This window comes from Miscanthus floridulus, chromosome 2 (genome assembly GCF_019320115.1).
Source record: "Miscanthus floridulus cultivar M001 chromosome 2, ASM1932011v1, whole genome shotgun sequence".
NCBI classification, from domain to species: Eukaryota; Viridiplantae; Streptophyta; class Magnoliopsida; order Poales; family Poaceae; genus Miscanthus; species Miscanthus floridulus.
In genome coordinates, this window is record NC_089581.1 from 73,891,806 (window position 1) to 73,963,549 (window position 71,744).

At 44.0% G+C, this 71,744-nt stretch overlaps 2 protein-coding genes and 1 long non-coding RNA gene across 4 annotated transcripts; 1 reads left to right on the forward strand and 2 right to left on the reverse strand.

Moving 5' to 3' along the window:
* Nucleotides 1-30,242: 30,242 nt before the first annotated feature.
* LOC136539131 (uncharacterized) lies at nt 30,243-31,697 on the reverse strand. Its single transcript, XM_066531072.1, has 2 exons — nt 31,177-31,697; nt 30,243-31,080 (listed from the first exon to the last, which is right to left on the reverse strand). The coding sequence occupies exons 1-2, from the start codon at nt 31,492-31,494 to the stop codon at nt 30,526-30,528; spliced, it is 873 nt and encodes a 290-aa protein (XP_066387169.1). The 5' UTR covers nt 31,495-31,697; the 3' UTR covers nt 30,243-30,525.
* Nucleotides 31,698-52,661: 20,964 nt separating this feature from the next.
* Nucleotides 52,662-57,181, forward strand: LOC136526162 (uncharacterized). Of its 2 annotated transcripts, XR_010776530.1 has the most exons (7): nt 52,663-53,492; nt 53,572-53,698; nt 54,127-54,874; nt 55,017-55,143; nt 55,846-55,972; nt 56,675-56,769; nt 56,909-57,181. It is a non-coding gene; the product is annotated as an uncharacterized lncRNA (long non-coding RNA). The 2 variants fall into 2 exon arrangements; XR_010776531.1 differs by having other exon boundaries at nt 52,662-53,492; nt 53,572-53,694; nt 54,130-55,143.
* A 2,026-nt stretch (nt 57,182-59,207) lies between these two features.
* LOC136536722 (uncharacterized mitochondrial protein AtMg00860-like) lies at nt 59,208-59,936 on the reverse strand. The gene has a single exon (XM_066528921.1). It carries the CDS (start codon nt 59,934-59,936, stop codon nt 59,208-59,210), a length of 729 nt encoding a protein of 242 aa, XP_066385018.1.
* Nucleotides 59,937-71,744: the final 11,808 nt, after the last annotated feature.

Sequence of the window (71,744 nt, forward strand, 5' to 3'; positions counted from 1 at the left end):
TTCATGACCTGATCGATGACCAGTTCTGAGTCGCCGCGAATGTAGAGTCGCGTAGCGCCGAGTTCGATGATGATGCATAGTCTGTTGATAAGGGCCTCGTATTCCACGGCATTGTCTGAAGCTGAAAAATGGAGGCGGATGGCGTAGCGGAGCCTACTTCCATCTGGGGAGATCAGAACCACCCTGACCCTCGAGCTAGGCACCATTATGGACCCGTCGAAGTACATTGTCCAGTACTCGTGGGTGACATCTGTGGTCAGTAGCTAGACCTCCGTCCATTCGATGACAAAATATGCAAGAGCCTAAGACTTAATAGCGGTACAAGGGGTATACCTGATGTCATGGCCCATGAATTCGAGTGCCCACTTGGAGATCTGCCCCGTGGCATCGCGGTTGCAAATGATGTCTCCAAGTGGGTATGAAGTGACAACCGCAACTTTGTGGTCCGCTACACCTGCGCGTCTAGTGGTAATCCTGTGATCTATAACTAGCAGTAGATCCTGGTTTATGAGGTCGAATTTTTGTTTTCTGGCTAGCGTAGCATCCTCATAACCCTACAGTGGTATCAGAGCGGTTACTACATTGTTATAGGTTTGGATGAATGCGTATGGAGATATGTGCGGTTGTAGATGAGTCTCTGATCATGGTTCATGATTTTACTGTGTTGGTCTTATAACGATCTACTCGTACCGGTCGGAATTCCACCATCCGAGTTAAGTGATACATGTAAATCCAGTCAGGGCAAGATGGAGATCAATTAGATTGATTGAATCGAACCTAGGTCAAGTGCCGAGCGCATGTGATGCGCAGCAGTGATAGATTGGATCTACTGCCGGGCGCCGGGGTGCAAGAAAAAGTGTTGTTCGGTAAAACAGTCATAACTTTGCATACGACCTCGGACTGAGATGAACTCTAAACGAAAATTGTAGAGAAAAAAAATTTTACATCTGATTCTCACCCCCTTTGGCAATTTTGCTGAAATTAGATTTGTGAAAAACGGCCAGGAAGATGGTGTTTTCGGCGTTTTAAGATTAGACGTTGGAATCAGTTAACTCTATTTTGCAGGAATTTTTGACTGGTATAGCCCTTATGTGTATGTGATGCATGTATGTAATTAATTCATGGCTTGCATGCTGTGAGTATGACAATATGGCTAAAGCCACAAAGATATTGTCAATTTGATGTAATGGCCTGCGTGCCAAACTGTGATGATCCTATCTGCAACTATGTAATTTTCTTCACTGCCTTGCGTTAGTGATAGCTAGTCTTGGTGGACTCGTCACTGAAGGATGGCATACATGGATCATGGAGATGGAGATCATCATGAGGAACAGTTCGATGGAGATGGAGATCCTCAAAGGAACAATGGGCTATACCATGTCATATCTGTGTTAATGCCGTTCTTACTATGTTCTACTTTCACGTGCGATAATGTTTTTGTCTACATGCGATGGTGAAGTAGAACGATCCCTTGGCAATGTTTAAGTTAAAATGCTTCCCCAAACCTTGCACTGTCATGTGTCTTGTACAATCGGTGGTGGGTCTATGAAATTAGGGTGCCACTGGTTTTCCTTGACTAGATAGGTTCGTATCGGATACTTACAGCAGAAGGGTTAGTTACTTGGACAAGGTCATCCTAATGGTTAGGGACCTTGGAGCATGAGTAGTTGGGCACCAAAGCATAGAGATGCTACCCAACAACAACAGTCATATGTGATATGATTAGCAAAGAGTTGGTTACCAATCTACCATGTCTTCTAGCGGTGATGCAAAAGCTCACTAGTAGACTTGTTAGTTATGGGTCTTGAATCACTAAGTTTCAAGAGAGGGATATTGATTTTAGTGGGAGTAGATTCTATTAAAGGTTTAATATTGTTTACTGTCTTGGATACATTGTCTTAGTATTTTGCATTACTTTTGTTGTAGATAAATGGCACCTAGCAATCAACCATTTACTTTGCGTTCAATTCTTGAGAAAGATAAGTTGAATGGAACAAACTATGCGGATCGGATCCGCAACCTGAGAATTATTCTTAGGGCTGAGAAAAAGGAAGAAATTCTAGACACCCCATTACCAGAAGAGCCTGCTGATAATGCACCTGCTGTAGAGAAAAATGCTTACAAGAGAGCATGTGATGCTGATCTTGAAGTGAGTTGCCTTATGCTTGCTTGTATGGAACCAGATCTGCTGTTGTAGTTTGACAATAACCATGCAACGCATGATATGATCGTGGCGCTCAATGATATGTTCCAGACTCAAGCCAGGACTGAAAGGTTCAATGTCTCAAAGGCTTTTGCTAAAACCAAGCTAGCAGAGGGCATATCAGTTGGGCCACATGTGATCAAAATGGTTGGTTACACTCAGAGGTTGGAGAAGCTGGGCTTCCCAATTGGCCCTGAATTAGCTACTAATTTTATTCTCGTGTCTCTTCCGCCCAGCTATGGAAAATTCATCGTGAACTACCATATGCATGGGGCAGAGAAGGGCTTGAATGAATTATGTGGTATGCTTAAAATAGTAGAGGCTGATATCAAGAAAGGTGCTGGCAGTATCCATGTGATGGTGGTCCAAAACAAGCCTAAGTTTAAGAAGAAGGGCAATTCTTGGAAGAAGAAAAAGGGCAAGGATAAAGATGAGATCTCTAAGCCAAACCCACCTGCGCCCAAGGCTAGACCACCTGCTGATGTTGAGTGCTTTCATTGTCATGGGAAAGGTCACTGGAAGAGGAACTGCAAGCTGTACCTAGAATCCATAAAGGATCGCTGTAGTAAAGGTACTCCCGTAGCTTGTACACTTATTGTTTATGTTACGGACATTTTCCTTGCTAATTCTTATATTAATTCTTGGGTATTTGATACCAGATCGGTTGCTCATATTTGCAATATGATGCAGGGAATGATAAGAAGTAGAAGCATGGAAAAGGGAGAAGTTGATTTCCGCGTGGGCAATAATGCAAGAGTTGCTGCGTTGAACGTCGGGACGATGCAACTCCACCTCCCATCAGGATTTATTATGGAGTTGAATAATTGTTATTTTGTTCCGAGTTTAAGTCAAAACATTATGTCACCTTCATGTTTGATGAAGGATGGTTATTCATTTGCGAGTAAAGACAATAGTTGTGTGATCTCTAAAAATGGCATGTTTGTGGCTTCTGCATCCATTGTGAATGGGTTATTTATTTTAAATCTTGAAGATGCCCTTGTCTATAATATAAGTGCTAAAAAGCCTCGGCTTAATGAGTTAAGTCCTACCTATATGTGGTATTAGGTCATATAAGTAAGAATTGCATGAAGAGGCTCCATTCCAATGGGCTTTTAACTTCGTTTGATTTTGAATCATACGAGACATGTGAGGCTTGCCTGCTGGGCAAGATGACCAAGACGCCTTTCATAGGTTTTCCTGAGAGGGCGGTAGACTTGCTGGAACTCATACATACTGATGTGTGCATACCAATGAGTACGACAGCAAGAGGCGGATTCCAATACTTCATAACCTTCACTAATGACTTTAGTAGATATGGCTATGTCTACTTAATGAGACATAAGTCTGAGACATTTGAAAAGTTCAAGGAGTTTCAGAGTGAAGTAGAGAATCAACGTGGCAAGAAAATTAAGAGGCTCCATTCCGATGGGCTTTTAACTTCGTTTGATTTTGAATCATACGAGACATGTGAGGCTTGCCTACTGGGCAAGATGACCAAGATGCCTTTCACAGGTTTTCCTGAGAGGGCGGTAGACTTGCTGGAACTCATACATACTGATGTGTGCATACCAATGAGTACGATAGCAAGAGGCGGATTCCAATACTTCATAACCTTCACTAATGACTTTAGTAGATATGGCTATGTCTACTTAATGAGACATAAGTCTAAGACATTTGAAAAGTTCAAGGAGTTTCAGAGTGAAGTAGAGAATCAACGTGGCAAGAAAATTAAGGCTTTGCGATCTGATCATGGAGGCAAATATTTGAGCCACGAGTTTAGCAATCATCTAAAGAGTTGCGGAATTGTTCCACAGCTTATGCCACTTGGAACGCCTCAGAGAAATGGCGTGTCCAAGCAACGTAATTAGACTTTGTTGGACATGGTTCGGTCTATGATGAGCCAGTCAGACCTACCGTTATCATTTTGGGGATACGCTCTAGAAACAGCCATTTTCACATTGAATAGGGTACCATCTAAGTCCATAGTTAAGACACCACATGAGATGTGGACTGGTAAGAGTCCCAGTTTGTCTTTTCTAAAAATTTGGGGTTGTGAAGTTTATGTCAAATGACTTCTGGCAGATAAACTAACACCCAAATCAGACAAATGCTTTTTCGTGGGATATCCGAAGGAAACTTTAGGGTATTACTTCTACAACCGATCAGAGGACAAAGTGTTTGTTGCTCGGAATGGTGTTTTCTTAGAGAAAGAGTTTCTCAAAAGAGAGAAAAGTGGACAGAAGGTGTATCTTGAAGAAGTTTAAGATGAGCCAGATGGGAAGGACTCTACAAGTGATGCTAATGTAGCAGAACAAGTTGAGATACCCATGGCAATAGAAACACCGCCACAACCATGAAGGTCAGCAAGAATCCATGAGTTGCGTGGGGATTTGTTATTATTAGATGATGATGAACCTACGACTTATGCAGAAGCAATGATGGACCCAGATTCTGAGAAATGGCAAAGTGCCATGAGATCTGAGATAGATTCCATGGGAAACAATCAAGTTTGGAACTTGGTTGACCCGCCTGATGGGGTTAGACCCATAGAGTGCAAATGGATCTATAAAAAGAAAAAGGGTATGGATGGAAACGTTCACATCTATAAAGCTCAACTTGTTGCAAAGGGTTTTCGACAAGTTCAAGGAATTGACTACGACGAGACTTTCTCGCCGGTAGCGATGCTTAAATCTATTCGGATCATTCTAGCAATAGCTGCTTATTTTGATTATGAGATATGGCAGATGGATGTTAAAATAGCCTTTCTAAATGGAAATTTGGATGAGGACGTGTATATGATACAGCCTGAAGGTTTTGTTGATCCAAACAATGCTAGAAAAATTTGCAAGCTTTAGAAATCCATTTATGGGTTAAAGCAAGCATCTCGGAGTTGGAACATTCATTTTGATGAAGTGGTCAAAGGCTTTGGCTTCCGTTAGATTGAAGAAGAACCTTGTGTTTACAAGAAGGAAAGTGGGAGCGCTGTTGTATTTCTAATCTTGTATGTGGATGACATATTATTGATTGGGAATGACATTCCTATGTTGCAATCCATAAAGACTTCACTAAATAATAATTTTTCTATGAAGGATTTAGGAGAAGCAGCATACATTTTGGGCATCAAGATCTATAGAGATAGATCGAAGAGGCTTATAGGATTAAGCCAAGATACGTACATTGACAAGGTGTTGAAACGATTCAACATGGAACAGTCCAAGAAAGGGTTCTTGCCTATGTCACATGGTATGCGCTTTAGCGATAAACAGTGTCCTTCGATAGCTGATGAGCGGAAGCGCATGAGTAAGGTCCCATACGCCTCGACGGTTGGTTCCATCATGTACGCCATGATATGTACTCGCCCAGATGTCTCATATGCTCTAAGTGTTGCGAGCAGGTACCAAGCTAATCTAGGAGAGAGTCACTAGACACTTGTTAAAAACATTCTTAAGTACTTGAGAAGGACTAAAGATGTGTTCCTAATCTATAGAGGTGAGGAGGAGCTCGTTGTAAATGGTTACACCGATGCTAGCTTCCAAACTGACACGGATGATTCACATTCTCAATCAGGTTTTGTGTTCACAATAAATGGTGGTGCTGTAAGTTGGAAAAGTTCCAAGCAGGAGATAGTGACCAATTCTACAACAGAGGCCGAGTACATTGTAGCTTCTGGAGCTGCGAAGGAAGGTGTTTGGATGAGGAGGTTCCTCATTGAACTTGGTGTGTTTTCGAATGCATCTAGCCCATTGAATCTACATTGTGACAACAATGGGGCAATTGTGCAGGCTAAGGAGCCAAGGAATCACCAAAAGAATAAACATGTACTGCGGAAATTTCACCTCATTCGAGAGTTCGTTAGACGAGATGAGATCAAGATGTGCAAGATACACACAGATTTGAATGTTGCAGATCCTTTGACAAAGGCTCTTCCACAGCCTAAGCATGAGGTGCACATGAGAGCTATGGATATTAGATATCTTCGAAATTAACTCTAGTGCAAGTGGGAGATTATTGGGAGTATGCCCTAGTGATAATCATAGAGATGATTATATTGCCTTGTATCCATGATATATTATGAGTTCATTGAATTTTTATTAAAGACAACCTGTGTCGATTAGCAATTATGTGACTTGTTTGTGAAACTCTTTTACTTGTATGGTTATTCTAATGTTGTCCCTTGTCAGAGTTCGTGTGAGGACACACATGAATAATGGATCAGCACATTATTAGTTGATGACTATGTTTCACAAGTCATAGACATGGAAATGTCAAACTAATAATGTGGGCACATGTATGACATGGGGCTAGACTGACCCAACGTGAGATGTTGTTATTATCTCTATTCACATCATGTACGTTATGTCCTTAGACTTGAGATTGTTGTATGTATTCAAGATATAAAACAACCTACTCAGGGACTATCAAACGCTACTCCGTAACAGGGTAGTCATAAAGGTGGGTTTTTGGTTTTGTCGGGAAACATGCTATGAGACATAGACAATCAAGAAGGAATTTGCCCCTCTCTATATGAGAGAGATATCACTGGATCACTCTAATGATTAGATCAAGAAATGCATGGTCGTGCTTGGGTTAAGTGTTAACCTATGAGTTGGACCAAATATCGTGAGGCAAGGGAATAACAAGTATGTGGTTTTGTGGTGGTTCGTCTGATATGATCTTTGTGTACACATAGGAGTTGACATGCCTTGCTAGAGGCCGCTATCAACTAATGGCCGAGTAGGAGTACTTGGGCCATGTCTATGTGTGTGTGAACCTATAGGGTCGCACGCTTAAGGGGCTAGAAGCCTAATTCGGATTGGATCCGAGTTAGACCAGGCTTAGGGTTACTAATGGGCCTCCAACTCGGGAGCTCATTAGGGACACCTATAAATAAGTGGCGTGGGCAATGGGGCTAGGGATCCACACCTTTTTGGTAGTAGCCACCGCCCATCCTATGCCCGCACATGCTGCTCCTCATGGACCTAGCAGTCCGGAGGCACAACGCTTCCTCCCTATACGTGTGGATACCATAGAGGTGTTGCATCTGGAGCACAAGGACAAACCACACGAAGGGGACGGACGTATGGATGACCTTGCAACTGCACAGCACTGCTATGACACGTTCAACTACATCGAGTCACTTCCGCTACACTTGCGCGTCTAGTGGTAATCCCATGATCTATAACTAGCAATAGATCCTAGTTTATGAGGTCAAATTTTTGTTTTTCGACTAGCGTAGCATCCTCATAACCCTACACCATCTTTTGGGGGAGCTTATAGAGTGGCATCCTTCATTCGCCGAGCCAGGAGATGAAGTGGCTTAGGGCAGCCAGATAGCCGGTGAGCCTTTGTACGCCCTTGACGTTGCGTATGGGGCCCATGTTGAAGATGGCTGTGATCTTTTCAGGGTTGGCCTCGATGCCGTGTTCGGACACGATGTATTCAAGCAGCTTCCCCTTCGGAACCCCGAAAACACATTTCTCGGGGTTCAGCTTGATGTTGAACCTTCGAAGGTTCGCAAATGTCATGGCCAGGTTTGTGATCTGGTCACAAGCTTTGGCTGTTTTGACCACTATGTCATCAACATCGACGGCAATTGTTGGTTTCGGCCGCTCGACTTTATCAGGCTGATCGAGCGAGTCGATTTGGTCAGTGAAGCATTGCTGCATGCACCTTTGGTAGGTGGCACCAGCGTTCTTTAGGCCAAAAGGCTTGGTTACATAGCAGTACGAACCATACGGGATGATGAATGAGGTCGTGAGCCCATCAGATTCTTTCATCATGATCTAGTGATAGCCTGAGTAGGCATCCTGGAAGGAGAGGATCTCGCAACCCAAGGTGGAGTCAATTATCTGGTCTGCGCGGTAAAGGAAAGTGATCCTTTGGGCATGCCTTATTGAGCCCAGTATAATCAACACACACTCTCCACTTCCCGGTCTTCTTTTTTACAATAATGGGATTGGCGAGCCAATCGTAGTGAAATACCTCTCTGATGAATTCTGCTGCCAAGAGCTTAGCGATTTCTTCACCTATGGCCCTATGCCTCTTGTCGTCGAAGCGACACAAACGCTGCTTGGTGGGCTTTGAGCCCGGGATAAGGCGCAACACGTGCTCGATGACCTCCCATGGTATCCTTAGCATGTCAAAGGGCTGCCATGCAAAGACATCATGATTGTCGCGCAGGAAGTCGATAAGCTCACATTCCTATTTGGTTGGGAGCTGGGTCCCAATCCGAACCATCTGGGTTGGGTTGGTGGGGTCGATTCCCACCGCCTTGACTTCTTCGAGCGGACGGAAGGCCATCGAGGAAGTTGGTTTGTTGCAGTCTGGGACTGCTAGAGCCGATGACTCCCCAAGCTATGGGAGCTCGGACGAGTTGACGACCGTGGTGGCGAGCTCGTAGTGCTTGTGGTCACATGCGAGGGCGTGCAAAAAGGCACTACTCACGGTGATGATGCCGTTTGGTCCTGGCATCTTCAGCTTGAGGTAGGTGTAGTTAGGTATTGCCATGAATCTTGCGTAGCATGGCTGCCCCAAGATGGCGTGGTAGGACCCTAGAAAGTCCACCACCTTGAAGGTGAGGATCTCCGAGCGGAAGTTGGCCCGGCTGCCAAACATGATAGGTAGATCGATCTGTCCGAGCAGGTATGCCTGCGCTCCCGAGATTACCCCGTGAAAGGGGGAGCCTACCAGGTGGAGCTCCGATCAGGGGATGCGCATGGCATTGAGGGTGTCGACGTATAGGATGTTGAGGCTGCTGCCTCCGTCCATCAGCACCTTGGTAAGGCGCTTCTTGCCGACGATGGGGTCAATGACGAGCGGGTAGCGTCCCGGTCTCACGACGTGGGAGGGATGATCCCTCTCATTGAAGGTGATCGGAGATTCCGACCAGCTGAGGAAGAAGGGGATGGCCGTCTCGGTGGCGCATGCCTCTCTATAGCAAACCTTGTGCTGTCGCTTGGACCAGATGGCATCAAACCCGCCGAAGATCATGATGCATTCATCAGCGTTGGGGAAAATGTCCCCATCCTTGCCTGCAGTGCCTTCTTTCTTGGCCGTCGCTTCCTTGCCATCTCCCTCCTTTGGCCCGCCAGCCTATCAGAGGAAACATTTGAGGAGCTCGTAGTCCTTGTAGAGGTGTTTGACGGGGTAGGCGTGGTTGGTGCATGGGTTGTCCATGAGTTTGTTGAAGTGGTCAGGCAACCCTTGTTGGGGCTGCTTGCCTGTGCGATCAGCCGTGGCTACCATCGTGGTGTTGTCCGATCGGCGCCGATCCTTTTTGTTCTTCTTGCCCCTCTATGTGGAGGGGTCCTCATCTGGGTCTGTGCACTTGGCCTTGCCTTTGTCCCAGCCTCCATCAAAGACTGCTCCAACCGCCTCCTCACCAGAGGCATGGTTAGTGGTGATGTCGAGCAGGTCATGGGTGGTACGGGGTTTCAAGTAGCCAAGCTTGTGGATTAGGGACTCGTAGTTCGTCCCGAAGAGGAATGCGCTGATGATGTCTGCGTCGACGACATCAGGGAGGGAGTTGCAGCATTAGGAGAACCTATGGATGTAATCCCATAGGGACTCGCTAGGCTCCTGCTGACAGCTCTTGAGGTCCTAGGAGTTTCCAGGACGGACATACGTCCCCTAGAAATTCCTGATGAAGACCCTCTTGAGATCCGCCTAGTCACGGACGCTGTCGTGCGGGAGGAATTCAAGCCATGCCCAAACATGTTCTCCCACGCAAATGGGAAGATATGGAATGATGAAATAGTCATCATCCACTCCTCTGGCCCGACAGGTGAGCAGGAAGTCTTCGAGCCAAATGTCTAGGTTTGTCTCCTCGGTGTATTTGGTGATGTTGGTGGGTGGCCAGAATCGCTGCGGGAACGGTGCTCTCCGGATACGCCGGCTGAAGGCCCGTGGTCTCGGGCCCTCAGGGCTGGGGCTCCGGTCATCTGGCCGGTGACCACGCCTGGGGCACGTTTCACCGCTCCCCTCGATGGTTCGGCCAGGATCCATGTCACCTACCACTGTACGGTGGATGTCATGATCGTGTCGGGCCTGATGCCAGTTGTTGACAATGCTACGAGTGTCCTAGTGTGGATCAGGCTGCTCGGGTACTGGCGGTTGGTGTGGGGTAGGCACCAGGACGGACCATGGCGGGGCTACCGTCCCTTGAGCCGCACCTGACGGCTATAGCGGCGAGTGAATGGAGCGATCCATCTGGTGTGTCCCTATTCCCCCGATGGGGAGAGAGGGTGCGGGTCGGAGTCGCGACGTGGAGCTTTCTGCCTATTGGACGACGGTGGCTTCTACTAGAACCCGGAGGTTCCGGTAGACTACCCGCTCCTGGGGGTCAACGAGCTCGGGAACGCCGCATAGAAGCATTGCCACAACAGCGATGTTCTGGCCCGCTCGGGAAAATTGGGGGAGATCGTTTCCCTTGTTCATGATGTCGTGTTGGACCTGACGGGTGTGACCACGAATGCCACCCACCAAGCCACGCGCATGGGGCGCAACGTGCTGTACCGAGTGTGCCGGCGTAGGCGGCGGCTGGTTCTGCCGCCGTTGTCGTAATTCCTCGGCGTGCGCTTGCGAAGACGCGAGGGCCCCCGCACATGGGTCCCGGAGCGTCCACCATAGCACACTCCCAGGACAGATGGTGGCGGGGTGCCACGTCACTGATGCTAGAACCATCGCTCGTGCCCTCGCCATCCGAGAGTTCGGCAGGAGCGTAGCCTGCCATTCCCACGAATTCAGGTGCGAGGGGGGATGATGTCAGCATCCCTCGGAGCCCCCAAGCGTACGCATCCACAGAGGACGTGAGGCCATAGGGGAATCGATCGTACGGTGTTTGTAGTGTGGGCGATACAGTCCCTCCGGGTGATCGGTGGGAGACAGTAAGCAAAGAGTAAATAATAGTACGCATATTGATTACAATGGGGTTTGAGCAGAGAGTTTGCTCGAAAAGAAGCGTAGATGCCACGTTGTCGAAGCCATGCATCCTGGAGTTGATGGAGGGCGCTCCTCCGATGAGTGCCGGGACGTGAGCCTCCTCGCGGAGGTGTAGCACGCCGAGTCGATCGGCCATGAAGTCCTAGCTTCCGAAGAGGAAGGCCTAGAATGGCTCGAAGACAGGTGGAACCCGCATCCCAGAGGGTGAGAGTGCGGGAAACTCCAGCGAGCCGAAGCGAATCGTATCGCCTAAGCCTACCACGGCGAGGGTGGCGGAAAAGTGGGCCATCCGATGACCAAAAAGTGTTGAACGTACAGCGTCTTCCCCACGGACGGCGCCAACTATCGGTGCAGAAAGTGACCAACTAGTGAATATTTATAGTTTTGCCGTATATTGTGATCGGAGGTGGCCTAACACTCAATGACACAGGATTTATACTGGTTCAAGCAACATGCCCTACGTCCAGTTTGGGTTGGTTAGTGACTTTATTCCTGAGCCCAGGTGCTCGAAGTTTGCTGTGGGGTTACAAACGAGAAGGAGAAAGAAGGGGTGTACAGGAGGTCCGGTCGGCTCCGGTCGGAAGGGCCGGGAGTGACGAGAGTTGCGCTATGAGTAAGTGTTCAAGTGTGTGCTTGGAGTACGAACCCGACGGTTCTATGGTCGTGAGCTAGTGAACTTGATCGATGCTTGTTATCTTCTAGAAGGGCTCTCTTTTGTTGGAGGGGGCGCGTCCCCTTTTATAGATAAAGGGGATGGCCTTACAAGTGAGAGGGTGAGAGTATGTATGCTACCGAGCCTTGTTGCCCACACCTACCGAGCCTTATTGCCCACGCCAACGGGTACAAGATAATGGTAGGCACCTACAACACTGTTGATGCCACTGTAGAATGTCAGGGAGGTCGTGCTGCCTTTTTTAGATATGGTAGACGTCGGTACCTGCAAACACTGTTTGATACCTGAACGCATGTGAGGGGTCTCACTATGTTCACCTGGTACGGTAAATCCCGGCGCCCATACCGCTATCGATGCCTAGAGGCACGTGGGGACCTTACCGTATGGGTGTTCTAGCGGCGCCTACAATACTGTAGAGGGAGATGTTGGCGCCTACAATACTGTTTGTGTCAGGGTGGCTGCAGAGTACTGTTCTGTGTAGGGTGTGGTCCCTGGTACAGTGGTTTTGACTTATGAGCCTTGCCTTGCTCTTCTCCGCACATCTCTTGGTTCCTGCCGAGCGGGTGTCCCTGGTCAGATGGCTCCAGTCGGCTCTGAGTGTGCCGGTCGGAGAAGAGTGGTGAGCAGGGTTCCTACGAACCCGGGTCGGAGACGCGGGGTCGGAGTCGGAAGTAGTGTTTTTGGGCTAGGCCTTCCGATCGGAGAGGCCGTCCGGAGGCGGCTGGAGTCGAAGCGAACGCTCCAGTCGGAGAGGTGGGCCGAAGTAGCCGACGAGCGGGCGTTGTTCCTTTTCGGTCAGACCTTCCGGTCAGTGACTGGGCCGCCCTTCCGGCCTGTCGTTTTAGACTCTTGGGTCGAGCCTTGGCGTGGAAGTCAGTCCCCAAGGGACCCCGGGTTTTATGAACCCGACAAAAGGCTTTTTCCCAACTTAGGCATTGTTTGACATGGCTTCTTTTACTCTAGCAACTCCAGACAAGCCAGTGAATTGCCAAAAATATTGGCTTTACCAGCTCCTAGTTCATTTCTAGAAGCGAGAAAGACAATTCCTTGCTACAATGCAAAATATTCCCTAGAAGTCAGAATTGTTTTGTGAGAAGAAACACTTCCAAATAGAACCTTAATAACCACCTCTACCTAAGCATCCTGAACCCCTACCAAGGAACACGGTGCAAGCACATCATCACACGATGTTCCACCTATCTACATGCATGTGGACATAATGGAGTGTTGTTGCCGTGCTAAAAAAACAATAATTGAGTCTACAAAGAAATGGTGGGAATAATTTATGAGAACGTCTAGAATATTTTTTTGTATATGATGTCTCGTGGTCAAGGGGATTAATCAGGGGTGGAGCTAACCTTTGCCATCGGAGTCAAGCGACCCAATAAATTTCTACAAATCCTATAGAGAACTACTCTTAATAACTGCTCACCACTACTGTTGACCCCATTGTGTAATACATTATACATAAGACCCCCAGTAGCCATGGTGGCTGGCTTCGCCCCTGGGATTAATACGAAAACTTTCGAACAAGACTTTACTAAGATATGGAAGTGTCCTTGCTATCGAGTAGAAGGAAAGGAGAGCATATCAACCAGGAGTTGATCGGTCAAAGAAAGCACAATGCATGAGTGCATTATTACCGACTACAATCCAGCTAGTATGTATGGAGTGGAACATCATCATGTGTGCCAATCTTCACACCCACGTCGTGCCTTACCACTACAAAATTTATTTTCCAACAATGAGAATCTTTTTTAGAGACGGCTCAATCTGCACCCATCTCTAAAGTGGTGTTTGAACTGAGTGTATAATTGCCCCTATTTTTTTAGAAGCGACTCTTTTGCAGACACGTCTAGAAATCGATTTCTAGAGGCGGCTACGCCTCTAGAAATCGATATCAAGAGGCGGCAGGAAGTAGAGCCCCGTCTCTAGAAATAAGAAGTGCAGAGTAAAATTTGAGTTTTTCAAACAATCTTGGATGAAGATACTACAAAAACCAAAGTCGTAAATCTTGAAAAATTATACAACTTTGTAGTAGACAATTTTTTATTTAGAATCATCTATCCAAGAAAAATTGCGTTTGAATTTCTCACATTTAACATTCAAAATTTAGAAACGAACTTGAATGAAAAAACAACCAAAACCAACGTTATAGATCTCAAAAAGTTATACTTCTTTTTCATTATACTTCTTTTTCATTTAAATTTGTTTAGGTTTATGAATACTCATTTCGAAATCGGATGAAGATAAAAATGAGGAGAAAGGATATCCCAAATGGATAAAAGTGACTTACACGTGGAGTGGTAGGGAGTTACGCGTGAGGCTTAAGGTCACAGGTTCAAGCCCCCACGGCCAGGAAGCCGTTAATTTTTCGCAATCTTACGACTTGTGATGGCGCGTGTGTGGCTGCTTGGTGGTGTCTTTCTGGATTTAAAAGAAATGATCCAAATTTGTGATTTCTGGACCACCTCTATAGATTTCTATAGCGGCGGCTCTGATTCACAGTCGTCTCTAAAATTTGATTTGTCTATAGTGCCTTTCTGTAGTAGTGTGCGCTCCTCTGCACCTTTAGCCACAAAATATCATTCAGAATTATGGTGTGGTGCCATCAGCTAGTAGTAATTGCGAAATTCAACAACTTCATAAATCCATCATTCTACCTCCGGAACTGCCCTGGGTGAGGAAAGCACAAAGAAAAGTGAAGCAATATGCAACATCTATCTAGTCACCCATGCCACCCAGTGCTCTAGTCTTACTAGTCGCTGCTAATTTCCTCTTTATTCCAGCACACAGCCCTAATCTTGCAGGCAAGAATGCCACACCCACAGATTCGTCCACCACGATTGCTGAATGATGAAACCAAGGGTTGCCCAGCATAGATGGACAAGAGTTTCCTCAGTAGACACATTGCATAGTACACAGTTATAGTTATCCAGGTGCATTGATTTTCTTCTTAGTAGCTCTCTTGTACTCAACCTATCCTTAAGCAGAAGCCAGAAGAAGAACTTTCTTTTGTTCTGACAGCAGGATTTCCAAAGCCAAGAATAAACAGGGTGGACTTGCCTGGTGCCAATTAGCTGAACATAAGCACGCTTAGAGAAGAAAATGTTGGGATTCTAAATATAGGACCATGAATCAGCAGTATCTTGAAGGACCAGTGAGTGCACAAGAACAGTAAGCTGAGTAAATTGCTAAAAAGCCTCTTCAGACAAAGGTAAATGAAAGAGATCATGAAGATGAGTGGCCTGACAAACTCTTTGGACAATTATATTTTTGTTCTTGACAAAGGAGAAGAGCTCTGGTAAACTTGTGTTGAGAGAGAAACCATTCAAAGAATCAAGCCAGAAGAAACATGATGACCCATTTTCCACTGTGGCCATAGACATACCTTTAAAAGCTGGTAAGAGTTCCTGGGGGCCTCCCATTGGAATATCTTGCTGCCCAAACCAAATGCACCCATGGTATGTCTAAAAAACTTATGCAAATTCTTGAGAAGTAGACTCTGATTATATGTATGTAAATTCAGGATACCCAATCCTCCACTTTCCTTAGGGATACAAGCCATAGGCCAAGCTGCTTTGGGTGGTTTCCTACTGTTGACATCAGAGCCACGGCATAAATAATGCTTGCGAAATTTGTCAATTTGCTTAATGACTGTTTTGGGGAGTAAATAAGTTGACATTGCAAAAGTAGGGAGAGCACTAAAAACAACATTAGTTAACTGTAACCTCCCAGTTTGACTCAGAAAACTTGAGATGCTTACCAATCTTCTCTCACACCTTGAAACCAATGGCCAATAATCTGCTACTGTTGGTCTAGTGAGGCTGAGTGGCAGCCCTAAGTAAGTGAAAGGTAGAAACCCTTTAGAGCAACCTAGGGTTTTAGCTAAAATTTCAAGCTTATCATTAGCAACATTTATAGGGACCATCATGGATTTATCAAAATTGACTTTTAAACTAGTAGATTCAGCAAATGAGTTAAGCATAGCTTTCAGGAAAAATAGCTCTCTTGCATCAGCCTTCATGAAAATAAGTGTGTCATCAGCATACTGTAGAATAGAGAAATCTTGACAGTGGGGGAGAGCAATTGGCAAAGATAGGAGACCATGATCTTTAGCAGAGTTGAGGAGATCCTATAAAAAATCAGCAGCCAGCACAAAAAGAAGGGGTGAAAGGGGATCACCTGTCTTACTCCTCTCTTATAATGAAAAGTTTTACCCTTAACCCCATTGAGCAAAACAGCAGAAGTCCCACAGTTGAAGATGAGCTGCATCCATTGTAACCATTTATCAGGAAAGCATTTGTGCTCCATAACCTTAATCATCAAATTATGCTCTACCTTATCAAAGGCTTTTTCAAAATCCAATTTGAGAATGATGATCTCTTTTGTAGATTGGTGACAGAGGTATAAGAATTACAATGACCAAGCTAAGCAATCTTGTATACATCTGCGCTTTATGAAACCATACTGGTTTGTATGAATAAGCTGAGGAAGAAGCAATTGCAATCTGTTGGCCAGCAACTTTGTAATGATCTTGACTGAGGTGTTCAGGAGGGAAATAGGTCTGAAATCAGACACCCTGATGGCATTATCATGTTTAGGCACCAATGTGATTAGAGAACCATTGATACTTTGTAAGCAAATATCCCGTGTATGTTTGATGAAATCTGTGTTAAAACCATCAGGCCCTGGAGCTTTATCTGAGGGCAATGATCTAACCACCAGATCTATTTCTTGCTTAAAGGGTGCCACCAATGAACTTAGATCAATTGCTGTGGGCATGAGGGATTCTAAATTGAAATGAATTGCTGTGAAATTAGAGATACCCAGCCTGTCTTTAAATGCTGTCCAAATCATGTAAGCCTTCTGTTGATGATAAAAAACAGGAATCTCATAATTATTCTCCAGACATGTTATCAAATTTCTTCTGAATTTTATAGTAGCATTTGCATGGAAAAACTTGGTGCTTGCATCACCAAGAGTTACCCATTTGATCTGCCCCCTCTGCTTCCAATATATTTTCTGCTGCTTCAAGAGGTTCTGTAATTTTAGTTCCAGAATATGTCTGAAATTCCATTCTGAAATAGACAGATCCCTGAATTCCTCAATTATCTGCAGAAAGTCTAGCACAATCTTTATACTACCAATAACAGTTTTCAGATTTGAAAGGGTAGCCTTCCAAGCTTTTAGAGCCACTCTAAGATTTTTGAATTTGGCTGTCAAGATCTTAGCTGCATCAATGATATGGACAGGAGCAGTCCGGTGCTGTTGGACAACACTATAGAAGTCGGAATGTTCAAGCTAATGATTCTCAAAACGAAAAATAGAGCCTTTTGGGATTTTGGTGGAGATTGAAATAGCACAAGGAACATGGTCAGATGTCTCCATTAAAAGGGGATAAGCTAAAGTATTAGGGTAAGACAAGGTCCAAGAGGTAGAAGTGAAAAACCAATCAATCCTCTCAAGGACTGGGGAGACTTGCTTATTGGACCATGTAAACTTTCTGCCTTTTAAAGGGATTTCAACAAGGCAAGAAAGCTAATTGCCTCATTAAACAAATACATGTCCAGATGATCACCACCAGGCTGATTCCTATCTTCAGGTCATCTACAGAGGTTAAAATCACCAACAATAATCTAGTCTATAGTTTCAGGCATGCTGATATTTTTGAACCACTGAATGAAATCTCATGGTACTCTGGAATCCTTCAGGCAGCAACTTCATCAACCCTTCTTCATGGAAATCATAGTCACAATATGCTGGTCTATTTGACAGTGAGAAATGATGCAATTTTCAGAAATGTGCAACCTATAGTTCAGAAATGCAAAACCATCTTCGGAAGGGAACTTGCTCAAGTTATTCTTAGAGCAAAAGGTAGAATAGCACCTCTACTCACTCAATGGCTAGAAGCTTATGTGTAATTGTATCAATTTTCTTTATTTCCTTTTTTGTTTCCTGAACACTCTTTGTAAGAACTGCCTTTATTTTAAATTCAATAAAAACATAGGGGGCACCCCCTCCTGTTTCCATAAAAAAAAACTGACGTCCAACCCTAGCTGGACTGTCAATTCCAGCACAAGAATCGATCGATCCATCGCCAGCCACTGTTCCTTTCTCCCTTTGCCATTGCTCTAGGTTTCAGTGGAGCGAATCGAATCATAGTGACAGATCCTGGAAGATCAAAAGGCGAACCCAAGTGCTGTGAAAAAAAGGAACCAAATTTTTTCATCACTGGACTAGTGGACTGCAGACAGTAGCATCAACATTGAGCTTTGCGAGTGCAGCATCGCATCGCCATCGCTAGGACCACACACGTACACCTCAGATTCCCTCTAGCAGATGTGGCTTTCAGCTCACCTAATAATCTTATTGGGAGGAATTTCAGCAAATCATGCATGGTTCCATGTTCTTACTAGTCCTGTGTCTGAGTGTGCCAAAATGATTGAACATTAAGATTTATGATGATGCACTGAGTAATATAATGTAGTATAGATTAATAATCAGGGTTACAGCTACAAGCTACAGAGGATAAGTATTATTAGGTGCACATGGTTCATACACCTAATAATCAGCTTGCCTAGTACTTAAACAAAAACAGTTAGTCATGTTGCAATTCAGGCCGGAAATCGGATAGAAAATGCTGAGGGATCAAATATCATAAATAGGCTAGAAAGAACAGAATCTGAATTATTGCCGGTGGGAATTGAGTATGGAGATTTATTGCTGAAGAAAATCATACCTGATTGATGCTAGTTGGAGTGTCAAATTAAATGTTGTTTGAGGCAATGCTGTACAGTAACGTATGTCTAGGAATGCGCTGTCATGTCTGTGTTAGTTTGGACTTGATCGAAGATATTTTCATGTGCCCCCCTACCCTACGTTAGGTCACTGGGCATGTTGGTTGATCCAAGGTCTTAACAAAAGCAGTCCTCCTATGGCATTATATTGATATAATCAAATCACCTATGTCCATAGATAGATTTGTAGGCACAGCGCAAAGCTTGTCTTGTTTATATATATGCTGATTATAGAGTAGATTAATAGTCGGTGGTAGCTCGTCGACTCAACCAACTAAACCACTTGGGAATTGTTTATTGGACTGTCAATCGATCAAGAACAAGCTGTTTGTTTGGCTCTAGAAAAATTCTCCAGGACTGTCCATGTGAATTGATAGATCCAAGAGGGTATATTTATATGTATATATATATTATCCTCTCTTGACCTGAGATCCCACTCGGAGTCAGGAGTTGCTACAAGTATAAAGCAATAAAGTCTTGGACCACTATCCATTTCAACAGAGAATGATCTGCTTTGATAAAATTTATTACATCAGTCCCTAAAAAAACCTTGAAATCCTACAATTTTTCTGGCAGATTAGGCCTCCTTTGGATCGCACGAGAAGCATAGAAAAATCATACGAATTGGATTCCTATAGAAATAGTTACTATATTCACCCATTTGGTTCTCAGGATTGGGGCAAACGAATAAGGCCCCCTTGGATTCCTATAGAAAGAGTTACTATTCACCCCTTTGGTTCATAGGATTGAGGCACACAAGTAGACAGTGACAGAGAAATAATAAGCCCCTTTAGAGCACATGACTAAAAAATGTAGGAAAACGCACAAGTAGTATAGGACTACACATGCAAAACAGAGAAATGGAAAACATAAAATCTTTGTAGGAACACGTGTTTGAATCAACTGAAAAAAATACAAAAAAAAAAGAAAAGAAAAAACTTGATGTTTGAGGCTCCGTTCGCTTCGCTGAAAAAACAAGCTAAAAAACTATTCCGGCTGATTTGTTATGAAAGAAAAGCACTGTTCCGGCTGAAAAAAACAGGCCGAAAAAGATGGATTATAAGAGAAGTGAACAGACCTGAGTGTGGATGATTTTTCTATGAAATCAAACGTAATGAAAACTTTCCTATGTTTCTACTGCAGCGATCCCTCCAGACCAAAGGAGTAACTCAAGCCATAGCCCATAGGAACGAGAATCCAATTTCCTTATGCAATCCAAAGAAAGAAAACGTAAAAACAAGCTAACTGATATGAAATTCATGTGCAATTTTCAGCAAGGACCCCTTCCTTAACGGTGATCGCCCCCGTCCCTGCGATGTGTGCAGCGGCGGGGGGGGGGGGGGGGGCCGGGCCCATGCACGGTGCAGCGGCAGCAACGGCGCAGCGATTAAACACGGGCATGGAAGCAGGAGGAGGCGCAGGGCGAGGCAGGCAGCTCGTTCCTACTGTAGCATAGCAATGGAGGAGCATGCATCATCGTAATGCTGATGCCAGTGAAGCGCGCTGTGTACCACGTCCGCGCGTACCTGTAGTATGCGTGCGTCGTCGTCCTTCCTAATCGGCTAATGCCTACCGTAATGCTGATCCGCCATGGCCATGGCGTCCCGCAGCCAACGAGCGCCCTCTCCTGCTTCGTCTCTCAACACAAACCTTCTGCTTTTACTTTTATTACGAGTTCCCACATAGTACTGGTGTTCGGCTCATCTTGTTTCAGCTTGTTTTGAATCATCCAAAATCATCCGAAACCTCACCAGCCGAACACCCTGATTACTAGTTCAGACATCCGAAGTACGAAGTAGAATCGTTTTTTTTCCTACGAGAATGTTAAATGACGTTCGGATGTTGTGGACCAATCCAACGCTTGAATTTCCAGACGTCCGATCACCGCACGATTAAAACTCTTGCTATCCGGTTAGCTTGGTTACGATTTTAGGTTCAAAAATGGTCTTTCTTCTATCCCTTCAGCGAGCTTAGAAGAAAAATCGGAGGAGAAAGACCGGATCAGCATCGGTGGTAAGCGCAAGGGCGGTGGCGGAGGAGGTAGGGGGTGCAGCAGTGGTGGCACCGCGCGATGGCCCAGTGGGAGAAGAGGGTTGAACTGGGCAGGGCATTCACGACGATCCCACGATGAAGCTAGGTTAGCATGGTGGTGGGGATGGAGGTGGATTAGGCGGCGAGGAGCCACTGAGGCAAGATAGGCGTGCGTGGTGGGGTTGTTCCACGGGTGATAACAGGAGCTAGAAGGAGACTAGAGGTAAAAAAAGACTCGAGGTAGAAGAAAGAGACTAGCCATTTGATCTGCATCCGATGGCTGGCAAGTGGCCCACTAATTTAAAACATTAAGGGCTCATTTGGATGAACGGTGCCCAAAACCACGTGTGTTTAAGCCCCTAAGGGGTTTTCTCCACTGCACTTGCCACCCCTGTCCCCCTAGGAGACGGAATCCCCTAGTGGGAAAAATTACCAGCTACCATTTGAGAAACATGGGGATACAAATCCCGGACGACAAAAAATATCCAGAATAATCAGAAAAAAAAACACAGAATTCAGAAATGATGTTTTCTCAAGCTGAAACTTAGCACCACAGATAATTTTAGTACTGATACGTAATTCATTTGCATAGACTTTCAAGATTATGGAAGTAAAGACAGACATGTCCAGTTCAAGCAAGGAATAAACATAAAAGCGGCATCGTGGAATGCGGCAAATTGGAAATTTCTCAGTGACTGATACGTTCAGTAGCTTTGACACTTCATGAGATGTCTCTTCAAATGTCCTGGACACTCAAACCTACATCAACGAACATTGTCATTATCACAGATGTAAATATAGGAACTGCAAATACTAATGTTAACTGCACACAAGATCATAGCTAGCAACAGACTATCAGATTTCTTGCTTATCAGGGAATGACAACAACATAGTGGGGGAAGAATGGAAAGGCAAGGGGATCTTGGAGGAGCTAGAAGATGTCTCGCCAGTCACCCCAAAGAAAAGAAGCAATAAGAAGGCTGCAAGCATGGTGGAAACCAGCCTGAGGAGCAGCAGCAGGCTCAAACAGGTGAGTGGTGGTTTCAGAAAATCAACTTACACTGACAAAAAATGCCTTGCATGCTCCCCTAATCCACCAACTCTGACAGTACAGGTGATCAGGGCTTTGGGAGCCAAACTATGCCAGATAGAAGAGGAGAATTTGTATGAAGAGGTCCTGCTCAGGAAGAGAAAGCAACCAAGTCCAGTGGGAACAAAGAAGAAGGGCACGCCCCATCAGAAGAAGAAGCCTACTGGTGATGAGGAAACCAGCAGGGACAAGTCTGAGGATGAATAATGAAAGGAACATAAATGCTGATGCCTAGCATATGTGTTGACAGCCTTTATTTTGTTCACCATGTTAGAAACAAATTGCTTGTACCCCAAAGGCTACAAAAGCCTCTATGTATCTTCAGTTGGAAATGATCTCTGCCAGACTGGTTGATGGGTGTTATGGTCAATGTCAGTTAATGTTTCTGTTTTAAGCTCTGAATTGTTGAGTTTAGCTTACCTTTGGAGCAATCTCACCCTTGATCCACAATAGGCGAACTCTTGGGTTTGTGAAGTTGATAAAATTTCTCTGTTCACCTCACACTTCATGACGCTTGTTGCTTGCGCCTTCTCTTCATCTGATAGCTCTTCCATGGATTCCAGAAGATCCATACACTTCTTGATAGAATAGTCACCTTTACTTGTTTCATCTAGTGATTCCACAAAAGTTTTGCTTTGCTTTATCTTGTGGTCCAAATAACCTTGTAGAACTCCAGCAATGCTTCTCTTTTTCCCACTTCCTGATCCCTTTTGTCCCAAACAAGCAGAGGAAGCTGGTTCTGCTACAGTGAGGTCTATAGGTTCACTTGATGCCCTATGATCATCCAAACTTGCATAGAAAGGGTTCATGCTGCTATCTGGAGCATCTATGTCACTGGCGTTAACATGTTGAGTGGAAGACGGTGGGTGCAACTCAAGTGGCTCTGTTGATGTGAAATTTAATTCACCTATTGCAATGCTTCCTATTTCATGTGGATAAATAAACTCAAGTCACATGAATGTCCCAAAAATATTAGCAGAAAAGGATAGTAGTAGCAGGACAGGTAAAAAAATGCTTTTGCTATCTCAAAACAAAAAAAATGGCGATGGAATTGAAGACAAAAGAAACATCAAGATCAAATCCAACGAATCATATCTATCACATGACTGCTCGGTAGGAAGATTCTAGCTTCACACACCCAGCCCTCCAGTCTGTTGGGTCAACCACAGTGGTAGCTAACTACGCAAATCCTGATTCAGCCCAGTCTAGTATAGTGTAGTACCCGCCACCTCTTCTGGCCAAATTTTAGAGCAACAGTACACTAGTCAACCACTTAACTATAGCAGCAGAATATTCCAAAACAAGAAAACCAGCCCAATAGTGTTTTGCCAGTTATTGAAGTTAACAACATTCTACCTTCTCTTAATCTCTCAGTCACATATTCACAATCACCTCGAGTCAAGACCACGAAAACAAATGTATCCACAAAGACTACCAAAGGATGCTAAACATAGCGCCCCAGCTCCCATAAAACAGACTAGCATGGTCCATGGCACCAATAACCTTCACTGAAGAAGACTTCAAGGTTTGGGGCTAACAAAAAACTATCTCAAAACAAATGCTAGTAGCTCAAAAAATCTAAATACTAAACACTGCTGTAGGATAGGTAAAAAAGCTATCTGCACTAGTAGCTGAATAAAAAGTTTACCTTCATACACTTTCTCACACTCGTGATACAAAGGAAATGCTTTTGCTTAGAACTTCTTAAGCCTTGGATGATCCTAGCAAATGCAAACTAAAGTTAGCAGCATAGTAACAAGCTAAATTATCTAGCAAGTGAAATGATCTTACAACATACATCAATAAGTTTCTTTCATTTATCTGGTAAAGCATTGATCATGCACAAAAAATCATTCCAGCCAACCCCACTTTCCTTAATCCCTGCCCGAATGGCCTTGTAGTTTCCATTAATGTCCTTCTCCTTGTCTTGAATCTGTGCCTTCGAAAATCTAGCAGATGGAAACTTCTCATTGAAATGCTTTATGATACTTCTCCATCCTTCAGGTGACCAACCATTTTGGCCCTTAAACCTTTCATGATTGTGTTCTTGAAGTACATCAAGAAGTCCTTTCTCATAATTAAAGCTCCATGATGCTCTTGAGCTTTATCCTTTAGTCATAGCTAGAGTTTACAAAAATAACATTCAAACACAACTGTAATAGTTTGGCGACATATAACATAACTCACATAGATAGGAAGTCATAAACATAGATGTCTTATACAATAGCACATTGGCATGTTCAACATTTATGATATAACACACTACAAAATAATCTTCATGCTCTACGACTTGACTGCTACTTCCTAAGCACGACTTTGATTGTAGCGTTCCCACATTTGCATGGCAATCTGATCTCTTAGGACGTTTGCAGCATGGTCTTGTAAATTCAGCGACTGCACATCATTTTGATGATTATCATCTCCTTGTGGCAGATCAACATGATCAGATTCTGGTATATAAGTAGGTTGGTGATCTAGCCAATTCTCGCCATCATTTAGATATCTAATTATGTTATGAAATACAGCGGCTGCTGCTAGAATTTTTATTTGAGATTCTATGGGATGATGTGTTCCCACTTTCAAAATTTGAAACCTTTTCTTAAGAATCTCAATAGCCCTCTCAATATGGTTTCTAAGAAGTGCATGACGATGATTGAAAAGCTCTTTGTGATCAGCATATTCTCTTCTTCGAGATGAGCACCGCCGAAACTCAGCAATGTGATATCTAACTCCTCGATAAGACACCAGGAATTGTGGTGTATTTGCATACCCACCATCCACAAGATAAAACTTTCCCTCAGGAACTTGGAAACCCTTAGAAATAGCTGATCGAAGAACTCCAGCATCTTAAGCAGACCCTTCCCACCCACAAGAGATAAATGTGAAGTTTAGGTTGAAGTCACATGCTACCATGACATTATGAGATAGTGTGCCTTTCCTATTCCTATATGGGGGGGGGCTTTCTCTTCTGCAATTGTGATAGGCACATGTGTGCCGTCGATAGCACCAATACAATTCTGTAAAAAATGAAACTTAAAAACAGAGCAAAATGTTGTAGAGACAGTAAGGTCTAGTGTTATGCCTTACCCGAAAAAGGGTCAAAATCTAGGATCCATAGCGATCTTGGGGTGAGTTTGGTTGGAAGTAGGAAGCTTCACAAATCTATAGGTGAGAGTGGGAATGATATTGAAAACTGCCCTTATGTGCCTATGGACAGTTTCACCACTATGCTGAAATGCTTTCTTCAGTCTATCATTGCTAGCATTGTGTGAAATCATATACATAAACATCCCTAGCTGCTCCTCAACGGTAACACATTGTGTGTCACGCAATAGACCCTCACGCCTAAGATAGTTACATGTCTCCTTAAATATTCGTGTCTCCATACGAAACTCAGATTTACACCAATTCTCGTGCCCCTCTAGAATTTCCTTCACCTTCTTAGCACCAGTATACTCGGAAGTATGCTCTGGCCTCTTCTCTTCATTCTGACATTCAAGTATTGTAGGAACAATGACAAGAAATAATTCATCATCATCTTCTTCTTCCATCCGTATGAATTTCCTAATTTTCTCCTTGCTAGAGCCCATTATCTAAAAGTTACAAATAGAAACAAGCTAAGATATTATCCTACTTGTGTATTTATAATAAAGTACGTGTTAGTACTTTATTTTTCTCTCTGAACCGAACAAGATCACAGGTAGCAGTACTAATTCTGCAAGCATATTCATAGTGTGACCTTTATATTTGACATTAGCATCAGCTCTATACCAGCTGAGATATTGGACTACTTATGTATTTATAATTGAAGCCTATGTTCTAAAATTACCCAACGCGTCTCTCTTCTAATTGTAAAAGTCACATATGCCAACTTGTGACATACTGACCTTACGAACAATTAGTACTTGCTTAAAACATTACGGAAGCAAACGAAAGAAATGAGTAAACATAATTAATCTAATAAAAAATGTTACTGCTAACAGGCTACCCAAACAAATAAAAAAGCACTCACTGAACTAAACTGTGAATACTATTCTAAAAAAGCCTGAATATTCAGAAGCTGCACATGAAGCACTTAAGAGCTAAGACAGCTAGCAATCGATGGAAAACAAACAGCTACTACAAAGAAATCTCTGAACTAACTGAAAAACGAAGTCTGCAGCTAAGTTTTACCTAAACTATCCACTGGTCAGTTACTAATGACACTCTAAAATGTAGTTGCAGTGCGCTATCTGAAAAACAAAAACAGAGGAAACCTTGAGCCAAACAAAGAGCAGCAAGCTAGTTTGACAACCTCAACTGAACTAGAGTCATTAACCTAATGTTCAACTAAAAAAAGAAGCAACCAGTCGTTGCAGCTAACAACTGAACTGGATTGCAGTACAACTGAACTGGATTGCAGTTTTATACCAGTAGCATCAGCTCTATACCAGATACAATTATCAAGTGACAAGCTTTCCAGTCTAATAAAAAACATGCCGTGCACAACTATCAAGTGACAAGCTTTCCAGGATGCTATTGAATTTTTTTACTCAATTATGTTACCTCCATCTAAATAGACTCATATGGAAGAATACTGAAAAGTAGAAAGTGCCTTGTATACATAATTACTGAGACCGGAAGTTTTTTAACCAAGATGCATTCACATTCCTATTTCTAGAAAAGGTGCAGCTTTAAAATGAATAATGGTATTTTAAAATGTGCTACAGCTACAACTACAGCTATTACTGACTAAATTGATCTAGCCAGCGGCAAATTCTCAAGTGATATTTTAAAATGAATAACGGTATTTGCCATTACAGCTACTATATTACGACTAATATTTGGCTTCTACCATTACAATCGATTTCCCAAATTAATTATCTTGGAAATAGTTTTCTGAAGGAATATAATGTTCTGAATAGCCATTTTCTGTCAGAGAGCTACCATACTATGCCAGAAAAAAAACTTTTTTAAAGAAAATCTGAAGCAAGAAAATATTTTCTTGTGATCACAAGAAACAGTATTAATTTCTCTACCCGAAAAATAAGGTACGTGATTAGCACTTTATTTTTCTCTCTGAACCGAAAACTAGAACTAGATCACAGGTAGTAGTACTAATTTTACAAGCACGGGTGAACTAATAACAGAGTTATGTCCACATCATGAGCAGATTAAAGTCAGTGATATAAACACTGCATGTACAGTAAAGAACACATTTGCATGCACATACACACATGCACAGGAAACAATAGCTTGTTTTCTTTCACAGCAACAAAGGACATTAGGCACGCTTGAGAACTAAACAGACACTAAACTAAACAGAGATGGTTAAACACAAATGGAACAAGAAGAGAGATGGATTGTACCACAAACAGAGATTACATATGCAACTTGTCTTTGTAGCCTTGTAGGTTTAGGTTAACAGGCTATTGTAGATGAAGAAATATGTGACGCTAGGAGGAACCAAATCCAAATTAAGTAGGAGGAACCAAATATGCATACAGTGCAGCACCGTGGATTGGAGGCTACCTAGGTAAACATTGCAGTTTGCAGAACAAACAACAAATACTGCAAAATTAAAGAATCCGAATCCACATAAAAAATATTCACACATACAGATATAGGAGCACTAAATTAAGAATGCACAAGTGATCTGCCATTGACCCAAACATGCTCCAGTGGAAAGAAATCGACAGGATTGACAATAAAAAAGCACTGGTCGCCATCAGACCACCACACAATTCATGAACACCCAGCAGATCTAAAAGAAACGTACAACAAGAGGAGGAGGTAGCGTCCAACCTGTGGCTAGGAGTCCATGAACGGGAAGGCTGATCGGGGATGTAGAGGGTGCAGGCAGCAACTCAACGAGGGTGGAGCTAGTGGATTGGGGACGGAGCAGCGACGGGCGGCGCTCAAACCCTAGGCTCCATAGCGGCGCTTTGCGAGGAAGACGAAAAGAACAGATGGCCTGTGAACGAAGGGAGCAAAGATGCGGAGGAGCACGAGTAGGAGAGGGGTAGAGCTCGAACCCTAGCCGCCACGGCTTACCTTGCGAGTCGGAGAGGAGGCGACGCCGCGCGAGAGAGAGAACGCGATGGGAAGGAGAAACACGAGGTCATAGGCGTTTATTCCCTCCCCCATGGATCAACGGGTAAGGACTGAAAAGCCACACGTATTTTTTCGCCCCACACTATATCCAAACGGGTACCGGGGCTACAAAGGGATGCAGAATCACGGGTGTTTCTCCGCCCGCGGATTGGATGGGGATACCGGCGGGGGTCGCTGCACCCAAACGAGCCCTAAGTCGTCGAGTAGATAGCAGCTTCTTTTTCTAACATAGGAGCAGAGTCGAAAAAATATTGTATATTTGATTAGTAGTTGTAAAGATTTAAGCCCACAATATTGATTTTGATTAACTCTTTTTACATTTGAGTGGAATCCTTGACATTATTTTCAGTTCTCCTTGACTTTAACTAGTATTTTGTCAAAATATAATTACTTCAAAAGCAACTTATATCTATTCTTATAAAGTATTTAGGAACGAGATAATATGGAATTTTGTCTAGGATCAAATATTATAAATTTTAGAATAGGATCAATATCAAAACAACTTGGTAGGATCGTAGTATAGTAAGATTTAGAATACAGATTAAGAGAACAACTTCACAAAATCTACACACAATCTCTTCTCATTAGAGAACTGTTTAGCAAGGTTTATCTTGAATTTAGCTTAGAAGCTACTCTAGGAGCTCTACCAAAGTGACTCTTAGCTCTCATCTTTCAATGTAAATCGAGAAATGATTCCTGTTTGATTTCACTAGAACCTGTGTATATATTTTTTTTGTTTGGTTGAGCATAAGTGAGTGCTTCCAAACAAATACCTTAGAGAATCCTACAAAATTAATTTCAGCCACAAATCATTTCTCTCAAAGAGCACGTCAGCGTCAGGACAAGAATGAAGAACTCTCCAAAGTAGTAGGTCCAAAGCTTCTACAGGAAAACACTCGAACTTTCTTCTGCCAATTTGGTCGCAAAAGAAAGAAATATCGGTAGCTGCAGCACTCTCAAACTATTGTAGTGGCACTGGCAAGCAGTAGCAGGTTGCGTACTCATCCTGTTCGTTTGATCGTATCAGCCATCATATAGTATTTTTCTCTTATAACCAAACAACATTAGTCGGCTTATAAACTACATAAACGAGTTCCGCAGCCCGACACGCTGATCATATCAAACGGTCATTGATTTGCCTGGTTTGCCTCTGAATCTGAGGGAGAAACCGGCGAAAACTCCATTTTGGCGTCTTCCGCACAAGCTGCACAGAGGCAGAGAATCTCAGCCTGTTCAGCAGGCTATATCTACCTGTAGCTGGCTTGGCTTATCAGCCAGCAAATAATGTTTTCCTCTCACACCAAATCAGCCAGCAGTACCAGCCGAAAGGAACAGGTTGTCTATTGTAGGCCAGGTGCACAGCCATACACAGCTCCGGCCCGACCTACACCTACTTGCGCTGCTCGTTTGGCCATACTTTTTTCGAGAACAAACAGTGTTTTTCTCTCGTAATAAATCAGTTAATAGTACTTTCAGTCATGGCTTATCAGCCAAGCGCATATGGCAAGTGCAGTTCATTTTTTGATCCAGATTTGGATTGGATTAGGCGCTCAAATCGAACATTAACCAAAATTTTATAAAATAATAAAAAGTTAGGGACCCCCATCCGATCCACAGCACAGAGTCTCTCTTTGGTTTTTATACTACAGGGAACCTCCAGAATGGGCGTGGATAAATATTTGCCACTTGCGGCAGTCTCCCTTACTGTACCTTGCAACAACCGGCACCTGGGCTGGGTCTGGGTGCCTTGCACAGTACAACCACCTTGGATTTTTTTCTTCCATTTATTCACACATTTATTTATTTTATCAAGAGAGGTCGGAGAATATTATTTATCTTTCAGAGCATATCAAAAAGCTAGGCTCTGTTCGCTTGAACTTATCAGTAGTACCTTTTTAGCAAAATAATAGTAATTTTTTTCACAATAAATCAGTATCAACATCAGCCGTTTTTCTAGCCAACCGAACAGGACCCTAATCTAGAATTCAGAAGAATTGCATCTTCTCCTCCAAACGCCCAATTTGGCCTTTATAATTGATAGACAGTAGTATCTCATGGGCAGCCAGGCAGGGTTTGTTTACTGCTATACGCCTGGCATCCAGTTAGCATTGCGTGCACAACAGTTGAACCAAGTATGCAAATTGCAAGCTATTACAAGTCTAGAGAAATGTTGACTTATAAACCATAGCTGAAAGTACTGTTAGTTGGTTTGGTATAAGAGAAAAACGCTGTTGGTTAACTGATAAATTAAGGCTTATAAGCCAGATACAGCCTACCAAACAGGCTGTCAGTCTCTTCCGGTTAAAAACTAAAGAAGTACTCCGAGGACAGGCTAGTTTTTCTTCCAGGTAAACTCAGTTTGTAATTTGTGCGGAACTCTGAGAATCCGAGAGTGTGCAAGCTTTTACAGCCGTCAACTGGCAATTTTTACTGGGATTTTAGTATGTAATAATATCAAATCATATCATGGCAAGTTCCATGACTACACAAACAAACATCATTACCAAAAGTGGATGCTAATCCATTCTTTTACTTCTCTTCCTAAAAAAACTAGCACTACACTACATACCTCTCTCACATCGCAGTCCAAAATACGTACCACCCCAAAAAAAAAAGTTACGATAAATTTGAAGAGATTTCTAGCTTTTGCGGCTAGACCCTCCTTCAAGACAAAAATTGCAAGAGCGTCCTGCCGTCACGCGGCGGTTCCGGGTCCCTCCCCGTCGGTGGCCTCCGCCCCTTCGGCCGCCGGCGCCTCGCGTTCGTAGGGGGAGAGCCACTTGGCGCGCATGTACTCGGGCTTGCGCCAGGGCGGGAGGTGGAGGCCGCGCTTCTTGAGGCTGGCGCGGGCGGCGGCGGCGGCGGCGACGACGAGGAGGCGGAGCCTGTCGTCCTTGCCCACGAACACGGGCGGCAGGCGCTGCACCAGGGCGCGGTACGCCTTGGTGGGGCGCGCCACCTCGAACGCCGACCGGAAGTCCGCGTCCACCAGGACGCGCTCGCGCGCGCCGCGGTCGGACGCCGCCGGGAGGAGCACGTCGATGTACGCGTGCTCGCCGGCCGGGTGGGACGGGGACTTCTCCCAGCGGGAGACGCAGACGTCGGCGTCGTGCCCCGCGGCGCGGAGCGACGAGGCCACCAGGCGGAGGAGGTCGCGCCGGCGCGCCCCCGCCGCGCGGTGCCGCTCCAGGTGCGCGCACACGTCGGCGAGGAGGTTGCGCTCCCGAAGCGTAGCGCAGTGGACGAGGCCCTGATCGACCACGGCGGCGCGAGCGACACGGTTAGAAAAAGAGAATCAGGTGTGTGTTTGGGGGATCAAGCAAACAAGCAATCAAGTTGCTACTACCTTGATCGTCTCGGCGACGTCGGAGGCCGCCGCCGCCGCCGCTTCCTCGTCCTCGTCGTCGTCAGAATTATCGCCTCCGTGGAAGCAGTTGCAGTACCGGCCCCCGTGCCCCGCCTTCTCGCCGCCGACACCGTCCTCCATGAAGCTGCGCACCATGCCGTCCAGGCACACGGAGCTCGGCTCCGCCTCATCCTTCTCCCCCGCCCCCGCCGACGGTAGACGATCCGCTGGCGAGATCCGCAGGAGCTGGCGATCGAACAGCCGCTTCAACATCGACCTCGACGGCGCCGTGGGCGGATCGGTCGCAGCGGCCCTCATATCTATCCCAACGCAAAGAAATGAGCGGCACGAGTCGTACGTATCACCAGGGGAAGCGATCTTGGCAGGGGATGGCGGCGGTTGCCTGAGACATGGCCTCGTCGGGCTGCTCCAGCCCTTGGATGATTCGATTCGATCGCAGCGGTTAGGGTTTTTTTTTTATATTTTTCGATCGGCTCGATTTTTTTGGGTGCGAATGAATTCCGGGGGCGGGGGAAGAGGACGAGGGTGAGGGGACCGGTTTTAAAGCAGCGGAGGAAGCCGACGTGGACAGTTCGATGGCGTGGCGGACAACGTGGTTGTTCTTATCCGCATGCTGTCCGAGGTGGCACTTGACTTATAGGCCCTGTGTCCACCCTGTGTGGATGTTTTTGGTTACTTGACATTTATCTCCTGAGAGAATACTTCTAAAATGTACTATGTCCATTAAACATAACAACAATGTACTTATTGCAATATTTCTACTCCTGACTCTTAATTAGGCTAAGGTCATGTTCGTTTCTCTTATAATCCATCTTTTTCAGCTGGAACAGTGTTTTTCTCTCCCAACAAATCAGCCGGAATAGTGTTTCGGCTTATTTTTTCAGCGAAACGACCGGAACCTTAAGTTTAAAGCCCGGTGATGCATGATCTTCAAGAACCTTTGTGATATAAGAAAGTGGACCTATGTATAATGATAAAATATATTTGTAGTAGTTAACTAAGGACAGTCCCAATGGTGCAGTGATGATGGTTTCTATCCTCATTAAATGACTTGCCACGTAGGCAAAACGCTGACATGGCAACGTAATTAATGAAGAAAGAGAGCAAAAATCATAGAAATGGTTTCTTCATGAAGAAATCAGGTCTACTCTTGACCCAATGCACCAATAAACCATGAAATTGCCATTGAGGAGAAACCACCAGTTTCTAGGGAGTTCGTGTCGCACTCCCATTGGAGCAAGAAGATAGAGTTGGGAGAGAGAAAGAGAAAATAATTATTACTCATAGAAACCATGGGCTAGAAAGCAGTACTTTTTTGTGCGGTATCTGTGACAGAACCGTCCAATTTATACAAGATCAAGTACGGTTGTCCCCGCTTAACACGTTGACACACGCATACTCTCACTTATATAAACCCAGTAATCCGTCGAGTGTCACGCAGGACCTCGGTAAATCAACATCACAACCAAGATCGTGTGATTAAGAAAATACACATCACATACACAGGGTTGCAGCGGAAATAATATTATAAATAGGTTCATAAATAATAGAACAAGTTTGGATTTCAAAACCGATTAGTGAAAACAACATAACTTTCAAATGATTATATTAATATAAGTTCCAAATACATTGCTAGCATAAGTGACATCCTCAGACAAAAGCATGTAGATGAGAAGTAAATATAGAGTCACCGAGCCCACCGGCGGTTAACCACCATCTTCAGCAGGCCAAAACCTCACCTGCAATATGGTGGGATAAACCCTGAGTACTCGAATATACTCAGCTAGACTTACCCGTCATAAATTAGAAATAAAATTGACTCTAAGGAGTATGCAAGGCTTTATAAGTGGAGATAGCTTGATAACATTTTACATAAAAAGCGATTAACTCAATTATACAATTAAAATTCTGTCATCAAGTTAATTAGAACTATCCATCTCTAGATTAGCAACTATCCTGTGCCAAACATGTGGTATATCTTTTTAGAGCATACAATAGTAATTATAGCAGGTATAGTAATTCCATGTTTATCCGAACCATCACATTCCATAATCCAATTACTACGATGTTGGGACTAGCCAAGTTTCTCACTATCCGGGAGAGACGGCGATTCGAATCGATTTCAACCAGCTGGGAATTTATTCCTAACACAAACTCAGACAGACCAGATCAACGGTCACCTTAGGTCACCTTTGGTATAACTCAGGTACACATTTCGCGGGTCCGTACTGCGTTGCACAATTTGGGACACCAGATGCCAGGACGTTCAGGCCTAGCCTGCACTTGGGCTCAGTTTAGTACCATACTAAAAACTCTGAGATCGCCGGATCGACTTAAATACCAGGGCCAGGAACACGTAGTAACCTTCGGTTAACCGTTTTGAACGAGGCGAGGATGAAAGTTCAAGCAGGTTGCTACACGGGTGGGACCACTCCTCGGAAGAGTGGGCCTGGGCCATGTATGTCGGGACTGGACGTTACATTTGGTATCAGAGCCGACTCTCGAGGTTTCACGGGCACGTGGGGACAACTACGCGGGTATGTTGTGTGCATGTGCGTGGACCCGTCGTGGACACGGCATGGCATACACATGCGCCGGCATGGGGCCACACAAACGTGTTGAAGAGAGGAGGATCCTGGAATAAATGTCCCAAAAGGGTAAGCTGATTCGGCATTCGACGGGGACGTCGAATCCTTAGGGGGTGATTGTAACATCCTAATGGGCCAAAGTGGGCCTAATCCAATCCAGTTATGGGGCGGTGGGACTGTAGCAGAATGGGGCGGTACTATAGCATCTGAATTCCGGGTGCTGTAGACCGAGCACTGTTCATCCGAAAATGGGACAGCCAAATTCGGGGTACTGTTCACCAGTGTTACTGTAGCACCACGAAAAAACCCCTATGCAACCAGTTTAGTACCATACTAGAAACTCTAAGATCGCCGGATACTGGAAACTCTAAGATCGCCGGATCGACTTAAATACTAGGGTCAGGGACGCATAGTAACCTTCGGTTAACCGTTTTGAACAAAGCAAGGACGAAAGTTCAAGCGGGTTGCTACGCAGGTGGAACCACTCCTCGGAAGAGTGGCCCTGGGCCATGTATGTCGGGACTGAACGTTACACCAAACCCAATCTTTGAGTTCAGCAAAACATCACATCCTTCACGTGGTTCATCTAGCGTACCTAAATGAGATACAAGATGCATGTGTATGAATGTGATGAATGGTAACACAAGATGCCTCACAGAAGAATTCAAGACCAACACAAGATTATGCAAAACATAGACACCAATAGCTATTTAACTAACATCACACAACTAACCATAGAGAGCAAGTACATCAAGCATGACACAAGTTTAACAAGGTCACAAGTATCATAACTTGACCATCAACAAGGGCATAAGCCACACTTAGCAACACATGGAGTAAACAACCACAACTAGCATATGTCTATTTCTGGATTGGAAACAACAGCTTCATGTTAGGATCATAACTAGAGTTATACAAATCCAATAGCCATGCAACAAGATATTCTGGAAAGCTTATGGAATTTTCTACAATTCATCTTTAATTATCTTAGCATGATTCTCAAGTTAACTAAGTCAAATATACCCATTTACATAAACTGGTCCGCAATTGACATAGAGCAGCCATTTCTGAAACCCGACTTTAAACAGGCATAACTCACAAACCACAAAGCTAAATACCACCAAATTTTAACAGCAGCTAGATACATGAATTATCTACAACTTTGTTATTATCACCAAAAACTCATTCAAAACCTAACTAGATCAAACACTAGCATCTTTCAGATCTGCTCCGAATACAATCAAAACTTGATAGAAGAATTAAAAGTCATATAACTCCTAAACTATGAGGCCTATGGTCTTACAATTTGAACACAAGCAAGATTATGAAATTTACTACAACTTTTGTATTCACTATAACCATAGCAAACATCATTTATACCACGAAAATAATTGCACAAGCAAAACTGCCAATGCAGCCCAACAGCAGTGGTACAGAAAACTGATCGGAACTTCATAGAAGCATAACTGGAGTTCTAGACCTCCAACAAACATGAACCATAACTTTTTGAAAATCTTAGAAACTTACCTACAACTTTCTTGTTCTCATATTAAGATGATTCTACAGTTAGAAGGGTCAATTAATCCAATAATTGCATCTCTGTCCAAAACATAGACAGAAACTGACATGCCACTTTAAACAGCTATAAATGGAGTTATACATGTCCATTAAATGTGGTTCTAGACTTTTTAGAAATATTAGCAAATTCTAAACAACTTTGTTGTAAACACCTAAAGCTAATTATACAACTAAGAAGGCCCCAAAATAAGAACAAAGAAACCCTCTCTGGGTTTGGGCAGAAACAGCCAGAGAGATTCAAGCGAGTATAACTCAAGATCTACTTAACCAAAAATTATGATATTTAGCTTTTTGAAAAGCTTATTAAAAGTACTACAACATATGTATTATCATAAAGTCATGATTCATAACTTAACTGAGCCAATTAATTCAAACATGCAGGACTATTTAGAATAGGAGCAAAGCAACATAGGGAATTTGTTATTTTTATAACTCTTAAACCATCAAGCCTAAACTCCTGAAATTTTTACTAGACATCACTAATCACATCAGTAACACTCCATAAAAATTTCACATTTATTTGAGTAAAATAACTACAGTTATCAAAAAGACAAGACACGACTAGCATTAAGAACCTAACTGCCTAAATCTATTTTTACAGCTAAACCTTTAAACTAAAACACATAATATTATAGATCTAGTGCATATAAAATTTTGCAAGGATTCCAAAAAGTCCTCGTTTACTATTTTATGATTTTTCTACAAATTACTATGAATTTTCAAAGTTCATCATTCAAATCTGTAAAAACAAAAGAAAAGACATGTAAGTCTTGCATTGGGGTCCCTACAGAAAACATTAATTAAACTACAGCGAAGAGGTCCTCAGGGGCACTATTCAAATGAGTCATGGCTTCGCAGAATGGCCCTTCCCTTATGTCGAATTGTTGCGCGCGGTCCTTGACGGGATTTAGAGCAGAGGATGCGCCGGAGCTTGTTGTCGTCGGTCGGAGAAGGCACGTCGTCGGCGTAGGAATGGCGGGGGAGAACCAAGGGGTCCACGCGCACCCAAAGGTTGCCACGGATGGCTGGGAGATGGATCGTGCTTCACTAGCCCCGCACGGCGGTGGCATGCAGCGGTGGCGGCGGCGGTCCTCCGGCCTCCTAGCCTGGGTTGGCTCAACGAAGCAGTGCGCGAGAATGAGGAGAGGTTGGCGGAGCCGGTGGTGCACGTGAGGAAACACGAAGGAGCTCGGGGCAATAGGGACGTTGTGGTGGCAAGTTCGACCAGCCGGCCATGGCGGCCCTGGCGCTGGGCGCGAGCTACAAATCGAGTGGGAGCGGCAAAGCGAGTGGGGGAAGGCATGGGGCAGCTCTGGCGCGCGTTATGGAGGAGCAGGGCATAAGGAGGCACGCGGCACTAAGGTGGGACGCGCGTCGACCATGGCAGAGCACACTCGGAGCATGGCGGCCACGTAGGCAAACTGTCGAGCACGTGGCGAGCGTCGGCGAGGGCGAGATGGGGAGCCGATTTGGGCCACTTCTAGGCCGAATCAGACCTTGGGCCAAAAATGAAGTTTGTTCACCTCGGCCTGCTCTACATTTTTCATTTATGCACTCTAGTCATTTGAGCAACATAACAGTGGGTAATTTAATCTCCAAAGTGGCATTGTCAATGCATTGACGGCGATTAACAAACTCCAAAATTGAGGGTCATAACAAGGTCAAACGAGTGCCATCCTTTTATATGATCTTCTCCATGAACTTAGCTCCAACTTTTATTTTGGGGTCAACTTGAGACGCTTAGCAAATTTCGGAGAACGCGAGACGCCAATGCCGATGTCGATGAATTTCTAGACTTGAATATTTCTAAGTGCTGAAATCAGCAGTAGGTTCCAACTTTGAGCCACTGCTAGACTTAGTTCCGAGCCGATCCATGGTATACTCCAAAAACAAAGTTTCTTCTACATAACATGAGCTTCAACTTTTATTTAATGTCCAACTTTAAAATAGGTGCAAAAGCTATAGTTCTACTTTGACTAAAGTAGGATCACGATAAAGCTTAAATTATCCTTCGTGATCCATTGAAATATTTTCTTGGCATTTGCTCAACATGAACCTTTCATGACTTTTGTTGTAGAGTTCATCTAGAGTCATTTGGGCATGGTTGCAAGATTTGGTTGACGATCGAGAATTCCATTCACTTTATAAAATAATTCAAGTAAGGACATAACTCATCATTTCATGTGACTTCTTGATTCCAAACTTCACGAAACTTTTCCATGGATCAATATAGATGGGTATTTATGTGAGACACATGAAGATATTCCAATAACACTAGCCAAGCATATATCTTGAAAAGGGCCTATATGTAAAGCAAGGGTGCAATATCCAAGTTTAGGTTGGGGCTCATTTCCATAGGTTGGACCTTGACATCTTCATCATCACTTAATATGCCATGTTTGAGCTCAAACCCATTGCTTAACTGGTGGCAAACACCTGGGGTGTTACTGCCCTCCCCCCTTAAAAGAATCGTGTCCCGAGATTCAAGACGAAAGACTTTTATGGAAGAGAGACATGCTACCAGTTTCCAATATCAGTGATAGCTTTAGGCTATATAGCTTCAAGCATAAGAGAGGCTAATGTGGTCAAGACACTTTCTAATACTTGTCCTTTGTAGTAAGTTTTGTCTAAAGAATTTCCTTCATTGGCCTTCATGAAGTATTGTTACTTTGGGAGGAATCCAAGATAGCAATGTCCTACGTACTTCATCCTCGATGTATGAAGAGCGATACAAACATAGACTAAATATTTGTAGCATCTACTTCCCTAGTGGATACAACACATACCATATGGACTTTGCACTAGATCATAATCTTTTGAAGGATACTCGTTGCAATGGTTCCATGTGTGCAGTTCTCTTTCTCTGATAACAATATTGTATGGTCTGAGTCTGCTGAGTGAGTGGTAACATAATAGCTAACTCTATTGGCTCAATGTTCTCGATGATCATTCCTTAGGGAGCCTTTAGATCCAAGTTGCAATAGTGATCTAGGTTGAATCTGATGCACCTCTTGGGTAAAAACACATATAAGGTACCAAAGGCATGTTAGCATTGGAGAACCATTGACGCAGAAGGATGTTAGCGAGGCTTGGAGGACAACACAAGTTGCATGTAATCACAAAACTAGGGACTAGTTCACTACCAAGCAGGTTGAGTACAATTTGCCTTCGGGGTGCAGTTGCACAGCAAGTTGGGTTGACTTACATCGTAGCGAAACCAACTTTCTTAAACTACATTAGACGTCGAGGCTTCCATTCTTAGGCCAATCAATATCTCAAAAACCATAATCCAAGAATCTATGGTTTGACACCTTTCCAATTACTTTCGAATTGCAAGGGCACAATTTGACTTCTAGAACACCTTGACTACTCACCATAGTTGATACGAGAGGACAAAAGCAAGGCACAAAGGGATGCAAGGAGTCTTCTCTAGGGCATCTAAAGTATTAACAGTCATCACATTGCCAACATGGCCTAAACTACAAACACAACCTACTAATATGAGGGATGCAGTTAGTCAGCAGAGAAATCACAGATTCTGTACCTCTCGGTAATCAGTTCATATCCTGCAAACTACTACTCCATTGTGCATGAATTTTGGTAGGAATATAGATCCATGAGTCTTCTAACTACGCACCAAAATTCAGCTCAAACGGACACTGTTTGACCATCCAACAATTCATCTACTAAAACTGCTCTGTTCTGAAATGGCAGCAAACCGAGCCAACAAGTATCTCTCAAATCCAATGTTTTACTCAACCAATACTCAAACAAACTTGAGGCATCGATGTGTCCTAAGTGAGGAATGAGGTCACCAAAGTTTGGGGCCATTCCAACCATATTTGAGTCACTAATCATTGGCCTGAAGATGCTCGGTTTTGTACCAAAAAAATCTGGGTAGATTTCTCGTTCTTCTCTTTATAACCACGGTAGCTTTCTCGCTGAGGATGGAGGCTAGGATTTTCCTTACATGCCTCTTAGGAAACAACCTCAACCGTTGATTTAGACACCAACTCGACGATGCGCAAGCATTTAACTGGTGGGATGTTTTCGCAGGGCACAAAGCATTATTCCACCTGTAGGGCATTCCTACATAGACAAGGAACCGTTTCTGAATATTCTCTGGCACTTGGTCCAATAGAGCCTTGAACAAATCCGTTGGTGGTACCTAGGGGCACAATGATGCTGATCAAAACTAGGGATATGCTTTCTCTAGTTCTTTACTTAGCTGATACAACATCTTGCACTATATACGTGATTGTCCAAGATGGAATTGACTTGATAGCACATTTGGAGAAGAAGTAGCACTTGCATTGCAGGGCCAGGTCTGTTGTTTCCTTGATCAACATTATTCTGTGAGATCTGGTCTTCATAGTTACCAAATAGTCATTACCTAACTAAAGACTAACTTTCCTACTGGTAACTAATCAATTGTCTCTCAACACTAAAAAGGTTCCAAATCTTCACTCTTGATAATAAAAATTGTGGTCGAAGCATACAGATGGTCGCCATTGAAGTCAGCAGAAAGGGGTCACACCAAAGAAGGTCGGTTCGTCTACGTGATCCTTATGCACCTAAAGATTGAGAACTTGGACATGAACTAATATATACCAGGTGACCTATTACAGCACATAATATTCTGGTCCATTTATCATCCGACTGATAACATGTTCAACCTTAAGTGTGGTGCACCTTTTTGATCCAACAAAAATGACATAAGTTGCTCACTAGATGACCGACGTCATTACAAGGACAGTCACGTCGAGTAGAGTCACTTATCTACCACCTCTTGCAGTCTGTTTATGTTCCTGTTAGTGACCTATTCTTCAAAGGTTAACCGTTGGACGACTTCAAAAGGGAGTCCTATTGCATCTAGTTTGACATATAGATCTCTTGACATGATAAGGAGAGATAACCAAGGAAGAGCTCACATGAAAATAACACATCGGTGTAGTTTTGCAATGGATCATGACTAGAAACCTCGATACTAGCACGTGCCGAGCAGCACAACCTTGTGTGCGCGCCCACAGGAGGCTCTCGGTTTCGTCACGGCACCGTAGATTGCTAATCGTGGCACCATTACTGAACATACAACCCACAAGAAATCTCACGTGGCACAATTTGGGTTGCATAGGAGCAAGCACTAGGAGAAGGAGGGATAGCAAATAATGGTAGCCACAAGGTTAGGAGTCAACAAGCAGGGGATCCAAAGATTAAAACACAGCGCAAGAGAGCATAGCCTAATTGCCGAAGGCAACTAAGCAGGAGACTCTTGCTGAATTTCCATATACGCCTTGTGTCCACCAAGTGATTACCAGATAATGATTAACCTGAGATTTGGTCTTGTCGAGCAGCAACATGAGATCAAGACTGATAAACATCCAAAGACTTGAAAGAGTTGGAGATAAAACAAACGAGATTTGAGGGATAGAGCCAAGGCACTGACTAAGGATTTAGTTGATAAAGCAACGACATGATCTGCGAGGAAAAGTTTCCAAAGCAGGGTAGATAGCGATTAGCGTTGCACCAGATCATCAGTAGAAGAAGGAGCAATGAGATCTAACAAGGATTTTTGAGCAAGGTCCTCCCACACAGGAGCGGAACAACCACAAAACATGCGAGCAAAGAAGGGGGCTAAGCTTGGGTCGAAAGTCAAGCAAAGGCATGGATAAAGGTCTTCGTAGCACAACGTTCAATGGCTAGCAACCACATGTATAGGCTCAGGCTCCTAAGAGAGAACTTAATTGGAGATGACAACCATGAGATTCCCAAAACTTGGATGTTGTTCTAGGATAGCGCTCTTCAACACTCGTATGCTTACCGAGGACAAAAGGGGTGACAGCTATGGCATTACCTAGATAACGTGCATCCACACCTACATCATGGTCTTAAGCAAGCATTTCGAAATACTCAAACTAATTAGCTTAAGCGACTATTACTAAGCACAAAGCTCGCACCTAACAAGTAGTCACCTACAACAACACTGCTACGCATATCATGCAAAACATGGTGGTAAAGTATTGTTATCTTTAAATTCATTTTTACTGAGTAGGTGGATATCTCTACAAAACAAGTTTTACTTACATTTAGCAATTTAGTTTTCAAAGGGGTGAACATTTTGCTAACTATTAACTTGTCATCTATTTCCTTTGGAAGCAAACATACAAGGCAAAGCTAATTACACACTATCTTCAAGCATAGCTATTCAAGCGGCATGGAACAAGGTACCTTGTCTAGCTTCACACAAGGAAGATAGTAGCATCACATTGATCACAAGTTACTTAGTATTAGAACAAGGTGAGGAAAGCATATTTATGCACAAGCACAATTATGATGCATGCTCGTCCTATTCATCCTCACAAAATTGCTAGCCTAAGACGACAATCACGTTCTATGTCGGTGGCATAACACGTACTCTCTCGATATATAGCTAGTCGTCAGCTACATTCTATGCATTCGTAGTTAGCATACCTGCAGGCAAATTCATTGCAGCCCATTCCTACAAGAGATAAATAAGCACACAATGAAAGCAGTAAACTAAGATACTCTCCATATATACATCCCCAGATATATATACTTCGATATCCATAGCTATCCGGCAGATATACCCACAATTAAGTACCTTCATATATACATGTGTGTAACATGTAAATATTCCAGAAACCATAGCTAACTCTCTCCTAGACCGATAGTTAGACGGTCATGCTCTCACAACTTACACTTACCTGGGCGTAGAGGCAATTGATCCATACATTACCATTCAAGTGAATGGCATCCATATAATAGCACACCGTAGGGACGATGAAAATAAAAATTGCAAGAAGTAAACCCCCACAGTTAGTACTTAGATAGCCACCTAATAGTCCTTAACCGGCATAAAAGATGATGTCGCTAGCATAGTTTTGCAAATAAGTTTTGACAAATTTGCCTGTAGCTAAAGTTTTAGTTAAAATAGACTTTTTAAAACCAAAACTTGGCTTTTAAAACTATGTACCTGACAGTATTATGCTTAATCTTGCTCTGATACCAGCTATGACAGAACCGCCCAATTTATACAAGATCAAGTACGGCTGTCCCCGCTTAACACGTTGACACACGCATACTCTCACTTATATAAACCCGGTAGTCCATTGAGTGTCACGCGGGACCTCGGTAAATCAACATCACAACCAAGATCACGTGATTAAGCAAATACACATCACATACGTAGGGTTGCAGCGAAAATAATATTATAAATAGGTTCATAAATAATAGTACAAGTTTGGATTTCAAAATCGATTAGTGAAAACAACATAACTTTCAAATGATTATATTAATATAAGTTCCAAATATGTTGCTAGCATAAGTGACATCCTCAAACAAAAGCATGTAGATGAGAAGTAAATATAGAGTCACCGAGCCCACCAGCGGTTAACCACCATCTTCAGCAGGCCAAAACCTCACCTGCAACATGGTGGGATAAACCCTGAGTACTGGATTGTACTCAGCTAGACTTACCCGTCATAAACCAGAAATAAAATTGACTCTAAGGAGTATGCAAAGCTTTATAAGTGGAGGTAGCTTGACAACATTTTGCATAAAAAGCGATTAACTCAATTATACAATTAAAATTTTGTCATCAAGTTAATTAGAACTATCCATCTCTAGATTAGCAACTATCCTGTGCCAAACATGTGGTATATCTTTTTAGAGCATACAATAGTAACCATAGCAGGTATAGTAATTCTATGTTTATCCGAACCATCACATTCCATAATCCAAATACTACGATGTTGGGACTAGCCAAGTTTCTCACTATCCAAGAGAGACGACGATTCAAATCAATTTCAACCAGCTGGGAATTTATTCCTAACACAAACACAGGCATACCAGATCAACGGTAACCTTAGGTCACCTTTGGTACAACTCAGGTACACATTTCGTGGGTCCATACTGCGCTGCACAATCTGGGACACCAGATGCCAGGACGTTCAGGCCTAGCCTGCCCTTGGGCTTAGTCTGATCGCCCCACGCAAGGAGCGCACAATAGAACGGCGCTTGGCCTGAGTTGAGCTACTCGGCTTCACGGTCGAAACGAGTTATCTGGCCAGCTAAGTGATAGGCATGCATTCAATCTTGTCAGAAGCGCCAACAACGGTATGATCCTTAATCGGCACAGACGGAATCACATGAGTCAACCTACGCATAGACTCCATCTGGCCTTGATTTTCTTTTACCCCATGGTTCTGTTCCACGATAGCAAATATAGACAACCGTGCTCCGATTTCCACCTATATCTCGCAGGTGATAGGAAATCACCCGACTTCAACCGGTCTAAGCATGGCTAATCATATATTCGATTCTAGACCTATACAGGGTTAACGGTGTATATATCTAGACAAGGAATTTATATGCATCAAGTGCTTCCATTCAACTCTTATAACCTGATGCATCAATCATAAGAACTTAAGTAATTATTTGTAAAATACTAGGAGACTTAGAATGCTCTGAGGCTTGCCTGGGATCCAACACAAGTCAGTTCAGTTAGCTTGCACTGACTTGGTGACATCTCTGGTCCTAGCACTTGCTTAGTCCTTCCATCTTCGGGATAGATCCACCAAACCCAATCTTTGAGTTCGGCAAAACATCACATCCTTCACATGGTTCATCTAGCGTACCTAAATGAGATGCAAGATGCATGTGTATGAATGTGATGAATGGTAACACAAGATGCCTCACATAAGCATTCAAGACCAACACAAGATTATGCAAAACATAAACACCAATAGCTATTTAACTAACATCACACAACTAACAATAGAGAGCAAGTACATCAAGCATGACGCAAGTTTAACAAGGTCACAAGTATCATAACTTGACCATCAACAAGGGCATAAGCCACACTTAGCAACACATGGAGTAAACAACCACAACTAGCATATGTCTATTTCTGGACTGGAAACAACAGCTTCATGTTAGGATCATAACTAGAGTTATACAAATTCAATAGCCTTGCAACAAGATATTATGGAAATCTTATAGAATTTTCTACAATTCATCTTTAATTATCTTAGCATGATTCTCAAGTTAACTAAGTCAAATATACCCATTTACATAAACTGGTCCGCAATTGACAGAGAGCAGCCATTTCTGAAACCCAACTTTAAACAGGCATAACTCACAAACCACAAAGGAAAATACCACCAAATTTTAACAGCAGCTAGATACATGAATTATCTACAACTTTCTTATTATCACCAAAAACTCATTCAAATCCTAACTAGATCAAACACTAGCATCTTTCAGATCTACTCTGAATACAATCAAAACTTAACAGAAGAATTAAAAGTCATGTAACTCCTAAACTATGAGGCATATGGTCTTACAATTTGAACACAAGCAAGATTATAAAATTTACTACAACTTTTGTATTCACTATAACCATAGCAAATATCATTTACACCACGAAAATAATTGCACAAGCAAAACTGCCAATGCAGCCCAACAGCAGTGGTACAAAAAACTGATCGAAACTTCATAGAAGCATAACTAGAGTTCTATACCTCGAAAAAACATGAACCATAACTTTTTGAAAAGCTTACAACTTTCTTGTTCTCATATTAAGATGATTCTACAGTTAGAAGGGTCAATTAATCCAATAATTGCATCTCTGTCCAAAACATAGACAGAAACTGACATGCCACTTTAAACAGCTATAAATGGAGTTATTCATGTCCAATAAATGTGGTTCTAGACTTTTTAGAAAGCTTAGAAAATTCTAAACAACTTTGTTGTAAACACCTAAAGCTAATTATACTACTAAGAAGGCCCCAAAATAAGAACAAAGAAACCCTCTCTGGGTTTGGGCAGAAACAGCCAGAGAGATTCAAGCGAGTATAACTCAAAATCTACTTAACCACAAATTATGATATTTAGCTTTTTGAAAAGCTTATTAAAAGTACTACAACTCATGTATTATCATAAAGTCATGATTCATAACTTAACTGAGCCAATTAATTCAAACATGCAGGACTATTCAGAATAGGAGCAAAGCAACACAGGGAATTTGTTATTTTTATAACTCTTAAACCATCAAGCCGAAACTCCTGAAATTTTTACCAGACATCACTAATCACATCAGTAACACTCCATAAAAATTTCACATTTATTTGAGTAAAATAACTGCAGTTATCAAAAAGACAAGACATGACTAGCATTAAGAACCTAACTGCCTAAATCTATTTTTACAGCTAAAACTTTAAACTAAAACACGTAATATTATAGATCTAATTCATAGAAAATTTTGCAAGGATTCCAAAAAGTCCTCATTTACTATTTTACAATTTTTCTACAAATTACTACGAATTTTCAAAGTTCATCATTCAAATCTGTAAAAACAAAAGAAAAGACATGTAAGTCTTGCATCGGGGTCCCTGCAGAAAACATTAATTAAACTACAGCGAAGAGGTCCTCAGGGGCACTATTCAAATGAGTCATGGCTTCGTAGAACGGCCCTTCCCTTATGTCGAATTGTTGCGCGCGGTCCTTGATGGGATTTGGAGCAGAGGATGCACCGGAGCTTGTCGGCGCCAGTCGGAGAAGGCACGTCGTCAGCGTAGGAATGGCGGGGAGAACCAGGGGGTCCACGCGCACCCAAAGGTTGCCGCGGATGGCCGGGAGATGGACCGTGCTTCACTGGCCACGCACGGCGATGGCATGCAGCGGTGGCGGCGGCGGTCCTCTGGCCTCCTGGCCTAGGTTGGCTCAACGAAGGAGTGCGCGAGAACGAGGAGAGGTTGGCAGAGTCAGTGGCGCACACGGGGAAACACGAAGGAGCTTGGGGTAGCAGGGATGTTGCGGCGGCAAGTTCGGCCAGCCGGCCATGGTAGCCCCGACGCTGGGCGCGAGCTGCAAAGCGAGTGGGGAGCGGCAAAGCGAGTGGGGGAAGGCATGGCACAGCTCTGGCGTGTGTTATGGAGGAGCAGGACACAAGGAGGCACGCGGCACTAAGGTGGGACGCGCGTCGGCCATGGCAGAGCGCACTCGGTGCATGGCGGCCACGCAGGCAAACCGTCGAGCACGTGGCGAGCGTCGGTGAGGGCGAGGTGGGGAGCCGATTTGGGCCACTTCCAAGCCGAATCAGACCTTGGGCCAAAAATGAAGTTTGTTCACCTCGGCCTACTCTACATTTTTCATTAAGGCACTCCAGTCATTTGAGCAACATAACAGTGGGTAATTTAATCTCCAAAGTGGCATTGTCAATGCATTGACGACGATTAACAAACTCCAAAATTGAGGGTCATAACAAGGTCAAACGAGTGCCATCCTTTTATATGATCTTCTCCATGAACTTAGCTCCAACTTTTATTTTGGGGTAAACTTGAGATGCTTAGCGAATTTCAGAGAACGCGAGACACCAATGCCGATGTCGATGAATTTCTAGACTTGAATATTTCTAAGTGCTGAAATCAGCAGCAGGTTCCAACTTTGAGCCACTGCTAGACTTAGTTCTGAGCCGATCCATGGTATACTCCAAAAACAAAGTTTCTTCTACATAACATGAGCTTCAACTTTTATTTAATGTCCAACTTTAAAATAGGTGCAAAAGCTATAGTTCTACTTTGACCAAAGTAGGATCACGATAAAGCTTAAATTATCCTTCGTGATCCATTGAAACATTTTCTTGGCATTTGCTCAACATGAACCTTTCATGACTTTTGTTGTAGAGTTCATCTAGAGTCATTTGGGCATGGTTGCAAGATTTGGTTGACGATCGAGAATTCCATTCACTTTATAAAATAATTCAAGTAAGGACATAACTCATCATTTCATGTGACTTCTTGATTCCAAACTTCATGAAACTTTTCCATGGATCAATATAGATGGGTATTGATGTGAGACACATGAAGATATTCCAATAACACCAGCCAAGCATATATCTTGAAAAGGGCCTATATGTAAAGCAAGGGTGCAATATCCAAGTTTAGGTTGGGGCTCATTTACATAGGTTGGACCTTGACATCTTCATCATCACTTAATATGCCATGTTTGAGCTCAAACCCATTGCTTAACTGGTGGCAAACACCTAGGGTCTTATAGTATCCTATGTTATAGAAACTACTAGTTTCTTTCACTAGGACTGCCCTAATGTATGAGTGGGCTGATAGATGGACTATAAATGCCAACATTAGGCTAAATTAGGGCAGTCCCAATGATGTATTTACGGTAGTTTCTATCTTCATTAATTACTTGGACAAGTCAGCATTTTGCTGATGTGGCATGAAAATTAATGAAGAGAGAGAAAAAAAATGAAGAAACCATTTCTTCAGTAAAGAACGAGTTCGACGCTAGCAACGATGCACCTAGAAACTATGAAAACCCCATTGGGAAGAAACGACCAGCGTCGAGCGCCCTACACCCAAATCCCATGCGCCGCCGCCCCCTCGCGCCGATGGCGCGCGTGCTCGCCCTCCCCTCCCTTCCCTGCGCTTCTCCCACCACTGCGACGCCCTTTCCCCCGCGCGCTCGCCTAGATCTCCCCCACGCGCTAACCTGGCCTCAAATAGCCTGGCCTCCAAGACCTAGAATCATCTAGCCCCCAATCTGCAAGCATGAATCTTCTCCGGACGCCATCGTCAAGCTCCAGGCAAGGCAGGGTAGGGGAAGGCAGGACAGGGCAGGGTAGGGGTGCTCCTGCCGCCCTCGCTACCCGATCTGATTCGGTAGTCGGTGCTCCCGTCGCCCCTGATGATGGATCCAGTTCGGCCGCCGGTAATCCCTCTCGCGTGACTGTAGCAGCATCTCCACCACTTCCAAGCCTTCAAGCAGCTGGATTTCCAACGCGGTGGACAAATTTCTCTCCGATGGGCTCCAATGAAGGGTATGTGTTCTTATTAGTTTTAGTGTTCCAATTTTGATCGAGGCAATTGTGCTGGTTCATACTGTTACTACAAGTATTTATGGTAGAAAATGCTTTTTCTATATGATCCGATGAATGATCATTGAACATCTCTTTTTATTTTTTTAGGATGTACCCACCAGGTGGGTTTACCAATTTTTTCCAGTCAAATGGTAGTCTAGAGAAGTTCCATTTAGTTGGAAATACAACAAGTAGAACTACAATTTCTCCAACTGCTCCAAGTTTGAAAAGAACCCTAGAAAGCAATGCACAAGACAAAGAAACAATCAATATTGATGCGGATGAAACCAACGACATAATATTGGTTATTACTTAGCAGACGGCATATATCCAGAGTGGCCTGTTTTCGTGAAGTCTGTACGTAAACCACAATCTGATAAACATAAACTTTTTGCTGAGAAGCAAGTAAGGGCAAGGAAGGATGTTGAATGCGCCTTTGGCATTTTATAGTCTCGCTTTTGTATTTTGCGTCGACCAGCTCGTCTATATGACCAAGGAGATCTAGAGAATATCATGCTTGCTTGTATAATTCTCCACAACATGATAATTGAAGATGAGAAGGATATAAAGTAGGTTCCAATTGATTTGAATGAGGAAGCCAGCACATATACTGTTCAAGAAGCTACAATCTCTCATGGAGAAAACCCTAAGATGGAAGATGTACTTAACAGAAATACTACCTTACATGATCGCCAAGCGTATAGACAACTTCAATCTGATTTGATTGATCATATTTGACAAAAGTTTGGGAATACATATAGGCAAAATAATTAGGTACATATCTCCAATCTGATTTGGTTTAGTGTGCAAATATAGCTAAGTCATCCTAGTATGTTTGTTTACAAAGAACAGATTAGTTTTTTTAAAAAACACATGTGCCAGTTCAACCTTTCCAATTGCACTAAGTAATGTTTTTCATCTAATCACTATTTCTTTCCTTGTAGATGATGGTTTCTGAAGATTTGGAGTCCATTGCGACCTGATGGATTTTGGAGTGCATGTGCAACCTACCTGATATGGATGTGGCACCTTATTATTTTATTTTGCATATGATGAACTTCAGTACTTCCGTACGAACTATGTATGTTACATGTTATCTTTATCTCTGGATTGCTATTATTAATTAATGTATGGTTTTCGAGACTGAAATCTGGGTTGCAGTATGGTGATATTTGGTTCTGGAAAGTGATGGAATGTAGAAATATGATTTATGTTTGCCGGCTGTGTTGATTTGCTGGCAGCTATCGACCAATTTTGTTTCTTTGTCATTGTGTATTGTCAACGGAACACATGTGGGCTGTAAAAATAGTTGTCACAATTGATCTATCTGTTTTTGGTGCTGCATTTAATTTACTCTTTGTATGAATGATGTTATAGAAATCATAGGTTAGAAAGCAGTACTTTTTTGATGCGGTATCCTATGTTATAGAAACTACTAGTTTTTTATTGGAACTGCCCTTATTAGCCATTGTCTTAATAAAGACGAGCAGTTGCATCACGCTAGTATTTAATAGGGCCATTGATGATCATTTCATGTTTAGGGCAGTCCCAATGAAAGAAACTAGTAGTTTTTATAACATAGGATATCGCACAAAAAAAGTACTGCTTTCCAACCCATGGTTTCTATGAGTAATAATTATTTTCTCTTTCTCTCTCCCAACTCTATCTTTTCCTCCAATGGGAGTGCGACACGAGCTCCCTAGAAACTGATGGTTTCTCCCTAATGGCGATTTCATGGTTTCTTGGTGCATTGGGTCAAGAGTAGACCTGGTTTCTTTATGAAGAAACCATTTCTATGATTTTTGCTCTCTTTCTTCATTAATTACGTTACCATGTCAGCATTTTGCCTACGTGGCAAGTCATTTAATGAGGATAGAAACCATCATCAATGCACCATTGAGACTGCCCTTATACTACAATGTTAAAGTTAATTTTGCCTCCACAAGAATCAATGCGAAGGTCATGTGGGATGAAAATCAAGTCTTGTAATTAGGTGAGATAATTCTATGAGAAATACTCCCTCAGTCTATCCATGAATGTAGAACTCATTTAGAAGATGCCCTTGGTCCAATTGCCTTGTCAAAGAGGTGCATATGGTCTGCAAATGCGTCTTTTGGTTGGAACCTTATTGCGACACAGGGAGGCGTCTAGACCTAGGCGTATGAAATCGATGGCCTTGTACCACGTCTCATTCTCTAGTAGAACTCTAATGATGTGTCTTTAATCAAATAGTAGCATGGAGTCAGTAGTTTTACCAGGTAATTGATCTAGGTAATTGATCTAAGCCTTGAACCAAACAACCCAATCATGCAAGGTGTATTTTGTTTGGAGCATTCCGAAAATTACAATTTTTTGCCACAAATATTATATTACTAAATAGATTAATATTCAAAACACTCGTAAGAAAATATTTCCACTGTACTAAAATTCTATGAGAAATACTCCCTCTCTGAATGTATCTAGACAAGTGCTTTGTCTATGTACATGGCCAGAAGTTAGTTTACTTCAGGACGGTGAAAACGATGGAAGAGAAGTCAATAGTCATAACCTACTTTTGGTTACTTTGTCATTCTAAAGTACTCTCTCTCTCTCTGTTTTTTTGTTGGACGCTTGGCCACTAAAATTTCGAAATCCAACCAAGTTTCGATCGGCGCGGTTAGGATTTCCATGGGAGTACTGTAGTATGATACTATTTCGACTAAAAATTTACTATCATTTACGACAAGTCATGATCAAATAAACAGGAAGAATGTTGGTTGGGTTTGTACCGAGACCACTGGAGTAAAAAGCGGATTCATATTCATACGGAGATCCTCGTGAACTGTGCGGTCAATACCAGAGACAGTCAGACAGACAATGGCAACGGAAGATTACGTTAAAAAAAAGACAACGGCAACGGAAGACGACGAGGCAAGGCTTTCAGTCCGCCCGTAGTTAGCTTTTCAGGATTAAAATATGGTCCATTTGTCTCTCTCACAGCCCCGTTCACTGGTCTTAAACTTGACTGAAACTGGCTGAAAAATACTATTTCGGCTGAATTGTTAGGAAAAAAACACTGTTTCGGCTAAAAAAAGAAGCCGAACAAGTCGAATATGGGGTAAACCGAACAGGGCCATAGAGTTTTAGCCTGTTCGTTTGACTGTGGCTTGTCATAAACGATCGTAAATTTTCAGCCGGAACAGTATTTTTCTCTCACACAAACCAGTCAGCAGTACTTCTTCACGAACCGGCAACTATACGAACCAGCCAACCGAACAGCCTGTTTATCGGTTCTTGTGTCTAAGCCGGCTGTAAGCTTAGAGCAAGGCTAATAATATAGCAGACTGCTGACTATATAAAAACTTACCGTCAATTTATTAGCCTACTCATATAATAGTTAGCCGGCTTACAGTCCACTTGTCTGTCTCACAGAATTTTTTTATTTTTATGCATAAGCAAGTTGTAAGCTTACAGTCTACTTTTGTTCTTTCTCCTCCACATCAGACATATAACCCACTTATTGCTCCTTATTATACTTGCTCTTATAGCCTATTTCTCTTCTCTCTTCTCTACTCTCATCTCCACATCAGTATTAAGTCTGTTATTACAGTACGAGTTCAGTATTTGGTGATGCAGTACCCAAAAAGATTTGTAAAAATCGCATCATTTACTTCCGAGATTTAGCACTCGTGAAGTCCTTTACGAGGAGAGGCCGGCGGCTGGAAGCCTAGAACGACCCTCTGTTCTCACTCAAATGCTAGTCGGGAGAATCAGGGTACTGCATTTTTTTTTAGTTATTACTCTATTTGATGTGACTCGTAACGGTTCCAGCTTCCTTGAGTCTGATCGTTTGGTCGTAAATGATCGTAAATTTTCAGCTAGAATAGTATTTTTCTCTCAAACTAAACCAGTCAGCAATAATAATCTACAATCGTATACGATCGTTTCAGCCCCAGCCGAACATGTTGCTTCCCTCCAAGAACTATAGCAAGAACGAAATTTTTTTTCTCTCTCCAACCCAAAATAAGTTAGCAACAGAATGAATTGGTGAAGCCAGCTTGGAGGGCTTTATCGACTTTTGGTACATACAGAACAGTACCATACGCAGATACGCTACATTACAGAATCTGGAGCAACGGTAAACCCCTGCAAAGAGATCATCCATAAGCCTAACTGAAACCAGTAGGATGCGCATCCAAATCCAAGGAAGAAAAATAAGAGCCATCCATCCATGGATGTTGCCATCCTCGCGTAATAATGCAATATGCCTCCATTATTATTATTATACTAATTGACAGGTTATGCAATCAATCATACTCCCTAGTACAGGGAGGGAACAATCAGTGAGGAAAGCTTCCACTCAAGCAATTGCTTGCCACAAAACATGCCAAGATGCCCCGAGGGCGAGAGGTAGCAGTAGTAGAGAGAAACGAATGCTTGGCAGGAGTTGAATAGTAGTTATGCCTCCTTGCACGAGCCACCTCAAATCTCTACGGAGTACCACTGATAATACACTCTCTACGGCTATTTCAGAACTTGTCCTCCACAGTCATGATCTCTCCTGTATGTAAAAAAAAAAAAAAAAAAAAACTACACCCAGAAACAGCCCACCTTTGACATGAAAGGACGAGACTCTGGCATCTAGTTTCCCCTCCGCCTTCTATTTTCGTTGCTTTTTACCGTGAGAGATGAGAGAAGAAGAAAAAAGAAAAAGAAACCAAACGTCGCCGCGGTGGGGAGAGGATGAGGTTGCGGCGCCGGCCGGATCTGAGGACGCCCCCGCTCCTACGGTTATGGCAGACGAGACCGCGGCACCGGCCAAGGTGAGTTCTGTCCCGCCTCCTGTGGCTGCCTGCCTTTGCCAGCCCCGCGCGGGTTGGCAGCGAGGAGAGGCCGGGCTGGCCACGAGCGGATGCCGTGCGGGCCATGGCGTGGAGGCTACCGGCCGCAGGGGCTTGGAAGTCGGAAGCCACGCGTGGCCACGGTGCGGAGCCGCCAGTCGCCTAGCTACCGGTGCAGAGGCCGCGCGCGGCCACAGCGCGGAGCCGCCAGCCGCCTGAACGCCGGCACAGAGGCCGCTCGGGGAGATGGATCCATCACTGCCATGTCCTGTAGAGGTAGCCACCAGGAGGATGGGTCGTTGTTTAAGGACGCCCCTGCCCTCCTTCATCCCCAGTGCTTCCTAGCAGTCGAGCCCCTCGAAACCATAGCCCAAATCCTCCAATTTGTTTGGCTGCCTCCAATCCATATTGGTATTTTCTTTCTCTCTGCTTGTTGATTTTATTTTATTTTGGATCCAAAAATTTGATGGATGTTGCCTTGCTTATGAAGTGAGATGATCAAAAGAGAACAATCTGAGATGGGGAATAGCTGTTCAAGATGGACATACAGGGAGGACGACGGGGGAGACAAGGCAGTTAGAGGAAGAGCGTCATCTCCACCGTGTTCAGGGAGGTAGGCATTAACTGGTCTGGTATGGTGGTATTTATTCTGAGTTTCTGAGTGATACGTCAAATAAGGGATGAATATCGTCTGCACTGTATTTCACTATTTCCCTAATTTCTTTGTTCTACTGATGTTATTGTTCTATATGTTAACCACTGCACTTATACCTAAAAATCACAAAATGAGCAGTTCGACAAAATTTTTAGTGATAGCAGAGTTCGAATTATTTTTCATATGATTATAGTAGTCTGCTTAGTTTTAGTGAAGCTCTGTACTCTATGGTTGAAATGGTTTCTTTTGGGCTATAATCATTAATATATTTGAATATTGAATTATGATGCACTGGAGAGCTGTAAATAACTTCCTTACCTTTCTATTGTGTGCCTAAACATTAAACTCAGATGAACTACAAATTTCTGAATGTTAGTCTGTTTCAAGTAGCAGGAAACTGCATATCTCCATAGGCACATATATTTCTGGAGTACTGGCTTATTGCTGCACTGACCGGAAGTTCATGTTCAGAACCATTGTCATGCGGCAGTTTCTCTCTACCCATTACCTGTTTGTGCTAGCATCGTGCCCCTTCACTGCAAGCTTGCTCTCATGTTACCTTCATTTGCCTCACGGAGGTAGATTGATCGATATTCTCTGACAACTGCTATCGTTCTGGTTCAAATACATTGAATTAATTTAGGTTCTGCACTCTGGAATTGGTCAGAGGTATGGTGCCTATTTTGACTGTTTTCATGATAAAGACAACCTGAAGCATGGAGGCCATTGAATTGCCACTGCCCTTGTGTGCTTGTCTAGATGCTATTTTCTTTTTTCGGACATTTTTTATATATCTAGGTTGTCTAACTAGATTTTTTCTGAGTGAAACTTTGTTTCGGCTATAGATACCACAATGTCAATGTCATTTGTTTGTGAATCTATGTTGTGCAAACCATTTGACTGACATTCAACAGTCTAAGCATGGCTTTTTCATGACCCAATGCCTACCTGATTTATCAACTTTTGGAGCTCGGAGGGGATTGAACATGTCCTTTTTTTGTCTTCATATCATGGAAGAGTCACCAAAGTTTAGGAGAAACCAACTGTGACAGATTCATGTTAGTTTAATTTTTTATGGCCTGGATTCAACCATCATCCGTCCCCTCCTTTTTAATTTGAAGATGCATCAGTGCCCATTGTGAGTAACTATATAAGCAGGCATATTTATGATTCAAGAGGAGTAATTCCTATCGCAATGAACCTGTATTTCCATGCACACTTGTTTTCTAGATTTTTTAGATTGATTCAAGTTCCTGAAATTTTTTTTCTGCATGTTGCAGCTGCTAGCTGATGGAGCGAAAGCCAAGCTGAACTGTTGAAGCATGAAAATCAATTACCTGTTTGTGCCAGCATCGTGCCCCTTCACTGCAAGCTTGCTCTCATGTTACCATCATTTGCCTCACGGAGGTAGATTGATCGATATTCTCTGACAACTGCCATCTTTCTGGTTCAAATACATTGAATTAATTTAGGTTCTGCACTCTGGAATTGGTCAGAGGTATGATGCCCATTTTGACTGTTTTCTTGATAAAGACAACCTGAAGCATGGAGGCCACTGAATTGCCACTGCCCTTGTGTGCTTGTCTAGATGCTATTTTCTTTTTTCGGACATTTTTTATTTATCTAGGTTGTCTAACTAGATTTTTTTTCTGATTAAGACTTGTTTCGGCTATAGATACCACAATGTCAATGTCATTTGTTTGTGAATCTATGTTTTGCAAACCATTTGCTTGACATTCAACAATCTAAGCATGGCTTTTTATGACCCAATGCCTACATGATTTATCAACTTTTGGAGCTCGGAGGGGATTGAACATGTCCTTTTTTTGTCTTCATATCATGGAAGAGTCACCAAAGTTTAGGAGAAACCAACTGTGACAGATTCATGTTAGTTTAATTTTTTATGGCCTGGATTCAACCATCATCCGTCCCCTCCTTTTTAATTTGAAGATGTATCAGTGCCCATTGTGAGTAACTATATAAGCAGGCATATTTATGATTCAAGAGGAGTAATTCCTATCGCAATGAACCTGTATTTCCATGCACACTTGTTTTCTAGATTTTTTAGATTGATTCAAGTTCCTGAATTTTTTTTTCTGCATGTTGCAGCTGCTAGCTGATGGAGCGAAAGCCAAGCTGAACTGTTGAAGCATGAAAATCAATTACCTGTTTGTGCCAGCATCGTGCCCCTTCACTGCAAGCTTGCTCTCATGTTACCATCATTTGCCTCATGGAGGTAGATTGATCGATATTCTCTGACAACTGCCATCTTTCTGGTTCAAATACATTGAATTAATTTAGGTTCTGCACTCTGGAATTGGTCAGAGGTATGATGCCCATTTTGACTGTTTTCTTGATAAAGACAACCTGAAGCATGGAGGCCACTGAATTGCCACTGCCCTTGTGTGCTTGTCTAGATGCTATTTTCTTTTTTCGGACATTTTTTATTTATCTAGGTTGTCTAACTAGATTTTTTTTCTGATTAAGACTTGTTTCGGCTATAGATACCACAATGTCAATGTCATTTGTTTGTGAATCTATGTTTTGCAAACCATTTGCTTGACATTCAACAATCTAAGCATGGCTTTTTATGACCCAATGCCTACATGATTTATCAACTTTTGGAGCTCGGAGGGGATTGAACATGTCCTTTTTTTGTCTTCATATCATGGAAGAGTCACCAAAGTTTAGGAGAAACCAACTGTGACAGATTCATGTTAGTTTAATTTTTTATGGCCTGGATTCAACCATCATCCGCCCCCTCCTTTTTAATTTGACGATGCATCAGTGCCCATTGTGAGTAACTATATAAGCAGGCATATTTATGATTCAAGAGGAGTAATTCCTACTGCTATGAACCTGTATTTCAATGCACACTTGTTTTCTAGATTTTTTAGATTGATTCAAGTTCTTGATTTTTTTTTTCTGCATGTTGCAGCTGCTAGCCGATGGAGCGAAAGCCAAGCTAAACTGCTGAAGCATGAAAAGCAAGTCCATTTTTTTACAAGAAAAAGCAAGTCCATTGGCTTAGAGGTAAGGACTAAAAATAATTCAAGTAAATTTTCTCTTGTTCATCAGGGACTATTCAGTTATCAATTATTTTAAAAGTCTTTTAAGCGTTGTTCAGAACGAAACTCCATTTAAGCCAAGATCGTATTCAATTTCTATGCAGGCTTACAGATGAATGAGGAAACATGCTACATATGTTTGATACTTTCTCCTACAAATACATTCTAGATATGGAGTAATATGGATGGTGCCAGAGTGCAAGATCCTATTAGTATTGTTTTTGGGAAACATCAAATATTTGATTTGTAGTATATGTCCTATGCAGGGCTTGCTCTTTGGTAAATAAACTTATGAATCCAATTTGGCTTTAATGTACTTGCAATACATATAAAATGCTACTACTGTTGCTGTCCTTTATAATCTTTGTGATTTTCCATGGCTGCAGAATTTTGATGGGTTTAGTCATGAATTTGTTGTTATATGATTGTGATAGGGCTTGATGCCCTACGGGAGTTGCTGCGTAGGTTATAGAGGTGAAAGAGGGGAGGCCGTGGTCTGTACTCGATGCCGGCAAGGGGCCATGGCGGCGAGAGAGTGCGGTAGCTGTTGTTGTTGCTGCAGCCCTAGAGCTCACGTGAGGGAGAGAGGGCAGGGCTGGCTGGCTCCCAAGTGAAGCCAACAACTTAATTGTTACTTCTGCTTAATTCCAATCATCCCATATTACAAGTATTTATTCTTTCATATAGATGCTATAATTAAGGGACTATATCTATAAGAAAATACCAAATAAACGATAAATTGGGCCTCTAAGCTCCTTAACAGAGCCGACCCCCTAGCCACTATTGGGCCTGCGTCTGGCATAGGGGATGTCGGTCATAACATCTCCTCACCTACGCAAATAGCTCGTCCTCAAGCTGGAAGTCGGGGTAGACGTCGTGAAGATGCTGGAGAGGCTCCCATGTTGCGTCCTCCGTTGGCAGGCCACGCCATTTGACAAGCATGTGCCACACATCTTGCCGAAGTTGTGCACGAAGGGCGCGCTCCGGAGCTGGCAACAGCCAGCCATCCGATGTCGGCGGTAGAGGAGCAGGAGCCGCTAGGGGATCACCTTTGTGGGCCTTCAACAGCCCCACATAGAAGACATCATGCAGACGGGCGCCCTCCGGAAGCTAGAGGCGGTACGCCACCTGGTTGATGCGCTCCCGCACTTGGAACGGACCGGTGTAGCGAGGGCCAAGCTTCCCTTTGGCGCGGGGCTCGAGGGACTGGGCAGCGTGGTGGAGCAGGTGCAACCATACCCAATCCCCGACGACAAACTCCCGGTCGCGGTGGGACATGTCGTAGTATTTCTTGGACGATTGCTGTGCTTGGAGAAGCCTTTCCTAAATCTCCGCGAGCACCTCGTCGCGCTCCCGAAGAAGGCCGTCCACCGTGTCCGTTCTGGTTGACCCGGCCGTGTAGGACAAGATGGCCGAGGGTGGCCGGCTGTAGACCACCTCAAAAAGTGTGGCGCACAATGTCGTGTGGAAGGAGGTATTGTAGCAGTACTTCGCCCAGGGCAGCCAGTCCACCCATGCTTGCGGCCGGTCACCTGTGACACACCGAAGATACATTGCGATGACCTTATTGACCACCTCAGACTGACCGTCTGTCTACGGGTGGAAGGCCGTGCTCATGCGGAGCGTGACTCTGGCCATCTTGAAGAGGTCACGCCACACATGACCAGTGAAAACCGGGTCCCTGTCGCTGACGATGGAAGAAGGGAACCCATGCAAACGAACAATGCCGTTGAAGAATGCACGTGCAACCAAAGCGGCGGAGTATGAATGGCCGAGGGCGATGAAGTGCACATACTTGGAGAATCTGTTGACCACCGTGAGAATGATAGATTTACCGCCGACCTTGGGCAGGCCCTTGATAAAATCCATTGAGATGTCTGCCCAAACCTAGGACGAGACGTCGAGGGGTTGCAATAATCCGGCGGGCTGCAGGGACTCCGTCTTGTTCCGCTGACACACGGTGCACGCTCGCACGAAGTCTTTGACAAGAGCGCGGTCGCCAGGGATGTAGAAGTCCGAGCGCAGGCGATAGAGCGTCTTCTGGACTCCCTCGTGTCCTGCCGAGTGAGCCAGGAGAAGCACTTGATGGCGCAGGTCATCATAAGCTGGCACGAATATGCGAGCACCGTGGAGTAGAAGACCATCGTCGACGCGCCAAGGTACGACCAGCGCGCCTTCCTGGAAGTGCTGAAGGAGAAGCTAAGCGTCCCCGGCTGCTGCTGTAGCTGCGCGGATGTCGTCGAGGAGGGCGAATGTCGGCATGGACAGCAAGTGCACAGCCACCCCTAAAGCAGCATCGTCCTCGATGTCGCGGCGGGATAGAGCATCTGCCACAGTGTTAAGCCATCCAAGGTGATATTCCACGGCGAAGTCGAACCCAAACAACTTACTGATCCATTGGTGCTACGGCACGGTGGAGAGGCGTTGGTCTAGCAAGAACTTGAGGCTATAATGATCCGTGCGGACCAAAAAGTGACGCCCCCATAGGTATGGCTGCCAGTGGCGGACGGCCTGGACGAGCCCGATCAACTCACGTTCATAAGCCGCGAGCTTGAGACGACGTGCAGCGAACGGCCGGCTAAAGAAGGCGAGCGGTCCGTCGGCCTGGTAGAGAACCACGCCAAACCTAGCGCCGGACGCATCACAGTCCATGGTGAATTGCTTTGCGAAGTCGGGCATCTGGAGTACAGGGTCTGTAGACAGAGCCCGCTTGAGCGCCTGGAATGCCGTATCTGCCTCATTGGACCAAGCAAACGCATCCTTGCGCAGGAGGCGAGTCAGTGGGGCTACGATGACACCGAAGTCATGGATGTACTTCCGATAGTAGCCGGCGAGTCCTAGGAAGCTGCACAGGCCACAAGCGGACCGAGGGGTCAGCCACAATGCCACAACGGCCACCTTGTCGGCGTCCATGGCGACACCACCCACTGAAATCACATGGCCGAGGTACGCCACCGAGGAGGCCCCAAATGAGCATTTGGAGCGCTTGAGGTGGAGCCTGTGCGCTCGTAACACGTCGAGGACGATGCTGATGTGCTGCAAGTGCTCTGCCCACGAAGAGCTAAAAATGAGGATGTCGTCGAAGAACACTAGCATGAACCTACGGAGGAAGGGGCAAAGCATGTCGTTCATCAGGGCCTAGAACGTTGCCGGAGCGTTGGAGAGGCCGAATGGCATCACCAGAAACTCGAAGTGCCTATGGTGTGTGCGGAACACTATTTTGGCGACATCGTTAGGATGCATCCGCACCTGATGGTAGCCCGAGCGCAAGTCGAGCTTGGTGAAAAACCTAGCGCCATGCAGTTCGTCGAGCAGCTCATCAGCCACCGGGATCGGGAACTTGTCTTTAGATGTCTTGGCATTGAGAGCACGGTAGTTGATGCAGAAACGCCAGGAGTTATCCGCCTTGCGCACCAACAGCACGGGGGTGGAGAACGGGGACGTGCTCGGTCTGATGATGCCTTGGGCGAGCATGGCTGCACATTGTCGTTCTAGCTCGTCCTTCTGTAGCTGGGGGTAGCGGTAGGGATGAACCACGACTGGTGCTGTGCCTGAAAGCAGGTGGATGCGGTGATCATATGGCCATGCCGGTGGTAGCCCCTGTGGTTCGTCGAAGATCGGCCCGAACTGGTGGAGGAGGCGGTCCAACAGGGGCTGTGATGGGGCAGCCGTGATCGCCCTCGTGGCTAGCTCTCGAATGTCGTCGTAGGGAGAGCCAATGCCCTTCCATAGAATACGTCGGCCATCGTGGGTGAATGCCATGCACAGATCCTCGAAGTCCTAGAGAATAGGACCCAAGGTGCAAAAGTACTCGACGCCGAGGATGAGATCGAACTGCTCGAGATTGATGCCAAAGCAGCTGATGGTAAACTCCTCCCCGCCAATGGTGAGAGCGACGTCACGGGTGACCCCTTCGCAGGGTACACGGTCCCCGTTAGCCACCAACACCCGCATGGAAGGATGGGGCGCGGTGGAGAGTTGTAGGCGGCGCATGAGGTCGGCGTTGATGAAGCTATGCGTCGAGCCTGAGTTGAGGAGCGCCATGAGATGATGGCCATGAACATGGACTGGGAGGAGCATGGCATTCTCAGTCCGGATGCCAGCGATGGCATACAGGGAGACGGTGGGCTGGGCTGTAGGCTCCTGGACGGTGACAGGAACAACCTCCTAGGGTGTGGCATCCTCCTGGAAGGCTGCTACCAAAGCTGAAAGCATCTAGGCCCCTAGTTGGGTTTCGGTGATTAATGGCAATATAAGATTACTATGACTAACATGTGTTTTGTAGAGGTAATTAAGTTAGGTCATGGTAATGGAGATCAATTGGGAAATCAAGGTGGTCATGCCCCTACGGTGGAAATCGTTTCAGTTTTCAAAGGATGGACGGCAAGGTTAAGGATGACTAGTTCTAAGTATCGATTGGAGTTGGAGAGACACTTATAGTAGTTTAGGACTTTGTTTTTCCTTTGGCCGTACTATTAAGGGGGGTATGGACGGGTAGCTTGACCTAGATGAGTCTAGTGAGTTAGGTGTGGTGCACACTTGTTAAAACTAGCACTAGGTAGCTCCACAACAACCCTATGATCCTATAGAGCAAACTTCATTCACATATGATCAAGAGTTGGAAGTGAATGGAGGGTCAAATGCTGACCGGACGCTGGCTTCGGTCGGATCGGGCGCTGGCTGTAGGGTCCGGTCAGTTCATTTGACCAAGGAGACTGCGTTTGGTGCGATCGAACGCTGAGTGGTCAAGTGATCGGACGCTGAGGTCCAGCGTTCGGTCGACTCCAGTAAGGTTCCAGAAGAGAAAATCTACGACCGGACCCTGGGGGTTTAGCGTCCGATCGAGTACAGTAAGTTTCCAGTGAGGGTTAAATGCGACCGGACGCATCCGGTCAGTAATGATCGGACGCTTACAGCGTCTGGTCAACACTTAAACACTGGTGTGCGGGTTGAACTGACCAGAGCGTCCGATCAACATGACTGGAGCGTTCGGTCACCCCGTAGAGGCACATAATGGTTCGTTTTTTCAGCTGGTGTTATAAATAGAACCTCCACTCGTGTGTGGGGGTACTTTTGCTCATTCCAACAGCTGAGAAACATGTTTGTGAGGGCCAAGAAGAGCAAGGTCCTAGTGAGGTGATTGAGATTTGAGAATCCAAGAGAGTAGCCTCATTAGTGAATCAAGAGTAGCAAAGTGTGCATCCACCGTTCTCATTAGGCTTCGTGTGGTCAAGTGAGAGTTCGTGCTTGTTACTCTTGGTGATCGCCATCACCTAGATGGCTTGGTGGTGATTGGGAGCTTGGTGATCACCCGGTGAAGCTTGTGGGTGGCCTAACTCAAGTTGTGAGCGGTTGTGGGTGATTCACCACGATGGAGTGTCGAAGAATCAACCCATAGAGAGTACTTGATCCTTGCGCGGATCAAGAGGGAGCTACACCCTTACGCGGGTGCTCCAACGAGGACTAGTGGAGAGTGGCGACTCTCCGATACCTCGGCAAAATATCACCGCATTCCTCTCTCTCTATTTACTTTGAGCAATTCAATACTTGTTTTTACATTCATAGAATTGCCATGCTAGAGTAAGTTTGGAACATAGGTGGCAAGTCCTTTGTGTGTTAGATTAATAGAAACACTTTTCTAGGCACAAGGGGTTAATTGGGCTAACCGTAGGATTTAATTATTGCAAGAAAATTTAGAATTAGCTCAATTCACCTTCCTCTTGGGCATCTTGATCCTTTCAATTGGTATCGGAGCCTCGTGCTCACATTTTTAAGCTTAATCGCTTAGAGCAAGATGTCTCACGGGGATGGACCTCCTCCTATCTTTGAGGGAGATGACTTTGCATATTGGAAAATCCGCATGGAGACGTACTTAGAAGCTCTAGATGTTGGTATTCTTAGAGCCGCCTCACAAGGCTTCCCAAAACCTCGGGATGCTACACACTTACAAGGCGATGAGGTTAATTATGAAAAGTGAAATGCAAAGGCTCGAAACACCATCTTTAGAGGCCTTTGCAAAGATGTGTTCAACCGCGTAAGGAACCACAAAGACGCCCATGCACTATGGTCGGACGTTTGTGCGCTCCATGAGGGAACCAAGAGTGAGCATGAGGAATGCTATCATCTTGTAATTAAAAAGCTAAATTCATTTGAGATGCTTCCCAAAGAATGCGCTAATGAGATGTATTCACGTTTAAATGTTCTTGTAGAGGAAGTCAATGGGCTTGGACTTACTCAAATGTCACCATCCGACGTTGTGAGAAAGATCTTGAATGTCCTCCCCATTGACAAATATGGGCATATTATGACTGTGCTACACCAAGGTGATCTTTCCACCGCTACACCGACACAAATCTTGGGAAAGATCAATGCTCATGAGATGTACATGCACATCATGTCACAAGATGACTCATCCTCTACCAAGAAGAAAGAGAAGGACTTAGCATTCAAAGCTAGCCAAGAGAAGGGCAAAGCAAGACTTGAGTATAAGAGCTCAAGTGATGAAGAAGATGATGAAAATCTTGCTCTCATGGTGAGAAAAGCCGCCAGGATACTAAAGAAGCTAAACAAGAGTGGCATCAAGTTTGACGGCAAGAAGAAGTTCTTCACAAGCTCTAGAAGAAAGCCAATGTACGAAATAGATTGCTTCAATTGTGGTGAATTTGGTCATCTAGCACACCAATGCACAAAGTCCAAGAAAGCCAAGTTCAAGAACAAGATCAAGGGTAAGAAAGATGACTCAAGCAATGAAGAAGAAGAAGAGAAGAAGAACAAGCCATACAAGAAGAGAGATGGCAAAAAGAGGGACTTCCACAAGAAGAGTGGAAAGGCCTATATCGTTTGTGATTGGCTCACGGACATTGATTCATCTAGTGGATCATCCGATGATGATAGTGAAAATGAGAAGGTGGCCACCATTGCTATTGATCTTTCATCTTCACCGCCACCATCGCCATCATCCTCTACACATCTATGCCTTATGGCTAAGGGTGAACGCAAGGCAACTAATAATGATGATAGTAGTGATGATGAGCAAGCTAGTGATGATGATAGCGATAGCGATGATGATGATTCACCTTCATATGATGATCTTGTCAAAATACTAAGACAATACACTAAGATCAGTAGAAAGAGTAGAGCTAAAAATGAAAAGCTTGTGCTAAAAATGATTCACTCTTTGTAAAATACGATACATTGGAAAAGGCTAATGTTGAGCTTAAAGAAACAAATGATGCTATATCATCCAAACTCAAGGAGCTCAAATCTTCTAAGAAAGAGCTTAAAGATAAACATGATAAACTTGAGTGGGTGCACAATGAGCTCATCACTAGCCACAATAAGCTAAAAGATGAATATACAACTCTAAAGATCAATTATGATACTCTTGTTATTGCTCAAGAATTTTTACCAAATGAGCCACATGATGCTACTAACCATGTTGTTAAGATTGATATAGCTACATCATGTGATGATTTAATTGATGAGAGCATTGAGCAAAGATCTAGTGGCAAAGGCAAGAAAGTGGTTGAGTGCAATGACTATGATGAATATGTTAAGCTCAAGAATGAAAATGAAAAGCTCATGAAAGATCTTGAAGAGATGAAAAGCCACAATACTATTGTGCTAGAAACTCTTGATCATGATGAAGAGTTGATCCTTGAGAATGAGAAGCTCAAAGAAGAGAACAAGAAACTCAAGGAAGAGAAGAACAATAATGTTATCAAGGAAGAGAACAAGAAACTCAAGATAGAGAAAGAGCATCTCAAGATGGGATTGAGCAAGTTTGGAAGAGGCAAGCATCTCCAAAGTGAGCTACTCATGAACACCGTCATGAAGATAGATATAAGTGGCATTGGATATGTGGCGAGTGTAGAGAAGAAGAAGGCTCAAGTTCAATAACAACAATCAAAGCCAAAGCCAAAGCCAAAGCCAAAGAGATGTTTTGAGTGTGGACAAGAAGGCCACTTTGCTCATGAGTGCCAAACTCCACCGCCACAACCCTTGCCCAAGCATGCTAGACCTTTTGCTTTCAATGCTCACTACATGCTTAGAAAGGATTCTAGTGGAAAGATGAAAGTCATGTTCTTAGGACCCCCTAACAAGAATAGGCCTAAGAAGATTTGGGTGGCTAAGTCACTTGTTGAGAAGGTGAAGGGCCCTCAACAAGTTTGGGTTCCTAAAGCTTGAATCTCTTGTATGTAGGTGAACTACAAGATCGGTGGAAGTCATTTGGTTATTGATAGTGGTTGCACTCAACATATGACCAGTGATCCTCGTATGTTCACCTCACTAGATGAAGAGGTAGATGGACAAGAGAGAATAATATTTGGAGATAACTCAAAGGGCAAGGTTAAAGGATTGGGCAAAGTGGCAATATCAAATAATCATTCCATCTCCAATGTGCTTTATGTTGCTTTATTTAGCTTCAACTTGCTATCTGTTGGACAATTGTGTGATCTTGGCTTCCAATGCTTGTTCACCGAGAAGGAGGTTGTTGTATCCAAGGTAGATGATAATCAAGTGATATTCAATGGATTTAGATACAACAACTTATATCTAGTGGACTTCACCTCCGAAGATGCAAATTTGAAGACTTGCCTATTCACCAAAACAATACTTGGGTGGCTATGGCATAGAAGACTTGCTCATATTGGGATGAGCTCACTCAAGAAGCTTATGAAGAATGATTTGGTGAGAGGGTTGAAGGATGTGAAGTTTGAAAAGGACAAGCTTTGTAGTGCATGTCAAGCCGGCAAGCAAGTTGCAAATACCTATCCAACAAAAGCTTTCATGTCAATCACAAGAATGCTAGAACTCCTACACATGGATTTATTTGGACCAACAACATATAAGAGTTTGGGAGAAAACCTTTATTGTCTTGTGATTTTTTATGACTATTCAAGGTATACATGGGTATTCTTCCTTCATGACAAATCTAAAGTTGCATCTTGTTTCAAGAAGTTTACCAAGAGAGCTCAAAATGAATTTGAAGTGAAGCTCAAAAAGATTAGAAGTGACAATGGGAAAGAATTTGACAACACAAACATAGAAGCCTATTGTGATGAAGTTGGAATCAAACATGAGGTCTCTGCAACATGCACTCCCCAACAAAATGGTGTAGTTGAGAGAAAGAACCGGACATTGATCACTCTTGCAAGAACAATGCTTGATGAGTACAACACCCTCGAAGCTCTATGGGTGGAAGCAATCAACGCCGTATGCTATGCATCCAACTGCCTATTCCTTCAAAAGTTCCTTGACAAGACACCTTATGAGTTGCTCAATAGGAAGAAGCCAGATGTCTCCTTCTTTAGGGTGTTTGGTTGCAAATGCTACATCTACAAAAGAGGCAATACCTAGAGAAGTTCCAAAGATGTTGTGATATTGGTTTTCTTGTAGGTTTCTCATCAAAGTCTAAAGCATATAGAGTATTTAATCATACCACCGGCTTGGTTGAAGAAACATATGATGTGGAATTTGATGAATCTAATGGCTCCCAAAGAGCATATGAGAATCTTGATGATGTAGGTGATGAACTATTGAGGGAGGCTATGAAGAATATTTTGGTGGGAGACATCAAGCCTAAAGATGATGAAGATGATGTACAAGTCATTGATCAACCTTCTTCATCAAGTGTGCCACAAGATAGTGAAAAAGATGGGAGCATAGAAAATGAAGATACTCATGTCTCCCATGAGCAAATGGTGGTACAAGCACAAGATGTTGATGCTCCACAACCTCCTCCTCAAGTGGTCAATAGAAGAAATACACCTCTCCTATAAGATCATCCACAAGATCTCATCATAGGGAGTCCATCAAAGAGTGTAATGACTCGATCTCAAAAACTTGCTTCATTTATTGCTCATCACTCTTTTGTCTCTTGCTATGAGCCTACCAAGATAGAAGAAGCTCTTAAAGATCCTGATTGGATCAATGCCATGCATGAAGAGTTGAACAACTTCACTCGCAATGAAGTTTGGACTCTTGAAGAGCGACCAAAAGGTGCAAGAGTCATTTGAACAAAGTGGGTGTTCCACAATAAGCAAGATGATCAAGGTGTTGTTGTGAGGAACAAGGCAAGACTAGTTACAAAGGGGTTCTTCTAAGTTGAAGGTTTGGATTTTGGAAAGACCTTTGCATCAGTTGCAAGATTAGAAGCCATCCGTATTCTACTTGCATATGCATCACATCATGAAATGAAACTATATCAAATGGATGTGAAAAGTGCATTTTTAAATAGCTTTATTAATGAATTAGTCTATGTTGATCAACCTCCCGGGTTTTAAGACCCTAGATATCCTAATCATGTTTATAGGTTGTCCAAGGCACTATATGGGCTTAAGCAAGCCCCAAGAGCTTGGTATGAGCGTCTTCGGGACTTCCTCATTGAGAAGGGCTTCACCATTGGGAAGGTCGACACCACACTATTCACCAAGAAGCTTGATGGGCATATCTTCATTTGTCAAGTATATGTTGATGATATCATCTTTGGATCATCAAATGAAGACTCATGCAAAGAATTTGATGAATTGATGTCAAAGGAGTTCGAGATGTCAATGATTGGTGAACTTACATTCTTTCTTGGTTTTCAAGTCAAGCAAATAAAAGAAGGCATCTTCATCTCTCAAGAGAAATACACAAAAGATCTTCTCAAGAGATTCAAGATGGATGAATATAAGCCAATTAAGACACCAATGCCTACCAATGGACATCTCGATCTAGATAAGGGAGGTAACCCGGTTAATCAAACTCTCTACCGTTCCATGATTGATAACTTGTTATATTTAAGCGCATCTAGGCCTGACATCATGTTTAGTGTGTATATGTGTGCTAGATTTTAAGCTAATCCTAAGGAAACACATTTAATTGCCGTAAAAAGAATCCTTAGGTATCTTAAGCACACACCAAGCATTGGCCTATGGTATCCCAAAGGAGCTATATTTAAATTAGTTGGCTATTCTGATTCGGATTATGCCGGTTGCAAAGTTGATAGAAAAAGCACATCTGGAGGGTGCCATTTGTTTGGTAGATCACTTGTGTCTTGGTCCTCCAAGAAACAAAATAGTGTGGCCTTGTCCACCGCCGAAGCGGGATACATTGCCGTGGGTGCTTGTTGTGCACAAATACTTTACATGAAACAAACTTTACTAGACTATGGTGTAGTTCTAGATAAAGTACCTCTTTTGTGCGACAATGAAAGTGCGGTCAAACTTGCAAATAATCCAATTCAACACTCTCGCACCAAGCACATAGATATCCGCCATCACTTTCTAAGAGGTCATGTTGCTAAAAATGATATATCACTAGAAGGTGTAAGAATCGAAGATCAATTAGCGGATATCTTCACTAAACCGCTAGATGAGGCTACATTTTGTAGATTGCGGAATGAACTCATTGTGCTTGATTTTAGCAACTTCACTAAAAATTGAGTTTGTGTTGTCCCTTGCATTCATTGTAATATACAACATGTTTAACGCTTTATAATGCATATAGGGCTTGTCCAACATGGTTAAGATAACCGCCGAAAAGCGTGTGAAGAAGCTTAACCTTGGATCAAACTTGACAAGCAACTAGATTTACTTACAAGTATTGCATATGCATGAATGTTGTTTTGTCGTTTTGTTCCATTTGCCCTCTTATTGCCTATTTTCTTAAAAAGAATTATAGCCTAAGGCAAAATATTTTGAAAAATATGAGGGTTTGAGAGAGGTCACTCACATCAGTCCCAATTGGTGTTTATTTGGATCTTATTTGAGTTAGGACTTGATTGGGAACAGGCAGCACGGAGGAACATTGAAGATTTGCTGGAAAAGAGTGACCGGACTCTGTCTTTCAGCGTCCGGTCAGAAGACGTCTCAGCGTCCAGTCGTGCAAAGAAGACGAAGGCTAAGTTGACCGGACTCTGGCTACGTCTGGTCGGTGTCCACCGGATGCGTCCGGTTGTGATTCCAGAGGATTTGGACCTCTCTAGAATCGACCGGACGCTGGGTGGTAGCGTCCGGTCGCTACCACCAGAGCGTCCGGTTAGTAGATTTCGTGCGGCATCAGGATTCTTATCTATGTTTCCTTTTCTGACTTGGGGGACCACCCTATTTAACCGCGCGTCATACTATCTTGTCCCGCATCTGCTGTGCCCTAGTCGCCGCAGCCGCCGCCTCCTATGCCCGGGCCGCCGTCTCTAGCCATGAGCTCGCTGCGCCAGCGCCACCGCACAACCCCACTGCCAGCCGCCGCATAGCAAGCGCCGCATCGCCACCTCCCATGCCTAGTGCCACCACCCATGACTTCCTATGCCACCCGAGCCAAGCCCTGCTCGCCTTAGCCCACGCCGCGCTCGTGCTCACCGCCGCGCCGTGCCCTAGCCTCCACGTCTCACGCTGCTCAAGCCTCACCGTGCCAAGCTTCTCACCAGCACCGCCCTCCATCGTGCCCCTGCTCCATCATTGCCTGGACTCTAGGGCAGCGCCATAGCTCCGCGCTAGTGCATCCACTGCAAAATCCTCACCATCGACTCACATTGCGTCGCCAATCTTCGTCAAGTTGGGACCCTTACTCTAGTCGATTCGGTGGTTCCTTGCGAGTCGCTTCTCTTCTTTTTGGATCGTCGGTTTGTCAGGTAGCATGCCCACATTTCAATTTCGTACCTAAATTGCTTGCTTCCTAGGATTTCGCATCTATTAGGTATATTGTATTTATTCGTATATCCTACTATTCCATCGTGCAGTGAGTCGGTGGCGTTGAGATCGTGTGGCAGTTGACAGTTAACTCAGAGCCAAGCTCGCGAGTATGGATTGAGGCCAAGCCTCGAAAGTGTCAGTGGATAGTTGATCTTGTTAGCAGTAGTGGTTCTAGTCAGATCAGATGGCTCGCACCAAGAATATTGTTGGTAGTCCAGGAGATGATGATCGGAGGCCTCCGCCTCGCCTACCTCTAGATCCTAAAGGAAAGGCAACGAAGAAAGTTGCATCAAAGAAGCGCAAGTACCCTGATGCAGAGATAGCCAGAGCAGTTGCAGTTGCTGAGGCCACAGAGCATACCGAGAGAGGAGGTACTCGCAGTGGAGTTATCATTGCAGATCAGCCGCTTTCACCGGACACAAGGGCTGGAATCGAGCTAGTTGAGCGCCTTCATGGTGGTGCACCTGGGACTGTCATGGTTGCAAGAAAGCGTCATGCTATTGATGAGAGTCAACCATATGGGGAGTCTCAGTAGGTGCCCCAGCAGACTCAGGAGCCTCAGCCAGCTCAGGAGACACAGGAGGGATAGCCGTCACAGCAGTCTCAGGAGGGTGAGCAGGTCTAGCATGCCGAGGAGACAGAGCTGGCACCCCAGCCATAGCTACACTGCTCTGGTCCTACCCGTGTTCTAGTCTCACCGAGGCCACCGACACAGCGCAGGGGTTCTCGTCCATCGCCTCGACCACAAGGTCTGCCTCCAGTGACCCATCTTGACCTGAGGGCCGCCACGGCCAAGCAGGTGCAGCAGTTGAGGTTTGTGGACTTTGAGGTGTGGTTTCCACCCAGGAGGGATGAGAGAGCATTAGAGGGATTCTATACACCCCTGTAGGAGGACTTCTATAATGCATATCTGAACAGTGGAGTAGTTTTCAGATCTCAGCGGGTATGCAGCATTGAGGCTATAGTCACAACAGCTGGAGAGCACATTTGCCCCTACCTTGCATATCTATCGGGGTTGACAAATTTGATTGGACGTACAGGATTATATGTTCCATCTTGAGTTCGTCAGTTCTATGCTTCTCTCTATATTGACCCACACTATAGATATATTCATTTTGCATTCAAAGGCAGGGACTACTGACTGACGAGTCAGAGGGTCAGGGAGATACTGAGGCTATAGGAGCAGCCTGTCAGGTTACATGAGGTCTGTTATGGACAGACAGAGCCTTCCAGGCATCCTCATGGTGGCAATGTGCCCCTACGGACTTGGTTTGCCACTGCTTCAAGGAGCCTTTTGGCGAGGGCTCGCGCAGGAACCCTAGTGACCTTACTATGACTTCTCAAGTACTAGAGGATACTATGAGGAGGACACTGCTTCCTAGGATGGGATATAGAGAGGGCTTGACTCGTATCCAGCTATGGCTCCTCAATGCCCCGATGCAGCAGACAATGTTCGATATTTGGGATCTTCTTCTATCTGAGATGGAGGACACAATAGCTAAGGGCTTCAAGGGTCGCAGGCAGCTACCCTATGCTCATTGGATCACTTTCATTATCCTCAAGGCAGTGATAGTTAGGTCACCAGAGATGGTTGCAGAGTACAGAGGTGTCACCACCGAGTTTCTTGCTTATAACATGACACAGAGGATCAGGCATAGCATGCCACAGGCACCCAGTCAGCCTCGCCGTCATCCAGATATACCTGAGTCTACAGCTCAACAAGATGAGATCATTAGAGGTATAGCAGCTACTAAGGAGGAGCAGCTTGAGGCATAGCAGGAGGTGAGCGAGTCTAGTGACAGTTCGGATGACGACTACCTGCCTATTCCTTAGATGCCTCCATGTAGACATGATGCAGAGGCCGATAGTTCTAGCTCCGCTCCACCTGCACCACAGACAGACCTCGCTTTGATTGCTATTCTTGAGCGGATGCAGCAGGATTAGGCTAGACAGGCTCAGGAGACCGCTGCCAACTTTGCACAGTTTCAGGCTGGTTAGGATGAGTTCCAGCAACAGCAGCAGGTACTCCAGCAGCAGCAGCAGTAGATGCATCAGCAACAATTACTCATGTAGCAGCAGCTTTTGGGATTCATGTAGCATGTAGTGACAGCCATTGGGGCCCCACAGCCACAGTCCTCACCCCATATTGGTCAGCCTACCACCACTATGACGACTCTAGCAGTACAATCCAGTGAGATTTAGAGTCATGGATAGCCTCCAGCTCCGTTTGCTTCTCCCACAGTATAGGTGTCCCAGTGGTTAT

Bases quoted from the DNA above. Each gene is read 5' to 3' on its own strand.
- LOC136536722 (XM_066528921.1), bottom strand. From the start codon at position 59,936: ATGAACGACATGCTTTGCCCCTTCCTCCGTAGGTTCATGCTAGTGTTC.
- LOC136539131 (XM_066531072.1), bottom strand. From the start codon at position 31,494: ATGAGGGCCGCTGCGACCGATCCGCCCACGGCGCCGTCGAGGTCGATG. The intron at 31,081-31,176 runs GTAGTAGCAACT...GTGGTCGATCAG, and splicing joins ACGTCGCCGAGACGATCAAG to GGCCTCGTCCACTGCGCTAC.